This window comes from Vipera ursinii (genome assembly GCF_947247035.1).
Source record: "Vipera ursinii genome assembly, chromosome: 9".
Taxonomy (NCBI): Eukaryota; Metazoa; Chordata; class Lepidosauria; order Squamata; family Viperidae; genus Vipera; species Vipera ursinii.
Window position 1 is genome coordinate 940,344 of NC_139523.1, and position 72,089 is coordinate 1,012,432.

Here is a 72,089-nt window from a genome sequence, read left to right on the forward strand (position 1 = left end):
ATACAGCAGTATATGTTGTATACAGCATGTTTGTGTGTTGTGTATGTGTACACTTTTGAGAGCAGGCAACAGAATTTCATTTTTAATGTATGCCAGTGTTCCCACAGTAAAAAATGATAATAAAGATTATCTTGTCTTATATAGGAACACTCCACACTGCCATCCACATCTGCACATCCCTGGATTGGGCTTTATCTACATTTTAGATAAACACAGCTTTTGCTGCCCTGTACTTCATCTGGGAACAAAGACACCCCAAAAGGAGGTCAGAGTTCCCGGCCCTGCCCAAATAGCATGGGTGAGAGGCATGCAGCCATTATTTGCTCTGAACATAAGAGTTGGAAGGGACTTTGGAGGTCTAGTCCAATCCCTGCTCAAGCAGGAAACCCTAGACCACTTCAATTGGCTGCCCAGTCTCTTCTTAAAAGTCTCCACTGATGGAGCACCCACACTTTCTGGAGGCAAGCAGATTAATTGTTAATTAATTGATTAATTGTTCTGTCAGGAAATTTCTCCTTAGTTCTAGGCTGCTTCCTTCCTTGATTAGCATCCAAGATTCCAGATGGGGGTCATGCTTAGTACGTTAAATGCATGTTAAACCCAAGGAGCACAGAAAGACCCTGCAACCCAACACACCTTCGCCTAACCTGTACAATTTCTCCCTGTCCATTCTGAATTGGAGTCTTTCAGGATTTATGTATAGGCTTGGCTTATACATAATATCTTCTAAGCTGAACTGTAATTTGCTTGGTGTTGGCTTGCCAATACATTCAATGAACCACAAATAAGGCAAACTAAGGTGTATTGCACAAACACACCCTAAACACATGCTAAACTCTTGTGAAGAGTTGGATCTAATACATAGGAGACCAGCACAAACTGCCAAGGTTCTAGAAATACTAAAAAAACTAGAAGGAAGTGATGAGAAATCACTTCCCAATTGTTGTAGCCCACTCCCAGATAAGGACATTTATGTATTGTCTGCACATTATACAAACCAGGTATGAATCTGCTCTTGGCCACTCAGCCTTAGCACTGCAGGAGATGCTCAACACTTGGGTTTCAGACCTGCTGCCCCTTCCCCCTCTCATAAATGCAAGCAAAGAAAGAGATGCAGTAGAGGAAATTTTGCTATAGTGAGAAGTGTGGAGCCAGTGTGTGTACCAAGATAGCAAAGACCAAGGGAAGTCCACCCTGTTCCTCCACACTAGCCAAGAAACTCCCTGGGTGCCTTCAGACTCTCTCTCTCAGGCCAGCCCACATTCCAGAATGGAGGTAGGAATAAAATGAGGGGAGATCCTCCCAGAAGACACTCCGAGATCCTGAGACAGAAATCAAACACATTTTTAAAAAGTGGCTGAAATTGCTGCCTCTCTGCAAAGTGGAAGCCATGAAAATGGGCAAAGTAAATTGAGATACATGTGAATAATACTGCATAATATGTCAATCTTGCTTTGATTAGAATCTAGGAAAATGGGAATACAGCACAGTTGGGACAGCCCCCCAGCCCCCCCCCAAGAACCTAAAGGTTTAAAGCTTGTACTATTAGACATCATTCTGAGCTATTATTTATAACAAGAATGATTTCTGGTAAATTAACAAAATTTTGTAGATTTATAAAACTGTAGGCATGGACAGTAACAGCTAGATGGGTTAGGAGTGGAATCTGAATACGTTGCAGAACAATTTATACAAAGCAAAAGAAAATCTTGTGCAGTTTTACCTAGGCTGAAAAATGCACTTTTCTTCTTCCTTTAGAAACTTGTTTGCGTTTCCCTCCAACCCAATCTGAGGGGATTCTGAATACACTCACAGGCTCTGTCCAACCTTCTTTATTGGAACCAACTGGACATTCAGGATCCAGCTTTTGCTGCTCTTTGTATTCAAGTATTCAAACACTCTTATCAAGCATTCAAGACTAGTGAGACAGCAGTGAGGCCACACAGCTGCCATAACAAATAGCTGTAGGGGCCCTGAGCTACTCCACCCAGTAGTGAGTGAAGCAAAGAACCTCACATCCACCTTCATCCATGTGGAACTTCCCTTTTCAGCTTGAATAAAAGATGTGATCCAGAATTTATTAAATTTATATGGGACTTTCTTACTACTTCTGAGGACTTATTTTCTTTCTCTTTCTTTTTGCTGACAACTGTAATGTTGACCCTACTCAGTGTAAGAGTGGTTCGCAGCCATGAAACAAAAGCATTAGTACAAAACCAGTATGAAATGGTATGCACAAAGTTCAATTCAACATAGTTTTATTTTAACAAGGAGGCAAAACAAGAATTTGCTAAGAATTTGCTCTGCTAAGCAGGAACTGCACCCGTCCCAAAAAATGAACTCACAGAGGGAAAAGTGGGGGGGGGGGCAAAAGGAAGCACGACAAAGCCAGAGTCCTGGGGAATTAACACAGCAATCAGAATCTCTCTTGTGGGCTTGGGAGTAAGAAGGCTGTCTACCAAGCATCTTTTAAGCACTGCAGATTTAAAGCGGAAAAGAACAAAAAGCCAATTGTCAGCAAGTGACCATGGCCACCACACAAGTAGCTCAAAGGCTTTATAAAAAGATTCATACAAGAAGAATTCTCGTTTTATTCATGCTACAGGCTTTTTTAATCTAGTATATTCAGAAGTTTCTTACAAAACTGTGATCCTGAAAACATGTTCAATTTGACACTGGGAAGAAAAAGAAGTATGAAAGGAGTCTGGATGAACAAATGAAGATGCTAACATCATTCAAAAAGAGATCTGTAATTTGATGGAAGAAGGAAAATGAATTTCCTCACTGTGCCATGCTATCTTTAAAATTTCAGCAGAAAAAGAAAAAAATATTTTTAAAAGATATAGTTCTAAATTAAGTTGGAGAAAAATTCCTGTAAATTAAAAACGCTATAGAGTTTGGTCCCAATAGTTTCTATTCAGATGTTTATTCACTCCCCCCCCCTCTATTCATTATATGTATATATTCATTATATAGCCATGAAGACTTTTCTGAAATTAACCATTTAAGGGCATATTGTCAATATATATGTAAATGCTTAAAATAAAGGATTTTTTAAAAAATCCACAAACAGGAAAAAAGAAAAACAAAAGAGCAAGACATTACTCATCTCTATCACCACGTTTAAAAAAGACAAAAATGATTGCCAAAAATAGTGGGCACAACTCTATCATCCTCCAGGGTCAATGAGAAACCAAATAGCAGGAAAATACTCAACTAGCCAATCAGGATCAAAGACACCCCCACCCACCCCCGTTCTCATGTCACCAGCGGCTCCTACTCCGCCACGGGTGGGAGGACATCCTTGTCTTCTCTGTTCTCTGGCCCACTCTCGTCGTCCTCTATCTCGCCCTCTTCGCCACTGAACTTGTCGTGAGCCCACTTGGGGCTGGTGCTCGACTTGCGATACAGGAACCGTCCCCGACCTCGGGGGAAGAGGCCTCGGCCTCGGCCCCGGCTTGCCCACTTTTCGCCACCTTCGCCCTCCCGGTCATCGTGCTGAAGGAGAAAAGGGAGTCAGCTGGTAAGCTCTGGCCACTGAGACCCCCACAGCCCATCGCACGGCCCCAGCCCCACTTCCCCCTCTTCCTCTGACACAAGTGGGAGCCTGGCTCTGGATGAGGGGCTCAATTGCAATCTGCCCAAGGGCTCAGGATCACCCGGCCCCATCTATGGATGGAGGAGCTCACGCACCAAGTAGTACTTCTTGCTCTTGGGTGTATACTCGGGGTCCCAGTCCTCCTCCCGGTTTCGCTTCTGGAAGTCAGTGCTGGCGCCACTGGTGCTGGTGTTGCTGTTGCCAGAAAAGGCACCCCTTCCCCAGCCACGGCCTCTGGCCCGGAACTGCTGCTAAAGAGGAGGGAGGAGGCAGAGCAGGCATGAGTCTGAAGGCCCCATCGGTCAATTTGCTGGCAAAGGGAAAGCTAAATGGGAGGTTTTCTTTGCCTCTGGACTTCCTGACTGGAGATCATAGACTCTTTTGATTAGGTTCAACTTTAAAAAAAATCACTCTGTGTTCATACTCCACCAGTTTTGAAATATTTATATATATTATTTTCAAGCAGGGGCTTAAAGAGGTCAAAGAAGAAGATTATCTTAAACCACACCTTTAGGGCCCAGGATCACATTTGGCTAAGCGCACTAGAAAGCAGGCAGGGACAGGATAAAATCTAGATTAATGTAATTAAAATTAATTAGTGGCGGCTAATAAGATAATTCTCAGTTTTTCTCCTTTTGTCCAAAGAAGTAGTTAAATTTGGTGATAATGTTTGGAGGGAATTCACAGGGCATAGGAAATGTACTCTTAAAGGACACTCACAAACGTTCCTCGGGCTCTGCCCCGGTCACTCGGGCCGGCAAACTCCTTGGTGCCAAGGCGGGATTTGTCAAAGCCAGGGGCAGGGGCCTCCTCCCGTTCCTCATTTTCCTCAGGATACTCCTCCGCTTTATAGGAGCGTGAGGACTGTGAGGACGAAGAGCTTGACCTCGATCTCTCCCGGACACGTCGGTGCTTCCTGAGACACCAAAGGCACAGAAGAGCTGGCTCAAAGCAGAATCACAGACTCAATAATTACTTGTTAGAGAGAAAATACTTAAAAATGGGCCAGGGCCCGCACTGCTCTTTGTCCTGTGGAAAACTGAAGTCTAGAACCTTTCCAACTCTGCGTACTGGCAGCGGGGGGTGGAGGGGGTGGAGAGGGGAAATGGTTTCGCACACGCACCCACCACTTGCCCAAATGGAGCTTTACTTGCCCGCCGCATATGCAGCCCAGTTCAGGGTCTAGAGGGCATAGCTTAGCAACCACAGAAAACAAATGATACAAGGGTAAGTAGCTGCCTCAGTCCCACTCTCTCCCCAAAGGAAAGATCCAATTCCTGAAAACAAAATTGCCACTCGGTCAATCCTTCTCCTTCTTTAGCAGCTAGAATAAATTTACAGGCGCAAATGCCTTTACCAACTGTACTCCATAAACAAATGGGCCAGATTAAGAGCAAAAATGACATTTCTTTAATCCCAATCTTGGGGAACCTGAGCAAAAAGACTGAGTATCTCTCTTCTTCCATGTCAACATTTTCTTTTTATAGCTAAGAAATGGAAGGAACTGATTGCTGCTAATTTATTAAACTTGTATGCTATTAGAATCTCAGTGAATATTCAATTTAAACCAGGGTATTGCTGCTTTAGCACAGTCCAGGTACCATTAGAGCAGGCATGTCAAACTGCCGGCCCATGGGCCGGATGCATCATACTGAAATCGCGCCCGGCAATGGGGAAAAAGTCACGATACGTCGCGCGATGTCACATTACATTGCGAGTTTGACATGCCTGCACTAGAGAATCCCACAAGCCTAGTTTCTCTTGAAAGCAGCTCTTCAAAGGCTAAATTCAAATTCTGTATGACTGAAAAGCTGATTTCAGTGAAGCAGCTGTTAAAGTAAAAAAAAGGCACATATATTGTGCTGAGGTAACCTGTTACTCTGTATTCTCCCTGTCCAAAAATGGAACGATTCACTTTCCATTTTAGCAGGGACAAGAGAAAGTGATAACACTGTCAATGTACCTCCAGGGGGGGGGGGTCTGTGGGTCTGAGTAGGCAAAAAAGTCTGCGCAAGGCCAAATCTGATTGATCTCTCCAGGCCGTTCTTGGAACAATACGTGAACTGCTCCAGCCTGTTAGCAAGTTGGAGCAGAGAGATGGTGCTGAGTTAGATCTCATAAATCCTGGCAACTTGACAGAGCCTCATCTTCCCCTTAATGGGGAGTAGAACCAAATCACAAATATTGAGGTTACTTTTTACATTCTGGTGTCTTGAAACTTGTAATTAAAATCATTCCTAAAAAACAGCCTCCCCAGAGAACAAAGTGTGCCCCTCCTGGCTCATGTGAGGTGGCAGCTGGATCCAACAGAGCAGCCCTGCACTACAGGGGCATCAGATTGTTCAATGTTCCTCTTGACTGAGAAATTCTAGAAATTCAGGTCCACACATCTTGAGAACATGCAGGCTGGGAAAGACTGGCCTCATTACTAATACTGGGAGGGCTCTGCAGGACATGGATCCATTTCAATAAAAAGGAAAGCATAACATGGGGATATGCGCTCCCCTCTAACATACTTCTTTTTGGAGCCTTTGTGAGGCCTCTCTGTTTTCTCTGCTGATCGTTCTCTTGAATGACTGGAAGGCCTGGACTCCACAGATTCTCTTGACTTTCCTCGCTTATCTTTCTCCTTATGTTTTTTACGTCTTTCAATATCAAGGCGCAGGTCAACTGGATCATCTTTGTATTTGCTCTCAGTCTGGAAGAAGAAACACAGCAAGGACAGGACTTTAAACTGAGCCTTTAGCAAGTTTTTTCACAGATGCAGTGCTGATCTTATTTAGGACAGGAACCACCAAGGATAGTACACATTATGTTGCTGTTCAAAAACAAACTGTCTGAAAACATGGAAACTCTCCCACTCTTTCTGCATGCATTTCTCTCCCAGCCAGAGTACAAAAGAGTCTTGGCTAAGTTATTAAACCAGGTAAAGTGAGAGAGAAACTCAGCCAAAGCCAAGACCCTTATGTGCAACCTCAAGGGCACAAACATTAAATAAAACCAAAAGCCATCACTTCTATTTGGGGCAGGGGAAAAATACTTGTCATATGCTGCTGGAAATTGACTTAAAAACTATGAAATCCCCCTCTTCCTAAAAAAGGATACCTTCCCCAAGAACGGGAAGCCTGGCTGTGGATATTGAGAGAAAACGTGAAAAGGAAGCATCCAGCTGTAATTCAGCCTCAGAAGCTTTGCAGAAAATTTTCACCCTGGATCGATGTAGGAAAGAATTTATATGTAGGAGCAACCCAAGAAGTCCTCATTTTTGTCCACTCTCCCTCCAACACCTATGGCATTTTGAAGACTTGCTAAGTATCATCACTTAAGCTTAGATTTGCACACTGCAAACATGAAACTCACATCAAGCATGCGCGTGCACACACACACACACACACACACACACACACACACACACACACAGAGGCCTGAAAGGACTTTTGTTGATGGAGACCAAATGAAGGAGAAAGCGGTTTGGGGCCAGGCAGACTCTGATGCCTGGGCCTTTTCCACAGCTCCATGCTCCCATCGGCCCATAGGAACCCAAGGTCCTGCTTCAACTGCTCAGCAACAGACTATGTTTCTCCTCCCTTTCCTTGCTTCCTTCTTGCTCCTTGCAAAACCTATTTGCTATTGAAAATATGACTTCTTTGGAATGTTGAACTTTAAAAGCACAATAAATATACAAATAACTGCAACTAACTGCTGCTTCTGAATTATTACATTTTTAGCACCTGCATAATAAATGGAATTGCAGATAAATTTCAGATATCCTTGGAGATTGAAAGATTTTCTCCAGAGCAGAAAAGGAAAAAGGAATAAGTACGAACCAGAGAAAACACTGGTCAGAAAACTAAATTTTATGGCAAAGTTGAGCCTTCATACGAAGCACTGCAATTATTCATCTGAGAAATCATTTTGTAGCTGTTCAAGTCTTGTTGGTTATTAGTGAGAGTTGATTCATGCAGGGCCTTGACCCAATTCAGCAGCTTCCAGCCTTACCCAAGGCAAGACCACACAAAAACAGGCCAAAGAAGTGTTCCCTTAACTGCAATGAGAAGCATTAGCAGCTCTCTGTTAAAGCAGTACTTACACAAATCTATAGTACCCTTCCTGATAAAAACATAAGATAGCTCAATTACAGCAGAAATTGGCACTTGTTCTTGGAAGAATTGTATTTGTGCTTGTGCATTCCACAGGTGAAGAACAACCCTTTGCAGTTCAGAAGACAAAGACGACTTTATTACCACAGGGGAAACTGGTTTGTCACCAAGTATCACCATCCAAACCTGGAGTTGTAGCAATTATTCAATCCATTCCATTTCTCACAGAGCTAAGAAGCTCTTGATTGCAAATCAGAAGAATGTCCCTATTCATGTGTCCATATGCACAAACACAACTTTGCGTTCACCACAGAAGCTTATCTATTGTCTTTCAGAAGCAACAAGTGTTTCGATAAACAGAGAACACAGGCATGATAGGAAAGTAAACAGTTTCACAGCATTGTTAAAATACTTTTAAACAAACTTGCATGAAGGTGAAGAGACAATGCTTAGAGATGAAATACTCTTGTTTAAAAATTATAAATAGTAATATTAAAATAAGGGGCCTACTGAAATTTCACTGTGCATATTTAAAAACCTTCCTTTTTCAACATTATTTTAAAATAAACTAATAGAATTCAACAGGAAATGACACATTAGCAAAAATGTCCTTTGATTCGGCTTATTTACAATTTGACTTAATTTCCTCTTTCTGACATGCATGTCTTTTTGAAAACATGGTTGGAAAATATCACGGGTAAGACAAGTGATTTAGTTATACTTACAAGCATCAAAATATCACAAAAAGTCTCTTCCATCATCAAGGTCACTTGTTTCCAAAAATCCACTTTTTGTCTCAAGCTCAACCTCAATTGATTTTGTGGTCATTTACCATATTTCTAACCACTTCACAAAGGTTGTTGATACATTTTTTTTAATAAAAATTAACCCTTTGTAGTTCATTTTTAGAATTATGCCCATCCTTGAAAGAAAAACACAAACTTAAGTAGAGAGCAAGTTAAATTAAAAAAATCACTTTTAAAAAAAACCCAAAGTTCATGCCCAAAGCACACAGATGAGCACCAATCAAAAGTATCGATTCACCTTGTAGCTGGCCTCTTTGGAACTTTTGATCTCCTCTTGTGAGAATCCATGCTTTCTAAAAGAACTTGGAGAAATGTCTATCCTCCTAAACACAGAAAGGCAAGCCATGATTAAGAAATGTCTTTTTTGATGTTCAGATTATGAATAAACTTTTGGAGGATTTTAAGACTGGGAGCAAAGTCATCTCAGAGGTAAAAAAAAACCCCTTCCCACTCTTAAAAAGCCGAGGCTGCTGTCCTCAGATTCTCTCTCAGCAATTTTAAGGAAATTGCCTGTTTCCATTACAGCTCTCCAGGAAGTTGGGAGGCTGTCTAGTTTTAATTACTTGATTTTCACTGTGTATTTCTTTGATTTTAACTGCATTTTCATTAAGATCACTACGTTGGGTCTTCGTGGGAGGGAGTCCTTATTTCTTTTTCCACTGCTACAGTTGCCCACTGATACATATTCCCAAATGGCGTACAATGGTTCAAAACAATACAACTAAGAGAATAAAAATGACTTCTTCACCAGGGGAAGAAACTACCAAGCAGCACAATCCAGAGGTGGTTACACAAAACATGGCTCTAACCTACTAGCATCCCCTGATAAGACCTAAGAAGGCTGTTTTGTCTGTCACCACCTCCAAGGCACCTCAACTCTGGCTGTGCTCAAAAGAGTTCTGAAAATTTGGCTCTTTCTTCCGCCTTGGGATAGAGAGGGTGGTGGGATCCTGCACGTTTGTTTTTAATGGCTGTTTTCTTTTAAACATGTATTTTAAAAATTGTACCTTATCCCAGTGCTTACCATACACCACTGGGACTCATTGTACGGGTGGATAGCTTTATGAGTGAGGTGTTCAATCCTGAGCTACAAATATTCTCCTTTACTAGTAGCTTTATGAATTTGTAAAAGAAAAAACTCTCTGTGGAATGAATCAGGCAGGGTCAGGGCTGGACAGATGTCAGATACAGGCTGTTCCAAAGGGCAGGTAAAACAACACAGAAAGCACACCATTTGCACCCCAGCAGACATCCTCACTGGATGGATGGGAAGTGATGCAGGCCAAACTTATTGGACAGGCAGGCACAACTGCAGATAGGGGAGCCTGCAGATGGGCCAAGCTCTACACCAAGAAGGCTTCCAGATGACAACTAGCACCAACAACTGTATCTGGAAGCCCAGTGGCAATCAAGGCAGCTTGAGAAGGACCAACACCACAGGGACAAAGCAAATGGGACCACAACTGCTTCTGCCACATTTTGGACCAATTGAGCTAGTCTTCAAGGACGGCTCTCTGTAAAGTGCACTAGACTACAGGTAGTCCTTGACCTACGATAACTGAGCCCAACACTTCAGTTGCCACTGGGTCTTGCTGGAATGAGCTTCAGCCTTATGACCTCTTACGATGTTTGTCATTGAACTGCCTGGCATTTTGTAACAGGTGGATACAAATGATTGTAACAAATAAATAAGTTCTTATTATGCTACCTAATCCTGGTATGCCACCTTTTGGGACACTGATTGTGAGACCCCTCGTGGCCTTGGAGAAGCTAACATTGCTAATCCTGCGGTAAGACAAGGGTTATGTTGAGAGATTAATGTTGTGCATTCTCTTGCAATGCTGCAAAGCTCATAAACACAGATAATGGAGCAATCTAACAGAATTTGGCTTCCTTGAAATCTCCGTTTGCTTTTGGTCCTTAGCACTGAGGAAACATGTCTCAATTTATGGGAATGCTATTCATCCTGTTAAATGTTCAGGAACTTAAATCCAGTTTCAGCACTCTTTATTTATTTTAATTCCATTTATATCCCGCCCTTCTCCGAAGACTCAGGGTGGCTTACAAGCTTAGCAGTAGCCTTCATTCTATGTATATGCCTGCTTATTAGGGCTTTCGCCCCCCCCCAAGCGGCATTATTACAAAGTCAGCTTATTGCCCCCAACAATCTGGGTCCTCATTTTACCTACCTCGGAAGGATGGAAGGCTGAGTCAACCTTGAGCCTGGTGGGACTCGAACCTGCACTAATTGCAGGCAGCTGGAGGCATTAGTCCACTGCTCCACCAAGGCTCTAATAAGGCTCTAATGAGGCTCTTAAAAGGCTTAAAAGGCTCTTGCCTTTTTTGGCCAGTTATTGACATTTTTCCACAGAATCTGGTAAAGTCTTAACCTGTGAAATGTTGGGGCTAGGAGGAGGAGGTCAGCTAAAAATACATCTGCCCATACAAGTATAATCCCCCCCCTTCAATGAAGCAGGGAGGAGGAGGAGGTCAGCTAAAAATACAACTGCACATACAAGTATAATCCCCCTCCCCTTTCAATCAAGCAGGGCTTGGTTCTGATCAGCTGCCTAATACTGAGCAGGCTGATTTGGCTGTGCCCCTTCATGATTTTCAGCTGTAAATTAAAATCAAATACTAGGCATAGAAATTCTCCTGCATTTTTCTATCATTTAATATTTTTGATGAATATTTTGTTTTAGAAATTATTTCAAAAGAAAAGAGAATTTCAGATCATTTTTCATAGGCTGCGCTTGGGCTTCTTTCATTTATGAGGTTGCTGGAGTACTGTATACACCAGACATGTCAAACTCGCAACGTCAGGTGACGGTTTTGCCATTGCTGGCAATGGGGTGGGCGGGGCTTCCGGATGACATGTCTGGCCTGTGGGCCGGCACTTTGACACCCCTGGTATACATGGTCCTCTCTCGCCTGCAGATTCCTCAGTTTCCCACACTGCCAATAAACCGAAGATCTCCTGATTAGTTTCCTTTCTCTGTAAAAATCCAGGGAAATCCTGCACCCAGTTCTGCATCTTTTAAAAGGCTATTTATGTCCAGCTCTAATTCAAGCCTTAAGCCCCTGCAATATCTCTTCCTATGTTTGTCATATTCTAAAATTCCACTTCAGCATAAGACTCTCGGTTCTCCCACTTGACCCTAGTCTGCTTTCATGCCAAGTTCCACTCACCTGTGGATTTCAGGGCTTTTGTTCTTAGCCGACTCCTGCTCTGCCCGCTTTAGGTATTTTGTAAAGCGCTCATTCAACGTCATTCCTGAAGACCCAAAGTGATGCTCTGTTGATTTGCGATGAGGAAACACCATATTGTTAATATTGTATATAGATTTTAGGACAAGATAAAAGTGGGCTCTGCAACAGATTCAAGAAGCAAACAGTAGAGAAGTGAAGAGGGGGTAAAGACAGAAAGAGGAGAGGATCCACCTCATTGTTTAGACGTATTAAAGTCCTTTAACTGGAAGCTTTTCCTGGCACATCTGATGCTACTAAGCGTAAGACGGAGCAGGAGTCTCCTGAAAAATAAGGAGCGTTCCATGCCACTCTTCACTTTCTTAACTATCCTGCTTCTAGACTTTTTATTCCAGACAAGTGAGTTTCAGACATTTTAATCCATTTTTTTCACTGCTTAGGTGGAAGCAGAAAAAGAAGTGGAAAGAACAGGAACTAGTCATATGTGGAGAAATGTTTCTTTCTCTTGGCTCCATGGGCTATAGTCCATTAACTATTTTCTCCAGGCAGTTTAGTTGTGTTGCCTAATAAGGTTGCTGCAACCCAATAGCAAGGCTTCAGAATCCTGCAGGGCTACACATGTTCTCAGTCACCAGTAAAGATACTTGGGGGGACTTTTCTTCTCCTTGTGACAATGTTTTTACCAATTGTTCACAAAGGTCCTGCACAGTAACATGTGAAGCTGTTTAGTTTCTGGGGTAGGCACATTCCCTGTATCTGTCAGTACCACGCAGCCACTGCATGGGTCCAGGAAAAGGCAGAGCTTCCTTTAGGTCCAGATTCATGTTCCATGTTCCCACTTTGAATACAAACAGCTGCACTTTCCTATTGGCTCAAAGCTAGTAGTAATTTTATATGGGGCTGACTTTAAAGACTATTGAGAAAACTCAATTAGCACAAAAGGTGGCTGCCTACAACTGGCAGGTGATCTGGTTTTACAGATGCTGCATTGGCTTCCTGTAGGTTTATGGGTACCATTCAAAATACTGATTTTAACTTACAAGCTTTTTATAGCTTCACTGACAGATATTTTCCATCTCTTTCAAACAGAACTGCACCATTCCATGTGCTCGTCTCAGGATGATGCATAAAGCTCCCTCATCCGAGAGACTAGGATGCAGGGCCAGCAATCTCCAACTGCGGAGCTTCTCTTCAAAACAGCCTCCCCAGAGTCTACAATACCCTAAACTACTCTGTGATTTCTATCTAGAATACTGATATATGAAAACATAAATAAGTTGCCAGAATCAGGAATACATAAAATGATTTGGGTTAATTTATTTCTGTTCGATTCATCTTAGAAGAGCCAAACAGAAGTTTAACTAGAACTGAATCAAAATCAGCTAAGAGGTAAAATGAAGAAATTGTTCCAGAATCTTTCAAAAATACTTTTTATAAAATAATGTACGAATAAATCATACGGCTGGAAGGGACCTTGGTGGTCCTCTAGTCCAACCCACTGCCCAAGGCAGTTGTCAATCCAATCTCCTACTCGTTGCTGAATTCACTACATCTTCCACATGGAAGCATTTCCCCATTTCCTCTGTTGAAAAGAAACATAGAGAAGCCTGCATTGATTTCTGAGAAAGCAGCAGTGGCAGGATGGCCTAAAAGCCCAGGGAACTCACCTTTCACATGATGGACAATGGTCACTATGTGCTGGGCAAAGAGCTCTGAGGGACTTCGCTGAGACTGGGCTGACTGGATGTGATGGAAAATGGAACGGAACTCTTGTTCCTTTTTATTGCTGTGCACCAAATCACGACATAACTTGCGTTCCTGTGCCAAAATCCCACTTGGGCTGTAAAGACACATGCGAAAGATCATGTATGAATGGTTATAGCTACCACGGAAGGCCACTTCCAGACTGGAAATCACAGTGATGTAAAACGTGGCACCCTAAAAGTGGTATATCCTGCTTTAGAGAATTATTCTTCTGATATTATTTTCTCCAAATCTAGATCCATACTAATAGCCTTTTTCTCACCTCTCTTCAAGAAGAGAGGAATGGAAAGGCTTTCATTTCACAGCTCTTAGGGACAAAATGCTGCCCACCAAGCCACAAGCAATGTTTCAGTGGGCAGCAAACACTATGTTGCTTTAGTATAAAACAGCAAGTTAAGCAATCATTATCTGAAGAAAGGAACCCTGTGTGTGTGTGTGTGTGTGTGTGTGTGTGTGTGTGTGTGTGTGTAATTATAGTATCAGTTCACTAAGGTGCTGGATGAGTCAGAATTGATTTCAATCGTCCTACAACAAAATATATAAATTTATGTATTTTTTCTTCTCCCTCCCCACTCAACTAATGTGGCATGCTACTTTTCAGATTTTTAGGCTGGTAAGCATTGAGACAGAAATGCTGGGCATCATGTACTATCTAAACACAGGCTTATAAAGGGCTTTTGGCCATGCTTAATCAGCGAGGCTTCATTTTCACTGGGAGAGAGAGGAATGGGACTTCTACACCACTAGTTGCATAACTACATCTGATTTAACCTGGAAAAAAATAGCATTAATTAGGGAGAAGGGTCAGGAGAGACCTAATAAGCATTGCTTCTTTTTTATATACATGCAGAATTTACCCATAATTACACCAAGACTGGTTTTGTGCACGAGTCTGGAGCTCTGGGTATGTGAGTGTATTAGTACCGCTTTATAAAGCCTCAGTAAAACCACATCTGGAATACTGCATCCAGTTTTGGTCACATTACAAAAAAGATGTTGAGACTTTGGAAAAAGTGCAAAGAAGAGCAACTAAGATGATTAAAAACCTGGAGACTAAAACATATGAAGAACGGTTACAGCATTTGGGTACGGCCAGTCTAGAGAAAAGGACTAGCAGCACATGACGGCAGTCAACTTGTTTTCAAAAGCGCCAGAAGGCAGGACGAGAAACAATGGATGGAAACTAATTAAGGAGAGAAGCAGCCTGGAATTAAGGAGAAACTTCCTGACAGTGAGGACAATTAACCAGTGGAACAGCTTCCCTCCAGAGGGTTGTGGGTACTTCATCACTGGAGGTTTTTAAGGAGACCGGTCAGCCACTTGTCTGAAATGGTATAGGGGCTCCTGCTTGAACAGGAGGTTGGACTAGAAGACCTCCAAGGTCCCTTCCAACTCCATTCTGATTGAGAGAATGGAGTTGAGAGAATAAGATTCTGGCTGCATTGATAACTGTTTGGATGACACCCAGTTCCTATGTGGGTTTTTTATATTTTATGTATTTTATTGTAAGTTGATGAATGGCTATATAAATTAAATGCATCAAATAGAAATAGCCACTCTTATGTTGCTTCAGTAAGGATATTTTTCAGTTTTCATTCTAAATAGAGTGTAACTCAAGTCCATACAACTTTTCCTGGGCTGAGGACTACATTTTACTTTTGACCGTGTGCTAGAAAAGCCCCCATTTTTTGAGTTAACACTAAATGATAACTTAAAATTATATTTAGTTAATAGTACTCTTTACAAAGCAATTGGCACCCACATATTTTTAGCAGCAAGAGCAAGTACAGTGCCTTACAAATAGAAAATTGGGCTTATTTTTAAATGGCTCCTGATTTATCTTTTCTATTGAAGGAATAGAGTAGGCATTCATTTTCCCCAACCTCTCTTCCTCTAGAAAGCCAGACATGCGGAATGCCTCACCGAGCAAGATCCTCATCAAAAGAATCCATTCGAAGATTGACCTGGGTTTCACGAGTAATGGAAAAGGAGGATTTGCCAGTGGTCAGGCCCTCTCCCCGCATGCTCGGCTTCTCTCTGCTCTCTGGAGCCTTTCGGGGAGGGGGAGAGGTCGCCATTTTTTCCTGGCCTGCTTTGTAGGTGGTGACGCGGAAATTCTTCTCTGGAACAAACCCTCGGTGCCCAGCTTCTGCTCTTTTGGCCGCCTGCCTCTCGTCTTTCTTGGAGGGCTCAGCGTAGGACTCCTCGGCCATCTCTTCTGCTTTCCTCTGCTTTTCCTTGGCTGCAGGTAAATAAACCAGGCCTTCCCATCTGCCTGGCCGATCCTCGTCCTGGCTTCTGCTGGAAGCAGGCGCTGTCTTCACAAACTTGGGCTCCTCATCCTCATCCTCATCCAAATTGGATTCCTTCCGTCCTTTGCCCTTAACTTTCTTTTCTGGCTCCTCTGCCTCCTCTTTGCCATAGTGGGCCTCCTTGTGGAACTCAGCCATTTTCTTTTCAAAATCATCTCGAACTTTATAGCGCTTTGGGGACTGATTCCCACGATGCATCTTTTCTGTATCGACCTTAGAGGTGTAAGGATCTAACTTTGTTTTACCATCTGCTAATCCCATCTCAGAAAAGCTTCCCTTCTCTTTCATTTTGTCCTTTTCTACATTCATCAGTTTCTGCTCTTTGTCTTTCCCATTCTCTGCTTTTTGGTCTTCCAGGTATCTATGAGTAAAGAGAGGGAATATTTCAGGCAGTTATTCCTATAAGATCTAATCAAGCCATCTGGAAAAGACCCTGTTTCATGTTTAGTTAGCTTCTTTTGCATTGTTTAACACCTGATCAGCAGGTCACAGAACCTGGGAACAAATACCTTAGCAACAGTGATAAAATGGCAATCTTTCTAGAATCTTTTGCCACAGCTAGAAGGCAGAAAATATGTAGAAGATCTTACCTAACCTGTGTATTCATTTACAAACCTGTTTCTGAAGAATTAACCCATCAACATTTTCACTTTGGACTGCTGTGCTTTTAAGTAACACACAATGGAAATAAAAGGCTCAAAAGCTACTTCAAATATTTGAAGACATGTCTCCTACGGAAGCTATAGACAATTCAAAACACAAATAAAAGCAAAAACGTTAATGGGGAAAATACTTAATTGGCTGGGAGGAAATGAACACTTATCAAGAATGGAAATGTTTAACCAGATCAGATGATTTACTGCATCTAGCTCTAAAAACAATTTAATGTTCAGAGGTGGAATTCAAAACAGGTCTAGCTGCAAGATTACCAAATCAGCTAAAATTAACATCCATGTATTAATATGGATGTTTCCATAAGGTGGCTGTTATTTTTAAACCATGCAAGTAATGTTTCCGCCCAAGGATGTTCATCACAACTGCCACTTTCATTATTTACTTTTTACTGGATGTACAAGTTGACTTTTGAAGAGCTATTGACACTTGCTAGAAATTAAGCCCAAGAATGGATTCCAGAGGATGATAAATACTGTAGAGCATTGTTTCAAATATCTTGCCCAATGCTTCTGAAAGCATACCAGAAAGGTTCTGCTTCTGAACTATGATTCTAACAATGTTCTTAAATCTACCTTATTGGCAATAATGGACGATTAAAGATGCAACACTGTTAAAATGTGCATTCAGAAATTCAATACAGTTCTTTCCCTTGTTTTAAAAACTGAGGAAACCATTTTCTACAATGTTTATAATACAAAAATATCCAAAATAATATAATGTCTGCAGATTTCTATTTAAATTGTGACCAATCCCCTCCCACCTGCTCTAAAGACATTCCTAGGTTATGCAATTTTTAACAACTCTTTTGAATCCATGTATCCTTCATTATTTAGTTTAAGCCATTTTAGAACACTCTCAGAAAAGAAAATCTAACTTTAAAATATACCTTTAACACAGAAAACTAAGGGAATATATTCGTTAGACCCCTTATTATGAACATAATAAGCCATCAGCCTATTCAAATTTTACTCTGCCTTAGATCATCAAATCTGGTATTGCCACATAGCAACAAATAAATGATAGCTGTGAAAGCAACCCCTAATGGAGCTCTAATAATATTCCAGCAATGTCTAAAAATCAACTTTTCCTGCTAAGAACAAACTTTTCCCCATTGGACAGCAGTGGCCTAATTAATGGCCACACAGCTGCATTGTACAATTTATAAATCATTGCTTTGCGAACAGCTCAGTGTTGTAAAGTACTATGGAGCAGTACATACATCTAAGTGCTACTGCTATTATCAAATCTATGTAAGTAATTATGTTATTATGTTTAGGAGAAAAATACCTTCATACAATAATTAGTTAAATGACAACTATCTCCTGCCATTCAATCCCCAATAATGAAAGGGGGAAATGGACAGGTTAATTCTTCCTAAATTTGCATTGCCCAGAGTTTTATGCCATTTCTCTTCAGGACTTTGTACTATGGAGCACAAAGCTTTTTCACTCTGATACACATTAAAATCCTCCAGGAAAGCTCAACAAGAATCCTAATGAACTGCCTTCTATTCCTGGTTAAAAATCTGTCCAATTCTAAAAATAACAGCAACCGAGAAAGTGCTAAAACTTATGCATTTTTGTGCTAAAAGCCCATGTTTTTACATTTAAAATAAATACCCCTTTGGTGATATAGGGATGTTTTCTAGACCTTTATTTTGTTTCTCAAATTCAGAATTATACCCTTAAGTTAAATGTATAACACTGAACCCAGGCAAGCCTTGGGATTATGCACCTTCCCTCTGACACTGCTCCCAAATTCAGAAGCTTTTGCTTCTCTTTTCAACTAGCCAATCTTTGCTTTGTAGAGTCTGAAAAAAATGTGGTTAACTTTCATTAGGATTAGTGGTAGTAAACCTCAAGTTATAATTTGGTTTCCACTAGCCACTCTAATCCATAATTTGTATTGGATAAAGCCATAAACTGAGATTTAATCTAAAACAGAAGCTTTAGTGTCGCCAAGGCAGTTGGCCACACAGAAAATACAAACCTGAGGTTTCTTCTACTAGGCCTACCTAACATTAAAGCACAGGTGATTGGTCCAGTTCAATCAGTTGGGTTTCACAAAAGGCATGGATTTCAGGTTTCCTTGGCTCTACTGTTCATAATTTCGATTGTACCAACTCATTCCAAACTCAAGAATTTGCTCAGGCAAAGACCAAATTCCAATTTCAAGGTGACTTTTTGCTAAGCATGGTGTAATAAAACCTCCACTCATGTGGAGAGAACAGGGAATTGGTAAATTTAAAACCACAGTTTTACAAGGGAAACTACAGAAACCGAAGCTCAGTCATGCTGGACTGTTTCAGAGTCCTGGAAAATCCATGAAAAGGTGAATTGTGGAATGAATCTAATCCCAAATCAAAACTGCATTTAACTTTTCAGGCAGCCATTTTTCAGACCATATTGTACGTACATAATTTATACATATCAGTAAAATCAGAACGCTAACCACCTGAAGATTTATCTCCCAATTTCTAAAATATATGTAACGTTGTTTTAAAATATTTGTAAATATTAATTTTGAATAAGGCTTTGAATCTGAAATGTAACATTACTGATATTCAATTAATTTATAACCAAAAAACATCTCCAGCTAGTTATGCGACTAATATTATAGGTAGCCCTCGACTTATACCACAACTGGGACCAGAATTTCTGTTGTTAGGCGAGTCTTGCCCGATTTTACAACTTCTGACATGGTTGTTTGCAAATCATGCAGTTATTAAGTAAATCTTAACATGGCTTAGGCCCGGGATACTTGCAGGACCATATACTGCCGGGAACGAATTCCCATCGCCCAGTACGCTCACACAGAGAAGGCCTCCTCAGGGTACCGTCGGCTAGACAATGTCCAGGGGGAGGGCCTTCTCTGTGGGAGCGCCAGCCCTGTGGAACCAGCTCCCCCATGAGCTTCGGATGGCCCAAGATCTCCAGTCCTTTTGCTGCGGCCTCAAAACACTCCTTTTCCACCTGGCTGACCTGGACTGACAGGGATTTTAATTATGTTTTTAATTTTTTAACTCTAATTTTTAATTTATTTTAATTTTAATTTATTGTACAGAGGCCTTTAATTTTAATTTATCTTAACTTCTGTATTTATTGTATGTTATTGTTGTTAGCTGCCCTGAGTCCTTCGGGAGATAGGGCAGCATATAAGTCCCAATAATAAAATAAAATAAAATAAATAAATCTGGCTTTTCCACCCATTGATTTTGCTTGTCAGAAGCCAAGTGATAAGGTCCCAAATAATGATCACACACACACACAGGACTCTGCAACCATTGGCAGATACATGCCAGTTGCCAAGTTACCAATTTCAATCACGTGACCATATGGTGGGGTCCTGCAACAGTCATAAGAAATGTGAGGATCTGTTGTAAATCACTACCATTGTAATTTCGAACAGCCACTAAACTAGTGGTTCTAAGTTGAATGTTACCTGTATTTAAAACTACCCAAGTAAAATATGCATTCAAGATGTGGAATAGTTTCCCAAAATACCCCTTTTATTTCTCCTAATTTAATTTAGTTACTTTTTCATGAAATGGATTGAGATTCAAACTAAGCCTAGTTTAGGTACAGATTAAAATAATATAAAGTGCTCTTCATTATGATTTAAATCTCATATAGCAGCAAATTTAGTCTTGATCCAATTCCATGCAAGCAGTAAATACCCAAGAGCAACTTATTTATTCTATAGCCGCATTGAAGAAAGGCAATCATTCCATTAACCTACATTATTTTTAGCAGCTAAATTATGCATCCACCTTCCAACCCAAATAGGAACAATTAATCAATTCCAGGAATAAAGACCACTTACCTCTTGGAAAAGGCTGCCCCTATTTCCTCCTTCTGAGATACACCATAAATGGAGCTGATTGTTGTGGGGCTTTTGCATACTGGGCTCTTCCTGGTTGGGCTCAGGCTGGCTAAACCATGCTCAAACTGATGTGAGCCTGCCTGAAAGGAGGTGCCGCTCTGGAGAGCTGAGCCCAGCTGGGAAGGATTGGAAGAAGTCGGACTGGGCTTCTGAAGTGGGCTTGGCCTGGGCGATCGGCGCCTGACTACGACTGATTGGAGAGGGCTCTTTAGCGCTGGGCTACGCTCTTTGGGACTCAACTCTGTCAGGGCAGAGGCCCTTGAGGCTGTGCCGGTGCCATAGGTTCCCACATCTTGCCAGGGTTTTGACCCCTCTGAAGACTTGACATCCTGGGCAGTTCCTCCTGAGAAGGGCTGTTCCTTGGAGTCATCCCCTTGGTTGTCCCCAGCACCTTGGGACCCCCGAGCCTCCTTAGAAGACTTCTTTTCCTTTAACGACCAACGTTTGGAGGACTCAGCTCTGCTATGATTAGAAGATGACCGAGATGATGAAGACCTTCTTGAACGATCAGATGAAGATTTGTCAGAGTTTCGAGAATGACTTCGGGATCTTGGAGAGGGAGATCTCCTCTTTGGTGACCGAGAACGTGAACGCCCCCTTCGAGGGCTGTATGTTTGGCGATAGTTTTGCCAATTAGACCTGTAATTTCCATAACCACCTCGATTATATTGGCCCCACGGGTAGAATCCTCTATTCCTTCCACGGAAGTAATAGGGTCTCCGATAACCTCTGTTATGACCTCGAAAATCCCGGTTCTGGTATATTCGTTGATGGTTCCTCTCCCTGTTATGAGATGGAGAATATGATCTTGAACGGGACCTAGAACTGAGAGGGAAAAAAGGTATTTTTACTTTTCAATGTAATTCAAAAAACTTAATTCCTTCTTGCTTGACAGGATAAAGATTGCCTTTCTAGAATTTCTCAAAATAATCCTCTTTACTAAAAAGCTAACATTAAGAATTCACCAGCAAGAAGAAAAAATTGGATACTGCAGTTGCTTTGATTTTCCTACAAAAACATTACTAAGGTACAAGGATACTGAGAACAGAAATACAAATACAAATAGAATAGAATAGAATAGAATAGGAGCTGGAAGGGACCTTTGGAGGTCTTCTAGTCCAGCCCCATGCTCAAGTAGGAGAACCTATACTATCTCAGACAAGTGACTGTCTAGCCTCTTCTTAAATGGAGCGCCCACGATTTCTGGAGGCAAGCTCTTCCACTGGTTAATTGTCCTCACTGTCAGGAAGTCTCTCCTTAATTCCAGGTTGCTTCTCTCTTTGATCAGTTTCCAACCATTGTTTCTTGTCCTGTCCTCTGGTGCTTTGGAGAATAACATGACTCCCTCTTCTTTGTAGTAGCCTCTCAAATTCTGGAATACTGCTATCACTTCTAAAAATCAATGCATTTATCTTTGTTAGGAGTAGGGAAATAACTTTAAAAAAGAAAGAAAGAATGATTATATAAAGGAGTTTGGCCCTAGGAAAGAGGAAGGGATGGGAAAGAATCTCAAGATAATCCTGTCTTGATTCACTCTTGAGAAGGCAGAGGGTAACTCTGTCAGGGTTTCAAGATTATGTTATTATACCCTATAGGGTAATTCCAGTAATTTTTGTGGTGCCTCTTTCCTGACCTAGCCTACCTCAAAGGACTATCAGTCTTCTAAAACTCCTGTTGAGAACAAACCTGCAGGGATTGGATGAAACCTGTAAATTAAAACCTGAAAAATCACATATAAAAAATGAACAGAACAGAGTTTGAATTATATCACTCTAGTAAAAAAAAGGTGAAACCTACTATAAAGCCAAACAAAGCCTCTGTCTTTTAAGCCACAGTTATGGAAGATGATATCTATGTTAGATTATATAGGAAAATCAAATAACGCTGGAGGTGTATTTTGTGACATGTGTAAAGTTTTGAGCAAGTCTGTTTGATTTTGCAAAAAAAAAAAAAAGGTGTAGGTAATATCATCTTAGAAAGTCAAAGGCCAAGACTATGATTAGGAAAACCCAGATCCTGACTTTGGAACATAATATACCTTGCAGCTACAAGGATGTAGGTCAACATTAGAAGTCACTGCTGTCTAGCAACACAATACATTTTCCTCCCTGATAAAAATAAGAAAGAGACCAACTTACCTGGGATACTGTCTCATTCGCAAACAGTTCCCGGAACATAAGAAAGAAGAAACACACACAGCCTAGTGCACTCAGTGAAAGCAAGCCAATTAAGGGTAGTTCTAAAAGAACTAATCAGCCCACACAAGAGCCGGTCCCCAAGTGGTTAGGTTAACAATTATTGAGGACCAGTTGCCTGGAGGCTGTTCACAAAAAATCATTTTAAAAGACACAGTAACTTGGAATGCAGCCCAAGTTGCAAAACAGTAAAGAGGGTTTTGTTTGATCTAAATAATCAACATTAAGATTTAAAACCACATGGGCTCAGATCACTCCACAAACTTAGGGGAAATGAAAAGAGAGGTAAATGACTGACTCATACCATGGACTAAACAGACTGTCAAGTTGAAGAAAATATAAACTCTCCAGAGAGAGATACAAATACAATCCAGCCAATTTTCCCAACCTAGTCACTGAAAGCAAACAGCTGCTACAGCTTTTTCCTCTGCCAAAGGATTATGATCTGCAGAAATGGATCCTACCTCTGAGAGATTGCTAAATTTCTCCCAAATGATTTCTATATGCCAGCTTTTTCTATTTTGCTTCTTTAATCAAATAATTCACAAAACAAAAATTTGTCCAACAGGTTTTCACTTCCAGAGACATTTTGCACACAGAATCTGTTTCCATTTGCTTTTCTGAATATTGCTGCATATTCCCAGGCTTAGACAGATGTTCCTAGTGATTTTGCCCTCTGAAAGGAAAGCCCTTCAGTTTCACTGCATGGTACAGTTGCCTTTCCCACGTGTTTTTAATTACTGACAATTATTTGTGTTTGTAGCCTAACAAAACACAGAATATTTTCAATTATTTAAACATTTAATTAAATATAACAGGAAGTCAAGAAAAAGAAATCTGTTTGGAGACTAAGTGGTTTCTGAAAAGCAGAGCAATCACATAAACAGGCAAGGCATGTCCCTAAGCAGCTCTCTGGGATTATCTGAACAACTATTCCTTTTTATCTCTTGCTTTTTGGAGTTTAGTTACGAGCAACACCATAATATTCAGATCAGGAAATTGAAATCACTAGCTTTCTATCTGTATTAAACTCTTTTCTGCTTGCAGGGTCTTAAAAAGTAAAAACTTGAAGGTTTTGAAGGGTAATCAGTTAAGACATTTGCACATACTGCAGTTACTCTTTGCTCTTGAACTGGAAAAAGGGCGTGACAATAAAACACAATCTCATTTTATCTGTCAAATGAGACAGAACAGGAAATGTTTCCTTATAATTTATAGCATACCTCAAGAACAAAACAACAAGAAAAGCAAATACTTGCCAGTGGCCAAAAACTACCTCCCAAAAGAATCCTTTCCCAACATGGAAAGTACAGGTTTTAATGAGGCTTTCTTTTCTTTCCTTTTGACAGAATTATTGAAATACAACTTATGACATGCAGTTGTAATACAGTAGACATTCTTTTCATATGAGGATCTGAAGGTGAAGCATTTCTTGGTAAAAATCTGACAGCCCCAGAGACAACCCCAAAATACTGACCTGAGCCTTCGTTTCCTTGATCGTGAAACTGATCTAGACCGAGACCGAGACTTTGAGAAAGACCGAGACCGAGACCGAGACCCAGATCTTGAACGAGAAGAACGGGAACCTGATTTTGATTTATTTGTTTTTGACATCTTATAAATCCTTTCACTTTAATCTGTCAACAGAGAAAATTTAACCAACATCAATGGCTGTCCCTCTGTAATAAAGGAAATGTATTTAGTGAATAATTTCTGAAAATGGAAAAGGACAACAGTAGGATCACACAACCTTTAAGAATTCTCTTAACGAAGTGTCAACCCATTATTTTTTTATGTCTAGCAACATTTGTCAGTTCCCCAAATCCTTATTACAAACTGTAATAGACAAACTGTATCCTGTTCTTCCACACTTAACAAAGAACTAGAGCTCAGGAAGAGATGTTGACTCTGAAGAAAATTGGTGGTAGCAAATCAAGTTATATACATATCACAATCAAGCAGCCACAAGGGATTTCTTCTGTAGCCAAAATAAACCAGGAATCTATCCACGTATTTCAGAATTTACTATGTTGGTTACAGTGTCTTATCAACTTGCAATATATTTGAAGAATTACATTTACAGGAAAATGGCTTTGCTAAAATCATCTCATACCAATGTGTGCTCGTCTAGTTCTTACTTCTCTTGTGTAAGAACTCTATTTAGATGAGCACAAACACACTGCAGCAACCTTGGACATCAGAAAAAGGAAACAGATCATCTATATATAACACCCTCCAACAAAAACACTTGGCTTGGTCTAGGATTGTCAAGTTTCCCAGTTGAAATTATGGTTAAATCTGCCCATATGTTGGGAAATTAAAGTTTTGTCATCATGTCTCCTGACTGCTAGTTGATATTCATGGATGCTTTCTGGATTTTCTCCTTCTGGAGAAAAGAGTTCCAGGAAAAAAACACATTTGAGTTAAGTTGGTAATGACAGGGGGCCTCTAATGCCTCTTCAACTCAAGCTGTCTTGAAGCAGCTGGTCACAGGATACTGGTTTCAAGTACCAATATCTTCGTTAAATTCCTAAATAATTTGTTAGGATGAGTTTACCTTCTGTAAACTTTCTTTTTTGGTACCTTTGAGTCACTCTTGACTCCTGGCAACTGCCTGGAATTTTCTTGGGAAGATTTCCGAAATGGTTTGCAATTGCATGGTTTGTAATGCTGAGAGTGACTGGCCCAAGGTCACCCAGCTGTCTTTGTGGTAGGGCGGGACTAAAATTCAGTTTTCTGGTTTCTATTCTGCTGTCTTAACCTCTATGCCAAGTTGGGTCCTATGTAAACCATTACAAATGAATTAAAAGTATTTTAGTGAATACTGCAATAACAGTAAACTCTCAATTATTGAACCTTTACCTCTTGGAAAACAAAACTCAAAATGACAGAATTAAGAATTACTATTACAGCCTATTAGGAAGGCATTTTAATATACATTTTTAAAAGTGAAATTGTGTTATAACTACACTGAGGATCCTAGTGAGTTTTCAAATCAAATCAGTTTATTGCAGCTATAAGTAGATACAATAAATTAATCTGTACATATATCTACAGGTAGTTCTTAATTTATGACCACAATTGGGACTGGAATCTCAGTCATTGAACAAAATGGCCATTAATGAAAGTCATGTCACCGATTCTCTTGTGACAACAATCCCAGCATACCCAGTTGCCATGATTAAGTGAGAATCACAGGTTAAGCAGGGCAGGAGTATGTGTGTATGCCCCAGGGCCTGGAAAACAGCAGGAACTCTGTTCTTGTGGTACTCTGGAAGCCTTATTTCCTAAATCACACACACCTTCTTCCAAATCACATTTCTGAATGAAGCATAAAGCAGCAGGACTGAAAAAATGAAAGACTGTTCAGGTCTTTTCAATAGATTTCAAAATGTCCAGAGTCAGAGAATTCTTTCCTAGGTTCCTAATAATGATAGAGCACACACAACCTCTGAAGGCAAGCTGTTCCACTGATTAGCATTCTCACTGTTAGGAAATTTCTCCTTAAATCTTGGTTGATTCTCTCTTTGTTAAATTTCCATCTATTATTTCTTGTCTTGCTTTCAGGTGCCTTGAAGAATAGGTTGACCCTTTTCTTCTTTGTGGCAGCCCCTTAGATATCAGAAGATTGCTATCATGTCGCTCCATTCCTTCTCACCAGACTAGACATACCCAGACATACCCACTTCTGCAACCAGTCTTCACATGTTTTAACCTCCAGCATCTTTGTTGATCTTCTCTGCACTCTTTCCAGAGTCTCACCATCTTTTTTATATTGTGGAGACCAAAACTGGAAGCACTATTCCAAGTGTGGTCTTATAAAGTGGTATTATCACTTTATGTAATCTGTTGATGCAGCCTAAGATTGTATGGTATGGTATGGTATGGTAAATTGTATTGTATTGTACTAAGAGTTAAGTGGTTGTCCACTAGGACTCCTAGATGCCTTTCACAGTTACTGTTCTTGAGCCAGATACCACCTATTCTATACGTGTATCTGTTTTTTCCTAGCTAAGTGTAAAATCTTACTTTTCTCCTCCCTGAATTGCATTTGGTTGTTCAAATCTATCAAGAGTCTTTTGAATCTTGAGCCTATCTTGTGAAGCGTTAACCTTTCAGCTCCAGCCATGGTGCTGCAGCTTACTGCTACTGAACAAGGCAGCCAAAAGGGCACAGCCAGGGATGGGGAAGAGATAGGTGGAATGAATTGGAGCATCCTTGCAGTCATAAGCACTGCTGAGAAAGTTGGATGGCTTCATCTTTGCACTGCACTATCCCCCAATTCGTACATGTATAAACTTTTAGTAAAATTTGATAGAGAAGATGAATGTGAAAGAATGTATAATAAAATGGGCTAAAAATTTTGGTTGTGATATTCAAAGGGAACAATGGGAGAATATGTTGATGAAAGGACTGAAATTCACAGTGTGAATTAAACAGAATTTTCATAAAATGCTGTAGTACTTGTTACTGAAAAAAGTGCCTAAAGTATATAAAGGTACTTTGAATGTATGTTGTAAATGTGAACAAGAGGGAACTTTTTATCATGCTGGATGGACATACAAAAAAAACTGAAAAAAATGGATTCAAATACTTTAATTCAGAAGCTCTTGAAGACCAATATACAATTGAAACCAAAGGTACTCCTTCTGATGAACTTTTTAAAACAGTTGCAAAAAACTCATGGAACTTTGTTTCTATGTAACAGCAGTGAGACTTTTATATGTACAGTGATGGAAGGATCTGACATTTCCCACAATAGAAGAGTGGATGGTGAGGTTGATGGAGCTGGCCGAGAAGGTGAAATTGACAGCTCTGATTAAAGTGCTCTTTAAAGTGCTCTTGGGGTGAGGTATCATCAATATGCCGATGATACCCAGCTCTTTATCTCCACCCCGAACCAAGCCAGTGATGCCCTCGATGTGATGTCCCGTTGCCTGGAAGCGGTACGGATTTGGATGGGGAAGAACAGGCTCCAGCTCAACCCGGCCAAGACTGAGTGGCTTTACGTACCAGCATCTCGACTTGTCCAAGAGGTCCCATCTTTGGTTATGGGAGGAGAGGTGCTGCCTCCCGTTGATAGGGCGCGCAATTTAGGCGTCCTCCTGGACTCACGACTCAGTTTTGAAGATCATATTGGAGTCGTGGCCAGGGGGGCATTTGCCCAGGTTCGCCTGGTGTGCCAGTTGCGCCCCTATCTGGACCGAGATACGGTCACTCATGCACTCGTTACCTCTCAGATAGTTTACTGCAATGCTCTCTACATGGGGCTGCCCTTGAAGACCACCCGGAGGCTTCAGCTGGTGCAGAATGCGGCCGCGCGGGTAGTGATGGGAGCATCCCAATACTCCCATATTACACCTGCGTGAGCTGCATTGGCTACCAGTTGTCTTCCGGGCGAGATTTAAGGTGCTTAGGCCCGGGATATTTGCAGGACCGTCTGCTACCGGGGACGACTTCCCATCGCCCAGTGCGCTCACACAGAGAGGGCCTCCTCAGGGTGCCGTCGGCCAATGTCGGCTGGCGACCCCCAGGGGGAGGGCCTTCTCTGTGGGAACGCCAGCCCTATGGAATCAGCTCCCCCCTGAGCTTCGGATGGCCCAAAACCTCCAATCCTTTCGCCGCGGCCTCAAAACTTTTTTCTTCCATCAGGCTGACCTGGATTGATGATGGGTTTTTAAATATGTTTTAATTTTTAACTGTGTAGTTAATTTATTTTGGGGCTGTTATTTAATTCTTTTTTAATTTTTGTATTGTTGTTTTTTATTGTTGTTAGCCGCCCTGAGTCCTTCGGGAGATAGGGCGGCATATAAGTCCCAAAAATAAATAAATAAAATAAAGAAAGAAAAGACACTGATTAATTCTAATGCTGATTGGAACCCCCTTTCAGACTTTATGTGTGAAACAGAAAAACAAATGAAATTTTGATCTATGGATTTGATGATTAGAAAAAATAGACAATGTGGGATGGCGAAGGTCAGTGAGGCACAACAGAACCTGTGAAGCACAGGGCAGGAAGGGCAACTGCAGCTTTGGAGAATGGTACCGGTGTAGATGGCCCTAATGTGAAGCATGTATTTCTCAGAAGCAGTGATAGTGCTGGGGCTGAAGTAGAGGCTGGAGGGCAGTGGTAGCTGGCTGGGACTGCTGAAAGTCCCAGGACTCTATTTCAGCACCAGGCCCAGAGCTACCACCAAATGTGGTGGCCAGAATAGCATGGGAGGGAGAGGTGAGGTGGGGGAAATTGCAGCACCCCTGCAGTTGTAAGTGGAGGCAGGCTGCCACATGCCCAAATTTTGATCACATGACAACTGGGGCACTTAAGTTTGGACATGGGTCATAAGTCCATTATTTTCAGCAGTCATTTTGAACGGTCACTGAGCCAAGAACTACTATATATAACAGAAAAAACAATGAGCTTTTAAAACATGTTTTTAACCATTTTGCATGACAAGTATGCAACATTCAAAGCCTCTTCAGTATTAACAATGACAAGTTGTTGAAAAACTTACCTTGCCTTGAAATTAACTCTGGCTGAACAGAAATCAAAGGTCAACTGGCACGTCTCCTTCCACTTGAAAGAGGAAACAATTCTGCAAAATAAGGGTAAGTGCTTATTTCCAACTGCACACACAGTAAATGTTATACTTTAATGAATATAAAGAAATAGCTTGAAAGATGGCTTGAGGCACAAATTTATCTAGCTCGAACACTGAGTTCACTTAAAAGGAATTGTTCATCTGTGCCTCATGCAAGCACAGAATACTATTAGGAACTTGAATGGCATGTATAAAAAAAGGGTACCCAACCCCCATCGATTGCCCAGTGCCAGGCTGCAGTCCATTGGAAACTGGACTGTGAAAGTGGTGGGCGAGAAACCATCTCCTGTCCCCCCCCCCACTGCCGCCTCCGCCAAGCCTGAAAGGTTGGGGATTATTGATATAAAACATTTAGCCAACTGGCCTACATTGGAAGGTTCACCTTGCAATCTGAAAAGTGAATTATCCCACTTGCCTTTTGTATCTTGACATAACAGAACAGGAAATAAAAATGGAAATATATACTGTACCCAACTTATGACCATAATTGAGCCCAGAATTACGATTGTAGGTCACACCAATTGTAAGGCAGTCATCATGTGACCACATCCAATTTGAGGACTTTTGCTGAAGCTGTTATGCAAACTTTCCAGGAAAACATGTTGTCAATTGCCATCATGATTTAAATGCAGGCCAGTTGTCATGTAAAACACATTAACTGTCAATCCTGTGATCTAAACTAATCCAGCAGTTTGCCAACAGCAAACTTTACTTTTTGAATACACAATGGCTACAGTTTTGAATTTTTATAATGCAAATTAGGTATACCATGTAAATTCTTCTATAATTTTAATATTAGTAGTATTAATTATTACTTTATAATACAAGTAATCAGTTTCATGGTGTTTTTTAACAAGCAGAGCCAGAATTTCCAGATCAGGCTTGGAATTCTGCCAATAGAAGCAATCTGCTTTGCCTTCCAATTGTCATTGTTGCAAATCAAACCTACATACAAAGTTGACTTTTATGTTGTTTTTACCCCTAATCAGAAAGAAAACACCTTTTGTTCAGCACAGTGAAGCCCAAAGGGCCTCTCCAGCAAAATGGGCAAAAAGCCAACCACTCCTCCTCAGTGCAGTAGCCTGCTTGGGCTTTTGAAAACAAAAAGTCACCACCTGTTCATCTCATCCTCAAGGAATATTTTAATTATCTCACATCTGAAAGGGGACCATTTATCTTCTCATCCTGTCAACAATGAGCTAAGACAACATGCAGCCTGCTTCACAACATGCAGTTGACAGTGATTCAATCAACTGATGACTGAATTTTTTACTTTCTTTACCTGTACACGTTAAAATCACTCCTAATCAGGTATTAGGCAGAAGACAGACCTGCAGTGTTTTAAAAATCTTCCTAGAAAGTATCATAGCTCATCAAAGAAAAAGGAAATTGAATTTTCAAATGATCACAGTATTAATACACATTAAAATTACTTTATATAGTTACAAATTGTTGGCAAGGACAAACTTTTCAATGAGTAGACAAGTTATCCATGCAAATTTCTTCACCTTCTTAGCGAGAGATCCAAATGAATTTAGATTCAGGAGTTTATCCTTGGGCGAGGAGCAAGACAGCACCAATCTCTTGTACAAAAAGGAAAAGCTGTTGCACAAAAATTTATATACGCTTAGCATGAAAAGTATACTGCTCAAAAAAATAAAGGGAACACTTAAACAACACAATGTACTGTATTTAATAGTAGGATGTCTTATTTTCTGTTCCCTTTATTTTTTTGAGCAGTATATTTATTTAAAAGACAAGTGGACTGCCCACAAAGTTGAAAAATTACTATTGCTCTTTTAAGCTTTAAACCTTAAAGTTTCAACAATCCTCAACTTTAGTAGTCCCTTACTTCCCTTTATTGCCTTTCTGGCACAACAGTTTCTTCCAACAGCCCAAAGTAAAACAAATGTCACTAAGGATGTGTTTGGGTGTTTCTCTCTTGCCCAATCCCTCTTTGCCTTTAATAGAGGGTTCATCATAAATGTCATGGCTTACAAAGTTTCCCTTTACACTTCAACCAAAGAACTGTATTTTAATAAAACTGCTGTAGTTGACAGCAAAAGGAAAAGAACATGCTTTTCCTCACAACTGTCCCCAACTGGATATATCGGTTTTAAGTCTACACAAGTCACTTTATGATAACATAAACAATGTTCTGCAGATTCATCATTTCTATTTTCAAAGGTAACCTTCTTTAATTCCATTTTTTAAGATGCAAAAACTCAATAGTGGCATATGCAGAACCACAGTGGACCAAAACGTCTAAAACTGGAATCAGGTCAACAACAAAAAATAATCCTTCTTCCTGTTACATCAATAATGAAACTGTTAGCCATCATTTTAAAACAGTCAATTTGAAACTATACTGATATAAATTAAAATGTTTGAGAAAGAGAAGTATCTGCATAAAATTTAAATCAAAACTTACTATAGCTGCAAACTGTTTAATTGATATTATAACCCTGTAATATTCAGATCAAAGTTTCCTTGGACTGGAATCTTACAAATGCTGAAAATTACTCATTTTAAATAAATTAAAAGGATAATTCTGCTTGCTTGTGATTCAGAAGCTTCCGATAAGACAGAGCACTGCAGCAAGCTCAAATAACCCATACCTGTTCTACCTTCTTCCACATGGAAATCTTTCTGCCCAGTGAATCTGCTGCAGCTATTTCCATTCTGATTATCTTAAATAGCAGCTTTTCTTACATCAATTAACTCCATGCAGAAGAAATTCACTTAGCTCGAGAGGAACAAATCTCCTTCATTTTAATAGTTGTCAGCAAGCCAGAAGACATTATATCGCATAAAAATAATACAACACAGGAAGTCCACAACCTACAACTACAATTGAGCCCAAAACTTCCAGTGTTAAGCAAGAGAGTTGTTAAATGAGTTATGCCCCATTTTACAACTTCTGCCATGGTTTTTAAGCAAATCCATTAAGTGAACCATTAAGCAAATCTGGCTTCCCCCATTAACTGTATTTGCTGGAAGTTAACTGAGGTTACAAATGGCGACCACATGACCTGGGATGCTGCAATCATCATAAATACATCCCAGTGGCCAAGCACCCAAAGTTTGATCATATGACTGTGGGGATGCTGCAACGGTCATAAGTGTGAAACCTGCTCATAAGTCACTTTAACTTTGAATAGTCATTAAACAAATTATTGTAAGCCGAGGATTGCTTGTAGAACAGACATGTCAAACACAAGGCCCGGGGGCCGGATCCGGCCCACAAAGTGGTTTCATGCGGCCCGCGAAGCCATCCTGGAAACAGTGAGGGAACGGCCCCCACTGCCTTGGCCCTGGCCCAGAGACCCTCCTTCTGCCAGAGATGCTCAGATCTCTCCCACTCCTGCCCAGGCCCCCATAGGCACCCTTGATGCCAACGATGTAGAGCTGGCCACGCCCACCCAGTAGGCCTTATGCACTCTAGCCACGCCCACCCAGTAGGCCACGCCCACCCTGGCCATACCCACCCGGCCCCCTGAGGGCAACCGCAATGCTGATGCGGCCCTCCATGAAATTGAGTTTGACACCCCTGTTGTAGAATCTAACTACCACACAGAATGTGATCCGGTTTTTCTTCAGACAGATTCCTTGGTTCTGAGCAACTCACAAAACTTCTATCTTATAATTCCTTTATGGAATTATAAACTGCCTATATCAGAATTCAGACATTTTATTTATTTATTATTTTGACTTATATACCGCCCTATACCCATAGGACTCAGGGCGGTTTACAAGGCAATTAAAATCATACCATACAAAAGTTAAAAAATTTAAAACAATTAATTAAATTTAAAGCCCAAAGTTTAAAAAGTTAAAACATTAAAACCCAATTAAAACCCCTCAGTCTAGGCCCGACAGCTCAAAGAGCCAGGTTTTCAGGTCCCGGCGGAATGAGCGGAGGTCGGAGGCAGTCCTAAATTCCATTGGAAGTTGGTTCCAAAGGGCAGGCGCACCCACAGAGAAGGCCCTCTCTCTGGGTGTTGCCCGCCGGCAATCCTTCACCAGCGGTACCCTAAGAAGGCCCTCCCTGTGGAAGCGCACAGGACGATGGGAAGTTGATGCCAGCAGCAGGTGCTCCTTCAGATAATCCAGACCCAAGCCATTTAGGGCTTTATAGGTCATCACCAGCACCTTGAATCTCACTCGGAGGGCAACCAGAAGCCAATGCAGCTCGCGGAGAAGAGGTGTTACACGGGAAAAAAGTATCATACAGAACAGCAAGAAGCAAAATAATTTATAGCCCAAAGCTGGAAATCAAAACAAAATTTGAATTCAAGTTATGTCAAATGAAGAATTTTGAGAATGATTTCCGTGGCAAAAAAAATTCTATAAATTACTCAACTGATCAGAAAAAACTGAATTAGGGTGAAAAATTCGCAATACAATATAATTAGTTGGAAATAAAATATGGACTAGGAAGAATGAGGAAAAATAACCCTTTGGATATGCTGTGCTTGAAGCTCAAAATTCAAGCTACAGTAAATTGGTCAAGTGCAGCATGTCCAACTGGCCCATCAACTTCCCAATACCTTCTCTCTGTTCACCATTGGCTTCAAGAGTAGCACATCCAACCAGACCCCCTGCTCTACTTTCCGTTTTCTTATCTTCTCTTAATCGCCAATATCCTTGGCTCTTTTCTGCTCTGCCCCTGCCAACCTTTCTGTCTAGAATCTAGTTTCAGCCTAGATATGAACCCAACCGCTATTCCATGCACAAAATACAGGTAGTTCCTGCAAGTAACATTTTGCATATCATTACTATTCTATTTCTAGCCATCTTATAAATACACGCCAGTTGCCAAGCACCTGAATTTTGATCACATGACCATGAGGATGCTGCAAAGGTCATAAGTATGAAAAGTGGCCATGTCACTTTTTCCAGGGTTTTTGTAAGTTTGAACAGTCATTAAATGAGAACTACCTGCATTCCGTGCTTATGCTCAATGCAAGTGGAGTATTTTTGTTTTTGTGTTTGCATGGGGCAATGTCTATATTTAAAACAGAATTTCTTAGCCATCAATGCATTGTAATTCCATATAAATTACTCAAATGTTGTAAAACTGCATAAAATGTAAAACTCCTGTGCACTACTTCCCTATCTCATGACCCGCCACAAATCTCAAATCTCCATTAAAAAATCTACTGTCTACTGTCACACACACCACATACACACTCTAGTTATAACTTCACAAATCTATTTCCCTGGATTAAAAATATATTAGTCAATTTCAAATTTCCAGTCTAAATTTCTGAAAGACCCATCCAATGTTTTCTGACCTGTAAAGTTTATCTTGTGTGAATTTAAAACTTAGAATAACAGAGTCTTCTAGTCCAACCCTCTGTTCCAGCAGGAGACCCTATAGCAGGGGTGTCAAACTGCCAGCCGGATGAGTCATCTGGAAGCCACACCCACCCTATTGCCAAAAATGGCAAAACTGACCCGATACGTTGCGTGACGTCATGTGACATCACGAGTTTGACATGTCCGCCCTATAGCATTCCAGACAAATGATTGTCCAACCTCTTCTTGAAAACCTCCAGTTGTGGAGCACCCGCAGTTTGGAGAGATGAAACCTGGAGATTTGAGGTCTGCTGCCAAGCATAATGCAGTTAAAATAAACTGCCTTGAAAGGGTTTGTGAATGCTTTTAAACATACTTTTTAAAGTCAGAATTATGAGTTAAATGTTTTTTTTTAATTTGGGAACATGTGCAAAAAGTTATGCAGTAAACAATTAAAAAAAATTGGTTCATATGTGCTAATCTCAGCTAATCTCAATGTACACATGTTGTACTTTGACAATAAAGGTTTATTATTATTATATTCAAACTGTTAATAAAACAATGCCCAACTGCTAGACCAGCCTAGTATCAGCAGCACTACAGGGAGTGAAACCAGTAGCTGAAGCTCAGAACTCCTGATGAATGCACTCTACCATAGAATTATTGTTCTTCCCTATCCTTTCACGATTTATATTTTTAAGGAAAATGGCTAAAATATCACTTTTAGAAATAAGCTATGTAGAGAAATGCACATTTTTAAAAATTCACTTATGTTGCTTTATAGGCTAAATATTGTGTTAGGCTCTAAACAGTACAAATGTAAAATTGATGTTAAATAATCCAGAAAATATATACAAAAAAAATAAAAAATTAAAACCATTCTAACTGAATTTCTTGAAGTCAGGAATGTAAACAACCGAACCATTTTCCATACAAATATAAATGCAAAACACATTGGACAGGTTCATTTCATGTAATACCCATTTCACTAATCTTTCAAATGTTCAGGGCTCTAAGCATTGCAGCAGACAAGAAAACCCACAGCCAACCAGACACCCTTGAACCAGGCCAGGAGAGCCCACGATCAGGGCCGATGCCCGATTATTCCACGGAAATGGCAGCCGTGTGCCCGGACGTCGCTTCGGACGCCTGTCAGCCCCGTGGCTGCCCCCCAGGCTTCTTTGTGTCGAGACCGAGGAAACCCACTTGGGAGCCATTTTGAAAACGAGCAACCCCCGTGGCAGCCACACCACTCCAGTCCGAGGGCGGCCAGAAGCCAGCGAGAGTTAGGCCGGCCGGCCAGCCTGCAACGCCTTTCCCGGGCCAGATTTCAAAATGCGCACTCCGAGTATCCCACCGGCCCACAGAGGACCTTAACTAGATGAATCAATTTTACGGGGCATTTCCTAGAGGAAACTTCTCACCATCATTAAATTACTGTGAAATAAATAATAAATGACATAAAACCGCTCTTCTCCCATAGCCTCCCGCAACAGACGAGCCGGGCTGACCAAACGGGCGCCCGGGCGGGACTACCGAAAGGCATTCCGGGGCCGCCGCGCCCGCCCAGCGTGGGGGCCGCCTGGGGAGGTCGAGCTAACCAGCGGGCGACCTCAGGAACCGCGTTACGAGGCTAGGACGCCCAGCACAAGGAAGGCCACGCCAGCTGGAGCCGAAGGAGCTCGGCTGCAGCCACCGTCCGCCCGGTTTTGGCGCTGCCAACCGAATTTTAGCTGAGGCCCTCCGAACAAGCGAGGGAGGCCTCGGCTTGGGGCGCGCGCGCAGCCGGGAAACGTTGCACTCACGCTGCCGGTTCCTTTCCTCGCTCGCCCCCCCCCCCGCCGCCCTGGGAGGCCCTCCCACCGAGCGACCAGGCCTGGCGAGTCCGCGCCCGTCAACGCCTCAGCCCGAGTATCTCCTCCGCCCGCGGGAGGGGAGGGGGAGAGGCGCCGGGCCGACGGAAGGCCTACGCTGGCAGGTGGGGGGGGAGAGGGAAGGTCCACGAGCTCCCCGAGAGCCCCTCCCCCATGCGCCAGGCCTTCCCTGACGCCCTCCAGCCGCGCAGCGGAAGGCCACGCCAAATCCCGGTCCCCGCGCACTTCGGGAAGTCCAGGATTAGGGGTATGAGAAAGAAGAGCCTGCGGCCTCTCACTCACCGCCGAGGCGCGGTCCGCTCTCGCCTGCCTTTCGTCGCCTCACGATCCAACTCCACAGCTGCAGTAGGCCCGGATGCTCTGCGCGCGCATCAGGACAAAGGCAAGCTATTACGTCCGATGGGAAGTGTAGTTTTTCTTGAGCCAGAATCCACGGGCTTCCGTGAGCGTCTTCCCCGAGAGCACTACAACTCCCAGGGTACCCGCGTCTATATATTGGCTCGCCCTCTGTTTCGGAGGTTCACGCCCTATACTCGACAAGCTCCGCCCCTTGCGCTTTTTCCCGTCCCGTCCCTCCTTTGGCGTGATGGAATATCGAGTCTTTCTGTTTGTCTACCTGCATTGGCGAAGAGAGATTGAGAACTACAACTCCCAGGAGGCGAGTCGTACATATAGGTCCTCGGGAGAGAATGCACCCGCGCCAACATGGCTTTTTTCTTCGGGCTTAGGCTGTTGCTGATGGTCCCTGGACTAGGCCGCTTCTGTCGATTGGGCGATTGCTATTAATTTGCCTTTTATGGGAAGTGACTAAAGAAATAAATCCTATTGAGACGGGCTTAGTGACCTGGTGGAAATTGTACTGTGCTCCCATGTGGTCATTTGCGTTCACATAGTGCGTGAAACAGGTGTGAGAATCCAGGAACCCGTGTTAGGATGGTTACACAAAATACAAAACATTCTATGTAGAGTGTGAGATTTAAAAACCCAAAATTTGATAAATCACAACTGGAAGACAAGTCTGGCTAACAAAGATTTATTGGAAAAAAATTGAATATAAAAAAAGAAAAGTGTTTGCAAACACGGCCTCTTACACCCTTCCCAAATTGGATTGGGTTCAAAGAACGCCCTGAGCAAGTTTCAAAGTAGGCATTTTATACTTTTTCACAATACACGCCACCACTAAGAAACTTCAATTTCTATCCATCCCTTACAATCTTATCTCCATTGTTATGGTTCTTGTTAAATAGTGGGTTCTTTGGTGCAGGAATGAAGACACAGAACAGAGTACAGGGTAATTCATTGCTTACTTTGTGCTGGAACTGTATTGGGGGAAATGGCTGCAACTAGCCACAATATATAGTTTAGCCCCTAGGTGGCAGCCAATAGGTTTGAATCAACCATTGCTGCCTGGAAATAGCCAATTGCAGCACAGGAGACTTGTAGTCTGGGTTGCTGGAGAGCCTAGCTGCTCCAGCAACCCAGGTGGTATTCCCTCAAAAAGCACAGTACATAACACCCTTCCCATCTTAGATCAGATCATAATAATTAGTCTCAACAATTGTCAAGACTCAATATCCAAACACACTAAAGTAAAAGTGATAATAATACTAAAAAAGACAATGTGGATTACAATGTTATTAAACAACGTCTGAATGAATAGGCTACCAAAATGGTACTTTAAAACAGTTACATCATAGTACTAGTTTCTGTAGTGTAGTGGCAACAGGATTTACAACAATATAATAGCTCTTTATTTTACAACGTAATCTGCAAGATATGAAGAAGGCTTGTGTGCCCTAGAGGAACGTCTCGGAGTTCCAATCACTCCCAGGGTGATTGGTCTACCACCTGTGGGTTCCTGGTCAAATTACCAAGTGGGCTGGGTAGACTTGTGTCCTTTTGTGCTCCTGAGTCAAGGGGATTTGATGCACTCTGTCTGGCCCCTCCAGGTTGGCCCACCCCAGAGTCAGACTGTTTGGCAGAGTAGACACAGCGGTTGCTGAAGTTCGGTTGGCTTGCTCCTTCAGGGGGTCCATGTTGCACTCCAGAGCTCCCCAGTTCTCCCTCTAGTTCCTCCTCAGTTATGAAGGAAAAGTCCTGTTAGTCCATGTGAGGGCTGGCTTGGCCGCAAGTTTGAGGACCTTGGGAGGAACTTATGTTGCAGTCCTTGCTTAGTGGCCATTCTGGAAACCGTTTCCTGAGCTGATCAATGTGTCGTCTGATACCTCACCCTCCCTCCAACCCCACTTCATAAGATAGGGGTCCGGATGCCTTGGTAATTTGACCAGGAACCCACAGATTCCCTTGACCATAGTTCCTGGCCCAAACCCAATCGCCCATGTGCAGCCCCCTCAGGGGTTTTGGTCGAGAGGCTTCTGCTGCCACTCTATCTGGATGCAACCTGTCCAGTTTAGTGATCAATCGCCTCCTCCAATATAGTTCTGCAGGACTTTTGCCTGTGGCAATGCAGGGTGTAGAATGCTGGCAGAGTAAAAAATCTGCCAATCTGTGATGCCAGTCACCTGTGACAATGCGCTTGAGTGCCTCCTTCATTGTCCTCACCATGCATTCACCTTGACCATTAGAAGATGGATGAAAAGGCGCAGATGTTGCATGTCTGATGAGATTAGCTCTAAGGAAGGCCTGAAATTCAGCAGCAGTGAATTGGGCCCCATTGTCTGAAACTAAGACATCTGGCAACCCATGTGTGGCAAAGAGTTTTCCTAGCACCTGGATGGTCCTAGCAGTAGTCATGTTAGGGACTGGAATTACTTCCAGCCATTTGGAGTGGCTATCCACTACTATAAGGAAGAGCTGTCCCTGAAAAGGCTCAGCGTAGTCTATGTGAACCCGGGACCAGGGAGTGTGCATTTCCTCCCACCTGTGAACTGGAGCCTGTGGCATTTCAGGCCTAGATTGCTGGCATGTATAACAACCATGGACTTGAGCCTCAATGTCCTTATCAAGGCCAGGCCACCAGAGGTAGCTTCTAGCTAAAGCTTTCATTCTGACAATGCCTGGATGGCCTCATGTAAGGAGTGTAAGACCCTGTCTCTTAGGGAATTGGGAATTATGACTCTGTTTCCCCATAAAATGCACCCTTTATGTGCAGATAACTCATGCCTCCTGATAAAATAGCTTTGAAATTCTGAGCCTGGACTTTTATCTAACCAGCCTGTGTATACCCATGAGAACACTCTACTAAGTATTTTATCTGTGGCAGTTTCAGCAGCAATGTCCCCTGAATGGACATTTTTTTTTTGCGCATGTCCATGATGGTGGACGTGCTCAGCTGAGCTCCATGAGGAGTTTCAGCTCTAGCTGCAGTCTGCGGAGCCCCACGGAGGCATTTGTTTTTTGGCCTCTGTGCTAGGGCTGAGACAGATAGATGGCTTCACAGCCGTTTTTTTCACGGCGCCGCTACCCTCTGCATCGGCGTAATGAGGCCTGGGGCCTGGGAACTGCGGCAGCCTGTTGAGAGGCCACGGCTGAGGCCTGAAGAGCCATGGCTTGAAACACCCCGATCAGCTTATTTTCGGGGCTGTTAGAGCCGCAGCTTGGAGCGGCTTGGAGCGGCTTGAAGAACTGAGGCAAAGGGGGTGAGTCGGAATGTGCGGCTTGCTCTGGCGTGGATTCCTGGTGGCCGGGAGCGCGTGTGCGCAACGGACTTTGCTGCTGGCTGTCGGGCGGCATGTGCCATCTTTGCATCGCCCACGTCCCGAGAGGCCAGCCAGGCGCCTGGTGGAAGATCGGCGGGGGACCTCAACCTATCTCCCCCGCCTGTCCTAAGGCAGCTATCAGAGGCCAGCGAGGAGGATACCCAGGTGGGGGACCCCTACGCCGGTCAAGATTTGCTGCCTTTGAGGGACTTGAGTCGATTTGGCTGCCTGCCAGGTTCGTGGCTGGGGGCGTTGTGCTGGCCTGTTTTTGGTTAGCATTGGCCCGCCAACCGCGCCCTGGAGTTGTGGCTGCCATGGCCCTCCCCTTCGTGGAGGTCTGTCAGCATGGCATTGCCTGGGGTCATACCCGCTTGTCGCTTGGCCCCTTTCGTCTATATGGAGAAGGACTTTATTTGCAGCCGGGACATCTCTCCAACCGTGTCATCAAATGGCCTTTGTGCTCGTTGGACATATTTTTGCTGCTTAGTGCATCCTGTCTCTTGTGACCCCAATGACTCAGAAGGACCCGGGGTGATGAGTCGCTCTGAGAGGGCGGCTTGGATTTATCATCTGCTACCCTCTTCAGAGGTGAGAGATCTGCGAGGGTATGCTTTTTTCCCCTGGGTTTGGACTCCATCCCACTTCCCAGTTCAGCCCTGTGGCTGTGGTGAGAAGACAGTTGCCAACCTGTTTTGGAGGTATTCAGCTCGAGTGAGAGTGGACTGGTGGTGTTGGACCTCAATGTTGCTTCTGATTTATTCCATCTTTATTTACCACCTGTCTACCTTTTGCTGGAACCACATGGATTATCCATGGCTCGCCTATACTATACTTGCACAGATTTGTGCGCCCTCAGGGGTGCCCCCCCTTCCTGGGTGTGACCTGCTTTTCTTTTCACTTCTCCTCTTGATGACAGGCCCAACTGTTGGGACCCTGAGGGATGGTTGGGCATGGACAGTGGCCTCTGGTTTAAATCTAGGAAGAAGCCCTTGGTTTGTTTTTTATCAAAATATTTTAAGGGGTTAGGGAGGGGGGTTGGATCACGGTCTGGGTTGGAATTTGGGGGGCTTCCACCAACCGATGTTCAGTCCAGGCTCGGGACAGGTCACGGTGGGGTGGGGCTTGGGTTGGGTGCCTCCAGGTCTCCGGAGCGGGGGGTGGGGTTGCGGATCCTGATGATTGGGAATGGCAGCAGGGGGCTGTACGGAGGGCCGTATCAACATTGGGGAGCGCGCCCCCGCTGTCTTCAAGCGGTGGTGCGCTCCGACCCTCCGGATTTGACCCATGTTTCTGGGAGCAGGGGCAAGCAGGCCCCTGAGCTCAGACTGGTGTACTTTAATGCCAGGTCCGTAGTTACCAAGGCTCCTCTCATTCGAGATTTGGTTGAGGAGGGGTGTGCGGATCTGGCTTGCATTACGGAGACCTGGTTGGGCCCAGAGGGTGTCCCTCTGACCGAACTTTGGCCACCAGGTTTCCATGTGCTTCATCAGCCTCGGGCTCAGGGTAGGGGCAGGGGTGTGGCGGTAGTTGTGAAGGAGACCTTATGTCTGCGGGAGGCCACTGTTGTCCAGATATTTGGGTGTGAGTCACTCCTCCTGAGATGCAGCCCTGGGGCCCAGTTGGGTTTGTTGCTGGTGTACCTTTTGCCCAGCCGCGTAGCAGCAGCCCTGCCCGAGCTCCTCAACATCCTCTCGGGATTGGCGGTTGAGTTCCCCAGACTTATGGTTCTGGGGGACTTCAACCTGCCGTCCCTGGGAGGCTCGTCAGAGTTGGCTCGGGAGTTCATGGCCTCCATGACAGCCATGGACCTGACCCAAGTAATTCAGGGCCCGACTCATGGGGGGGGGTCACACACACGACCTTGTCTTTTTATCTGGTCAGTGGCTAGATGATCTGGGAGGGGGTTTCCCAGCTATTATACCCCTGTCATGGACCGATCATCATCTCCTGCAGCTGGTCTTCTGCTTTGCCACCCCTCATCGCTGGGCTGCGGAACCGACCAGGTGGTTCTGCCCCAGGCGCCTAATGGAACCTGAACGGTTCCAGGTGGCGCTTGGATCTGTGCATGCCACCTTCGCTCACAGCCCGGCCGATGCCTTGGTGGATGCCTGGGAGAGGGCAGCCACGGAGGCACTCGACTGCGTTGTGCCCATGCAGCCCCTGACCCGACGCAGATCCTGGTGGGCTCCATGGTTTTCCACGGAGCTCCGGGAGATGAAGTGTCGGAGACGGGGCCTAGAGAGCTGTTGGAGGTCCAGCTGGTCTGAATCTGACCGATTGCGGCTAAGAACCTCTACGAGGTCTTATCTCACGGCGATGGAGGCAGCGAAGTTTAATTACTTCGCTGCCCTCATCGCGTCCGCAGATAATCGCCCGGGAGGGCTCCTCCCTCACCTCCTGATTAAGGAGGGAGCAAGTCACCCTAAACAGGGCGCTGTTTAGGGTGACTTGCTCCCTCCTTAATCAGGAGGTGAGGGAGGAGCCCTTGCAGGGTCATGCCGAGGAGTTTAGCCAGCATCTGGCGGACAAAATCGCTCAGATTTGGGCCGATCTGGACTCCGACTGGGCAGAGTCTGACGGGAGGGAGACGAGTGGTCTTGGGAATGTTATTTGGGAAGAATTCAACCCTGTGACTCTGGAAGAGGTGGACAGGATCATGGCAAGGCTGAGTTCCACCATGTGTTTATTGGACCCGTGCCCCTCCTGGCTGGTGTATGGCTGGACACAAGGCTGGCTCCAGGCAGTAATAACTGCTTCGCTGAGAGAGGGTAGCTTCTCTGCCGCCTTGAAGGAGGCGGTGATGAGGCACCTCCTCAAGAAGCCTGCCCTGGACCCGGCTATTTTGAACAACTATCATCCGGTCTCCAACCTTCACTTCCTTGCGAAGGTTGTTGAGAGCGTGGTGGCGCATCAGCTCCCTTTGTTCCTGGAGGAAGCTGATTATCTGGACCCGTACCAATTGGGTTTTAGGCCCGGGTACAGCACGGAGACGGCATTGGTCGCACTGGTGAATGATCTCTGGCGGGCTCAGGACAGGGATTTTTCCTCTGTCCTAGTCCTATTAGACCTTTCAGTGGCTTTTGATACCATCGACCATGGTATCTTACTGCGGTGCCTCAGGGGGTTGGGAGTGGGTGGCACTGTTTTACAGTGGTTCTCCTCCTACCTCCTGGGACATTCGCAGTTGGTATTGGCAGGGGGGCAGAGGTCGGCCTCGAGGTCTCTCATTTGTGGAGTTCCTCAGGGGTCGGTCCTCTCGCCCCTCCTGTTCAATATCTATATGAAGCCGCTGGGTGAGATCATCCGTGGTTTTGGGGTGGGGTATCATCAGTATGCTGATGATACCCAGCTTTTTATATTCACCCCAAACCAACCCAGTGATGCCCTCGACGTGATGTCCTGTTGCCTGGAGGCGGTTTGGGTCTGGATGGGGAGGAACAGGCTTCGACTTAATCCCGACAAGACTGAGTGGTTGTACGTACTGGCATCTTGGGCAATCCAGCCTATTCCATCTTTAACTATGGGGGGTTGAAGTGTTACCCCCCATAGATAGGGCTCACAACTTGGGCGTCCTCCTTGACTCACAGCTAAGTTTGGAAGATCATATAGGAGCTGTGGCCAGGGGGGCTTTTGCCCAGGTTCGACTGATGCGCCAGTTGTGGCCCTATGTGGACCGGGATGCCCTACGTACAGTCACTCATGTGCTTATGACCTCTCGAATAGACTACTGCAGTGCTCTCTACATGAGGCTGCCCTTGAGGACCACTCGGAGGCTTCAGCTGGTGCAGAATGCGGCCGCGTGAGTTGTGATGGGGGTCTCCCAATACTCCCATGTAACGCCTCTTCTCCGCGAGCTGCATTGGCTTCCAGTTGTCTTCCGGGTGAGATTCAAGGTGCTGGTGATCTAATAAACAAACAAACAAATAAAATGGACAATATTCTACCAGCTGGAGCCAGATCTGGATCCATCAGTGGCAGTGGTACTCTGCTGAGGCCATCCGCATGGCCCATTTCCTTGCCCGGTTTGTGAATTAATTTAAATTAAATTAATACAATTAATTTAAAATTGTATGCAGGGCCTCTTTGTCAATCTGAGCATAGTTGCACTCAGCAGAGGACAAAGTCCTTGAGTAAAATGCTATAGAAACCTCTTTTTCCATTTTTTTCTATGTGACTTAAAACTGCCCCCACCCCATAGGGAGATGCATCACATGCAAAACATACAGGTTTAGACAAAGAGTCTGTAGTGAATTACAGTGGACTTTTCTGACAATAGTGCTTTTAAGACCTGGAAACTTTTTTCATGTAAGTTAGTCCATTTCCATGGAGCTTTCTTATCTAGAAGCCTGTGGAGGGGCTCTGCTATTGCAGCCTTATGAGGTAGAAATGTGTGGTAGTTTAGGAGACCCAAGAATGCTTGTAGCTCTCCTTTGGATTTGGGCCTAGGAGCCATTTTAATGGCCTTCACTTTAGAATCAGCGGGGTGAATGCCGTTAGCATCAATTTGGAAACCCAGGAATTCTGTTGAAGAAACCCCAATACTACACTTGTTCTTTTTTAATTTGAGGCCTGCTTCGCAAAGCCTCTGCATGAGAGCCCTGAGCCTACTGGCCAACAATTCTGGGGATTCCCCTACAATAAGAACATCATCAAAATAAGGGCAGACGCCCTGAATACCCTTGAGTACTCCATGATTCCCTGAAAAATACCCGGTGCAATACTGACTTAAAACTGTAAGCGTTTTAGTTTGAAAGCCCCCCTGTGAGTCATGATCGCTGGTTGCCTCATCAACCAGCAACTGCAGATAGGCCTGTGCTAAATCAAGTTTAGGAAAAATAGTACACCCTTGCAAGGAGGCTAAAATATGGTTGACCACTGGAACCGGGTAAGCATGTTGCTTGAGGGCTTTATTTAGAGTGCATTTATAGTCAGCACAAATGCGAATTTCCCCGTTGGCTTTAAGTGGAGTGACTATAGGAGTTTCCCACTCCCCACCATCAACAGGCTGTAACACGCCCTGTTCTACAAGCTTATCGATTTTGGAATCGATTTTATGTTTTAAGGCAAAGGGGACCCTACGAGGCTTAACCCTGATTGGAACTATGTTGGGATCTAGCTTAAATGAGATAGGCAGGCCTGTGTATGTTCCAAGTGTTGAATCAAAAACATCCGCATATTCCTTGCATACTGATGCGAGGTCTGCAGTTTGTGCCCGGTTTATGCCAGTAATCTGAATACCTAAGGCATCAAACCAATTGAGTCCAATGAGACTTGTTCTCTGGCCCCCTGCTAGTATTAAATCCAGGTGCCCCCCAAACCCTTTAAACTTTACCAACAAAGTGGCTTCTCCCTTAACTTTAACGTGAGCATTTTGGAAGTCCGTTAGGATTATATCTGAGGGTCTTAGTTTGGCCCAATTGTTAAAAGTGTCTTTAATTGAAAAGTTTTTCAATACATTTTATCTTTAACAAAACAACCCCTCCCAACCCGCCCACCCCCTTCCCAACCCAACCCAACCCTCCCCTTCCTCCCTCCCCGACTTCCCAGAGCTAAATACAAGGTATAAAAATAAAAACAATCATAATGCTAACAACAATGAGTTATTAAGTCTATCGCACTTTAACTCTTGTAAAATGACTACAAGCAATATAAATATCACATCAATACTTATTCAAATGCTAAATGAAACTTTTTAGTCCCATATTTATTCTGGATGTAATCAATCCATTTTTTCCACTCCACAATATATCTCTGTTGCGAATGGTCCTTCAAATACGCCGAAATCTTTGCCATTTCCACCAGGTTGGAAACTTTTAAAGTCCATTCTTCTATAGTCGGCAGTTCTTCCTTCTTCCAATATTGCCCTACTAAAAGTCTTGCTGCCGTAATTAAATTCAACATCAATTTAATGTCCACAACAGTAGTATCAGTAATAATACCCAGTAAGAACAATTGCGGAGAAAACTTTATCCTTCTCTTAAATATCTTCTGCATATTCCACCAAATTTTGATCCACAAAGCTTTAACCTTTTTACAGGTCCACCATATATGAAAATACGTTGCATCTTCACTACCACACCTCCAACATTTAGGCTGGTAGTTCGGATACATACTTGCTAATTTTTTGGGATCTAAATGCCATCTATAAAACATTTTATAAAAATTCTCTCTTAAATTTTGGGCTTGCGTAAGTTTTGCATTTCTCACCCAAATCTTTTCCCAAGTATCCATTGTAATAACTTCTTGAATATTCTGAGCCCACTTTATCATGCAATCTTTAACAAGTTCTGTCTCTGAATCAATTTCTATCAATGCAAGATATATCCGTTTGATATGTGCTTGACCCTGATTTCTAATTTGCTTTACCAAATTTTCATCAGTCATTGAAAAACCAATTTTCTGATCTTCTTTCCACCTGGCCTGTAATTGCCCATACTGAAACCAGGTTTGAACAATCTTTTCTCCTCGTAAAAGGTTATATGGCTTCAAATGCCATACATTCCTTTCCAAACTTAAAATTTCCTTATATGTAGTCACATCATGTTTAAACCCAACATTTATATTTTCTATTGCGTGTTTCAGTATTGCCCATAGAGGTATCTTATAATTTAACTTGTGTCTATACTTTTTACAAACTCGCAACAGAGCATGTCTTAAAATATGCACCTTAAACACATTATCCACCTTCTTATCATACAATAGATATGCATGCCAGCCAAATAACAAATCATGACCTTCAAGATTTAATAATCTTCCTTGTGTTAAATTAATCCAATCACTTATCGCTGACAAAGCAGCAGCTTCATAGTATAATTTAAAGTTGGGCATTTTGAGACCACCTCTTTCACGTATATCTTGCATTAACTTAATTTTAACTCGTGGTTTTTTCCCTGCCCAAACAAATTTATTAATACCTTTCTGCCATTCCTCCAAATTTGAATCCTTTTTAAGTATCATTTTAGGTATCATTTAAAACAAAAATATTTTTTTGTTTAAAAGTGTCTTGAGAAATGATTGAGACTGCAGAGCCAGAGTCCAATTCCATCTTACATGGAACTCCTTGTAGCTCTACCATGAGCTTAAGTTTGGGTTTGAGGGGGTGTCAAGCCCTGGTGCAGCATACGCTTCTACGGCTTCTGAAAAATCCCACACTAACTGGACCCTGGGCCCCAATACCTCTCCTAGTCGGTTCTTCTGACTGGTGTTTGGGTGGCCAGTCTCTCTGGTGGGCTCTGCAAACCACCGCATTGTGGCCTGTCCTTCCGCAAGCTCTATACGTGGCTGCTCGAAATCTGCAGTTGGCGCAAAGATGATTGCTGCCGTACCCCTTACATCTCGGTAAGAGAACTGCCTTGTAACTGTCCTCTTGTGGCTGGCTGTTGCGGTGTTGCACATTGGGTTGCTTTTGTAGTCGGTTGATTTCAGGTTCTTCTTCCTTGGAAGATTCTCCGGTGCATTTGGCATCCTCAAGGTGGACCGTTTCTTCGAACTTTGTCAATTTGGTGGGCTGTACTGGTCCTCCTCAATTTTTACCATGCATTTCTTCCTAACACGGCCGCAGTGGCAGAGCTGTTACACCGGCTCTTAGATAAAAACACCCCATAGAAGTGGACCAGGGTCCACGAAAGCAGCTTTAAGGCAGTAAAGTCACTACTGTCCTCCAATTCAGTGCTCACTCACTTTCAAGGGTAGGGGCTGTTTTAAGTCATTTGGAGAGGGATGGGTCTCAAGTCCCAATTGCCTACTACTCTAGGACCTTGTCCTCTGCTGAGCTCAATTATGCGCAAATTGACAAAGAGGCCTTGGCCATTGTGGCCGGGGTGAAGAAATTCCATGATTACTTGTATGGCAGGGAATTCACAGTCTTCACAGACCACAATCCACTGTTGGGGTTATTTACTACAGATAGGCAGACACCCCAAATTCTGTCCCACAGGATGTTAAGATGGTCCATCTTCTTGTCAGCCTACAGCTTGAGGCTGGTTCACAAACTCAGCAAAGACATGGGCCATGCAGATGGCCTCAGCTGGTTGCCATTGCCACAGATCAAGCCAAATCCGGCTCTAGCAGCTCGCATTTTGTCCATTCAGGATTTGCCTGAGTTTCTCCTCCATGCAGGGGATGTGGCTGCAGAAACTGTTGCAGCCAAGGTTTTAAACAGGGTGCTATCCTGGATTCGCACAGGGTGGCTAGAAAACAGTCCTGGACCCGAGTTCCAGAGCTACTTTACACGTAGACACGAGCTTTCAGCTCACAAAGGTTGTATTTTATGGGGGAGCAGGGTCATTGCAATCTTTGCATGAGGGACATCCGGGCATCGTCCAGATGAAGGCATTGACACGAAGCTACCTATGGTGGCCTGGGTTAGATAAGGCTGTTGAGGCTCAAGTACACGGGTGTTACACGTGTCAACAGTCCAGGCCAGAAATGCCACACGCTCCTGTTCACAGATGGGAGGAGACACACACTCCTTGGTTGAGGATTCACATCAACTTCACTGGGCCCTTTCAGGGACAGCTATTTTTGATAGTGGTCAACAGCCACTCTAAATGACTGGAAGTTATTCCAATCGCAAGTATAACTATTGCTAGGACCATCCAGGTGCTTAGAAAGCTTTTTGCAACACATGGGCTGCTGGACGTCATAGTGTCCGATAACGGGGCCTAGTTCACAGCGGCAGAGTTTCAAGTCTTCTTGAGGACTAACTTCATTAGGCATGCTACATCGGCTCCGTTTCACCCTTCGAGTAACGGGCAGGCCGAACGGATGGTGCGCACTACAAAGGAGTCACTGAAGCACATAGTGACTGGGGATTGGCACCACAGGCTGGCTGATTTTTTGCTTTGCCAGCACACAATGCCTTGCACAGCAACAGGCAAGAGCCCAGCAAAACTTCGCTGGGGAAAAAGGCTCATCAGTAAACTGGACAGGCTGCACCCAGACCGGGTGGCAGCAGACGCCTCTCACCCAAAGCCTCTGAGGGGGTTACAAGTGGGTGATGGGGTGTGGGCCCGGAACTATGGGCATGGGAACTTGTGGGTGCAAGGTAAAATTGCTAAAGTCTCGGGCCCCCTCTCATACGAGGTGGCACTGAATGGCGAGCAAGTCGTTCGCCACCATATTGATCAGTTGCAGAAGCGGTTCCCAGAACAGCCACAAAGTGAGGACCTCATGATGGATCCATTCCCAGAGCCAGAAACTGGCAGCCAAGCGGGGCAAGTCACATGCCCTGAGGACTGTAGCAGTCAGAACAATGGGGAGGTGGTCGTAGATGGGCAAAGCCTGGGAGTGCAACATGGGTCCCCTGATGGGTCAAGTCAACCTGACCAAGACAGTCACTGTGCTAATTCTGCTCCAACGATGGACTTTGTCTTGGGTCAACTGGGAATGGCCAGTCAGAGGTACTCGAGTCAGCATGACTCTCACGGACTCATGGGTCCTGGTCTACCCAGCCTGGTGGGCAAGCTGGGAGTTGCCTGGATCCCCCAGGTGATCTACAAGGTCACGTAAGCCTGCAGCTTATTTGCAGGATTTTGTCCTTAAGTAATTGTACTACTGCAAGTGCTATCTGACTTCTGTACTTGTCTCCTGTTCAGGAAAAGTATCTGTACTATTGAAAACATTTGCACAGTGCTGTACTTATTTCCTACTATTGTTTTATACTATTGCAAATATTGTAAACTGCTGTATTTTATTTTCTACTATTGTTTATTATAATGTGTGTACATTCTAGGGGGGAGGGGTGTAATGTATTGGGCCTAGCTTGTTTAAACTGTACCACATGGGTTTTGAATGCTTAAGCAAGGAGTTGGGTAACGGTTGCTGGCTCCTCAGACAGACCGTCTCCAGGACCACCATTGGTTGGCTCTAGGGCGGCAATAGGTTCCTTTAAACCTATTGGCCGCTACCTATTGACCAGAGTATAAATAGCTGCATTGCAGCATTGTTTCTCAGTTCAGTTCCTGCCTGAACTCTCTCACCTTGTCTCCTGCTTTCCAGCAAGAACCCAGTACACAACAACCTCCTTTTGGCTTTCTGATTTTAAGATGGCCCACACTTAACACCAAGACTTCTCAAATGTCAACTGTAAACAAAAATGCCACTGGCTGCCTCTTTCCCCCCACTTCTGGGTAAAATCCCTCTCTCCTAGCCATTCCTTTGTCTGTATTTACAAAAGAATTGGTTAGTAAAGAGCCAGCAAGGGAGCGCTCACCAAACTCTCCTTGAGTCTGTTTGCATACAAATCTTTATTCAAAACAACATAGCTCATTTTCTCAACCCATTCGTTTTAAACAAGGGTTGAATTACAATTCCTTCAATTCTCTTAGGTATTATTTTCTATCAGTGTTTCCTGCACACAGGCATAAAAAAAAAACCCAACTCCACAAAAAAATAAACAAGCTTAATGAGATATTCTGAGTACTGAAACAGCTTTATATCAAACTCTAGTATTGCTTTTAATATACAGTTAGTCAAATCCCAATTTAACCAGATTCCATTCAAATGGAAACAAACTTCCATCAAGTAGACCAAAACTTCTACAAATGTAAGCAAAACAATTCACAGTAATTTCTTTTGGGTGATGATATATATATCTAGGTCTAACTAAAACTCAAAGATTTCCCAAAAAAATTGTCCAACAATTACTGTATCCTCATTCAAAAAATTGGAAGCTGAAACTGCAAGAGTGGGCATTAAATTTCACATCCACCCCCCTTCCTCAGACCAGAAATTTAAACAGAGGGGAAAAACAGTTAAAACAACCCCCCTTCTGTCTCACTCTTAAAGTAACAGGGAGGGGGGGAGAAAGAGACAGGAGAAAAAAATAAAAGAAATTTTACAAAAATCTCACCACTGAATTTTTTTTCTGTCTTTCAATGCATTTTGCATTTACTTTTACAACAATAAAATCTGCAATTTACTATTCCTTTCACAGCCTGGGATGGGGTGGGTAGTGTTTGAGGGCTAACACACACACATTTGTATATCAGCAAATTAACTCATTCACTTCCATTCTGACTGCTTGCATAAACAATTTCACATACCAAAATTTCATTTCATACTTTCTCCAGGCAAACCATACATTTTTAAATAAGGCCTTTTGTTTGGTGTTATCAGAGGGGTTTTTGACCCTTTTCCAAGTCTTGGAATAACACAGAACAACACAGACATATATACACAGATACTAGTAAAAACAACATTCATTTAGACATATGGCTTGTCCTGGAAGAAGCGAGAAAAATCATGAGGTGATTCCAACCAAACATGGTTTTTATAGGGCTCTTTAACCATCTCCTATTTTTCTCACATTCCAAGTCCAAGCTTAATGTTCCAAATGTCCATATATAATGCTTGTTAACTATTTTTAGATTACCTTGCTAGGCCCCAAACATGAAGGCCATCGACAGGCAGTAGTCACACCGGTGACAGCTCATATTTGTGTAAATTTTAAATTGCTAACAAAGAATTAAGGGAGACTGATATGCATTTCAAACTTATTAGTTTTCATCAGTCAGCCATACCCTTCTGAGATTCGAACCTGGGCTGATTGCACATTAGGCAGTTGTTTTCACCTCTAAGCCACAGGCTCTCTCTCGCTTTGTTAGCTGAGAAGCAAGGGGAGATATGAGTCAAATGCTTGTTAACTATTTTTAGATTACCTTGCAGGGCCCCAAACATGGGACAAATCTTTATTTCCTTTGTCAGCCTAACCTGAAGGCCATAGACAGGCAGTAGTCACACCGGTGACAGCTCATATTTGTGTAAATTTTAAATTGCTAACAAAGAATTAAGGGAGACTGATATGCATTTCAAACTTATTAGTTTTCATCTATACCATACCCTTCTGAGATTCGAACCTGGGCTGATTGCATATTAGGCAGTTATTTTCACCTCTAAGCCACAGGCTCTCTCTCGCTTTGTTAGCTGTGAAGCAAGGGGAGATATGTGTCAAATGCTTGTTAACTATTTTTAGATTACCTTTAAAATTTACACAAATATGAGCTGTCACTGGTGTGACTACTGCCTGTCGATGGCCTTCAGGTTAGGCTGACACAGGAAATAAAGATTTGTCCCATGTTTGGGGCCTAGCAAGGTAATCTAAAAATAGTATGTATGTATATATGTGTGTGTGTGTGTAAATTTTAAATTGCTAACAAAGAATTAAGGGGAGACTGATATGCATTTCAAACTTATTAGTTTTCATCAGTCAGCCATACCCTTCTGAGATTCGAACCTGGGCTGATTGCACATTAGGCAGTTGTTTTCACCTCTAAGCCACAGGCTCTCTCTCGCTTTGTTAGCTGAGAAGCAAGGGGAGATATGAGTCAAATGCTTGTTAACTATTTTTAGATTACCTTGCTAGGCCCCAAACACACACATATATATATGTGTGTGTGTGTGTGTGTGTGTGTGTGTGTAAATTTATATATATATATATATATATATATATATATATATATATATATATATATATATATATATATATATATATATATGTATATATATGTATATATATATATGTAGATATATATATATGTAGATATATATATATATGGATCCTTGGTTTTTCGGGTTTTTCCCCGCGTAGAACTAAAGGTGTAGGCGCAACGTTTCGTTGCGCCTACACCTTTAGTTCTACGCGGGGAAAAACCCGAAAAACCAAGGATCCACATACAGGCACCCGCGAAAACCTCAGAAAACACATATATATATATATATATATATATATATATATATATATATATATATATATATATATATATATATATATATATATATATATATATATATATATATATATATGTAGATATATATATATGTAGATCTTTGGTCATTCGGGTTTTTTCCCACGTAGAATTGAAGGTATAAGAGCAACGTTTTGACGAAATCTCATCTGGCATCCTCAGGCTGGTGGTTTCAGCTTCATTCATATATATATATAAAAACAAAACACACATATCAATTTGAGGTTTGAGGCCAAAACAGGCCTCCCCTTTTAATTAAAAGAAGGGGGACATTTATGATTACTTCCAATTTATTCCACCAACTTCAAAAGACAGTGGGGAAAGACCAAAAGGAATATTGAACCTGGGGTCTTTTGCAGGTGTGAAGGGGGAGGGGAAAATTAGCAGCCTCCTCTCCCTCTGAGAAAGGGAATTGAATAGTCCAAAGAGCCAGTTTAAAAGAAAAAGAGAGAAGAAAAACTTGCTTTCAGTTTTTTGAATTTTCTTTTCTTTAGGATTACAACAACAACTACAACAATTGCCCATCTTCTTTTGAGAGTTTCCCTGATTATAGTTCCCTGATGTTCTCTATTTAATGGCCACTCAAAATTTTCAACATCAGTTTGCTTCCCTTCACACTGTCCTTCCCCCTCGCGGGTTAAGGAAATGCAACCTTTCAGGTCCACACTTGCTTTGGACTTACCAGTGTTCCCAGAACACAGCCCATTACACTCACACAGCCATTATCGCAGAAACCTCCCATAATCACTCTCCTGACCACCCAAGTACAATTGCGTGTTTCCCTCCTTCGGGGCAAAAGTTTCTTACCTGGGTTACCTGGTTCTGGGCCTCAGCTGTTGACTCTCTTCCTCTTTCCTATTCTTTGATTTTGTAGGACAGAGTTGTCAATTTAGTTTGGCTCGGAGCCTTCAAAGGGAAGCTAGATCTCAGATAACTCCAGGCAGTTGAAATCAACAGGCGTGCCCCTGGACTTTACTGAGAACAGCTCCCCCTAGAGGCCCTTGAGCCCCACATTGGGTGCCAAGATTGTGAGATTTAAAAACCCAAAATTTGATACTCACAACTCAAAGACAAGTCTGGTTAACAAAAACAAAGATTTGGACTTCCGGGTGGCAAGGCTCCATTGATGGCGGCTGTTTCGGCCGTCAGCCCTGCTGCTTTCCGTAGAGCCGCTAAAACCAGCGACTATCAGCTGTTTGGCGGCTTGGAAACCCGATCCTTGGGAAAAGAGGGGGGGTGAGCACTTAGGTAGGGGTAGAGCTCCCCTAGACCACCAGAGTCTTAACTCTGGTGGTTGAAGGGTGTGAGCCCCCCTGAAGCCTGAGTTTGCTCCAGACTCCGGGAAGCCTCTGCTCCAAGGCTTTGGAGTAGAGCAGGACGCTTCAACCATCCCTGCCATTGAGAATAAATTGTGGATTACTTGGATGCAGGCAGAACTGTGCAGGAGAATGCTGTAATAGCAAGTATTTGAACTTTAACTCTGAATACTTTGAGAGAAAAAGTTGCAAGCGGTGTGGAAAGTGAAAGTGCGTAATAGAAATTAACTGGTGTTAAGATGGCTTCTAAATCAACCAAAGTTCCTAGAAGTGCTGGTGCTTCGCCAGTTCAGCATTCTTCATTACAGGCTTTGATGCCTCCTCTTGTGGCACCCGCACCAGTTTTAACAATAAAAGATTTGCAAGATGCTTTACAAGATGCTTTAAAAACACAATCCCAACAAATAGCTGAACTTATTGAGGAGAAGAATACTGAAATAAGAGCAGACATTTTGGCTGCATTTCAAGGGCTTGCAGTTTGTATTGAGCGTCTGGATGAGCGTGTGGAAGAGCTCAGTCAAAACAATATGAGATTAGATGCTAAAATGTTGGATGCTGAAAATGTGATGGAAAAGATTCATGATAGTGTAGTAATGTTGCAATACAGCGACGTGGAATTTGCTGTTAGGATCAGAGGTTTGAAAGAAGATCCTAAGGCAGATTTGAAAGAATTATTGGCACAGGCCCTTGAATCGGTTTTGGAGCGTCCAGCAGAAGATATTATGGGTGATATAGATAAAATATTTCGTGTTAACTCTTGGATTGCAAGACAAAGAAAGTTACCTAGAGATGTGGTGGTTTATTTTACAAAGAGAGCAATTAAAAATGTGGTTATCCAAGCCTTCTATAACAATAGATTTACAGTTGCTGAGCAAGAAGTTTTAATTCTGAAAGAGATTCCTCCAAGAATTTTAAGGAAAAGAAAAGAATTTGCTTTTTGGGCAGATGAATTAAGGAAACGGCAGATTCAGTTTAGATTTTTTTGAGATGAAAGACGATTTGGAATTGAGAGATGTTTGGAGAGAAAGAAATTTGCAAGAAAAAGACTTTACCTTTTCTTCTTATAGGCATCAATCTTTTTCCGGGATTGATTTTGTATTAATTACTAATGATCTTTTTTCTAGGATTAAGAAGATTAAGATATGTCCAAGAACTATACCTATACTTAAAAAGGATTCAAATTTGGAGGAATTATTGCCCTGTACACCGCCCTGAGTCCTTCGGGAGAAGGGCGGTATATAAATCAAATAAATATAAATATAACACTTGAGCAATATTTAAGATGTTATGTAAATTTTCAGCAGAAAAATTGGACAGACCTACTGCCTTTCGCAGATGTGGCATATAATAATGCAGTCCACTCCAGCACAGGTTACACTCCTTTTCAAGTAGCTACAGGCCAAAGCTTCAACCTCATACCTGAACTAACCCCAAAAGAACTGGTAATTCCAGAACTAAAGGAATGCTCAATTACAATACACCTGGCCTATTGTCAGAAAAGCGTTAACAGATGCTAGACTAGCATACAAAACACAGGCAGACAGGAAAAGAGCCGATCCCACACCGTTCAAAGTGGGAGAGATGGTATATCTGTCCACAAAATACCTTAAATCACTCCAACCCTGCAAAAAAACTAGGACCAAAATATATTGGACCTTTTCCAATTAAAAGCATCATAAACCCAGTAACAGTTGAATTAGAACTACCCAAAAATCTTAGACAAATATACCCAATCTTTCACTGCAGCCTAATAAAGAGAGAACAACAATCTCTCCTATGAACAAAAATCCCACCACCACCTCCCATCATGGTGGAAGGGGAACAACATTTTGAGGTGAAAGAAATTTTGGATTCCAGGAAACATCATGGAACGACCCAATATTTAGTGGCTTGGAAACCCCTCCCATCCTCAGAAAACGAATGGGTCAGCAAACACCACGTTAAAGCACCAAAGCTACTTAAGATATTTCATACAGAATATCTGAAGAAACCGAGTTAACATTTATATATGTTTTTTTCTTTCCCTACAGATGGACATATCTTTCTTTTAAGGAGAGCGGGATGTCAGAATCCATTTATATCAAATTCATAAATGTATGTTTAAAATATTATCCCCCCCTATGGATTCTGCCATCTCCTGAGGAAGGTGGAGCATATGTGGATTCAGCCTGCCTTAGGTTATTTCAAAGGCCAAGGGAACCTTTTTAACTGAGGGGAACAAAAGGGAGGGTTAGAGAGGAAGGCATCTGGCTTGTGTCTTCTTTTAATTCTGGAGAGGAAGAAGACAATAACCATAAAGATTCAAAGTTCCTTTTTTCCCCCCACGAAAGGGATGACACGAAGTAGAAGGATGGGGGCTGACCAAATGGGGTTGAGGGAAGGGGGGTTGAACTGGGTACCCTTTATAAAATTTCAATTTGTAAAACAATACTAAGTCCTGTCTTGTATTCCCACAACCAAGCATGTCCTAGTAAAGATTCCGTTTGGACTAGAACTGACTCCAAGAGTTTTTGTTTTCCTAAGATGTGGATTGGGGTGGGTCCTCAATGAAATTGAGTTTGACACCCCTGTACTAGACGATTTCTAGGAATGATGCCTCAAGAAAAAACAAACACCTTTCAGAAGGAAATATGCTACAGCTAATTCACCAAACAATTGTTGCACACAAAGAGGACATAAAAAGAAACCATAATGAGACTAATAGCTTAGATATAAATGAGCAAATCTCCAAATTGAAGCTACAACTGGAAAGCTCCCAGACAATGACTACAAAATATGAACAAATAAACCAGAAATCAAAGGAGGAAGCATAGGAAATGGACCTAGAGATGGAGATAGGAGAAGGAAAATATGGACTGCCATATACAAATAAAATACTGCAAGACTCACCTAATGCAATGAAAATGCAAAAGACCCTTTACTCCTTAGGTCTCCAAAATATACCTGATGTCAAGGAAGAAGATTTTTAAAAAATGGAACAGAGAGCTGTCAGGGGAGATGTCACAACTTGGGAGACAAAAAATAAAAAGAGAAATTGAGGAAGAAGGAAGGTGGGAGTTGTTTAGGGATTGTGGATGGGCGGAGTTCCCCCCCCCCCCAAAAAAATACCCTATGTTAAGTTGTGGGCTCTGGTGAGCAGGAATTGAAGACACAAGGCTGAGTACAGAGAAACTCATTCTTTTATTCTTGCTGGAACTGTACTTGACCTTGGGCTGCACCCAGCCACAATATATAGCCTAGGTAGCAGCCAATAGGATTGAACCCGCGCTTGCCCCCTGAGGCTGACCAATTACAGGACCAGAGACGGCCTGTCTGGGTTGCTGGAGAACCGTTAGCTCTCCAACAACGCACGTGCTGTGGTACCACAAGCCCAATACATAACACCCCTCCCTCCTAAGATCAGGCTATAATCCCCTTAATAAGCTGGAGAACAGTTAAGACTTATGAATCACTCCCAACAACCATAATAAAAAATACAAAAAAATACAAAAAATACAAAATAATAAATAATAATGCTTATAAATTCAAGGTGGCTAGAATGACATTAAGCGACCTTTACAGACGTGTTATTGTAGTAGGGACTACAATAAGATTAAACAACAGCTAAATGGCTTGCCAATGCAGTAAGGACTACAATGAGATTTAACAACGTCTCAATGAACATGCTTACAGGCAGTTTCAAAATGTCCCAATTTCTGTAGGTAGTGGTACAATTGTCACAACACTATACATCACTTTATTTTACAATATAGTCTGTGAGATATGCTGGAGGTTTGTGTGGCCTGGAGGAATGCCTTGGAGTTCCCCTCACTTTGTGGTCTACCAGCTTACCCAGGGGGCTGGGTAGACCCGTGTCCCCTTGTGCTCCATTGTCCAGGGGGATTGAAACGCTCTGGCTGGCCTCACCAGGTTGGCCCACCCCAGAGTCAGTCTGTTCTGCAGAGTAGGCACAGCGGTTGCTGAGATTCAGCTGGTCAGGGATTCCATGTTGCACTTCTGAGCTTCCAGGTTCTTCCTCGGAATCAACTGCCGCTGAGAAGGGAAAATCCTGGTGGTTCTGGTGTGGGCTGGCTTGGGTACCAGTTTGAAGACCTCGGGAGGAACTTATGCAACAGTCCTCACTTAGTGACCGTTCTGGAAACCTCTTTTTGAGTTGGTCGATGTGTCTTCTGACCAGTCGCCCTCCCTCCAACCCCACTTGGAGTCCGGATGCCTTGGTTACTTGACCAGGAACCCATAAATTCCCTGGCCCATAGTTTCTGGCCCAAACCCAATTGCTCATTTGCAGCCCCCTCGGGGGTTTTGGTCTAGAGGCTTCTTTTTTTATTGAAAAGTTTTACAGTACATTTTTAAAAAGAAAAACTCCCTCCCTCCCCCTCCCCTCCCCCTTACCCTGCCTTATCCTCCTCTCCCCCTCCCCCTGACTTCCCAGAGCTGAATACAGGGTATAAACTTTACAAACTTAAGCTAAAATATGCTAACGAGCTAAAATAAAACATTAAATTCTATCGCACTTTAAGTCCCCTTAAACATAACTATATTACTAACAAATAACAAATGACTAATAATACAAAATATAAAACCAATACTTATTCAAATGCTAAATGAAACTTTTTAGTCCCATATTTATTCTGAATATATTCAATCCATCTTCTCCATTCCACAATATATCTCTGTTGCGATTGTTCTTTCAAATATACTGAAATTAGAAACTTTCAAAGTCCACTCTTCTATAGTAGGCAATTCCTCCTTCTTCCAATATTGTGCTACTAAAAGTCTTGCTGCCGTAATTAGATTCAACATCAATTTAGTATCTATGACAGTAAAATCTGTAATAATACCCAACAAAAACAACTGTGGAGAAAACCTTAACTTTTTCTTAAATATCTTTCGCATGTTCCACCAAATTTTAATCCAAAAAGCTTTGACTTTTTTACAAGTCCACCATATATGATAATACGTTGCATCCTCACAACCACACCTCCAACATTTAGGCTGGCAGTTCGGATACATACATGCTAATTTTTTAGGGTCTAAGTGCCACCTATAAAACATTTTATAAAAATTCTCTCTTAAATTTTGAGCCTGTGTGAATTTTACGTCTCTGACCCAAATCTTTTCCCAAGTATCCATTGTTATAACCTCCTGAAAGTTCTGGGCCCACTTTATCATACAATCTTTAACAAGTTCCATTTCTGAGTCAATTTCTATCAGTGCATTATATATCTTTCTTATATGTGCTTGACCTTGATCTCTAATTTGTTTTACCAAATTTCCATCAGTTATCGAAATACCAACTTTCTGATCTTCTTTCCATCTTGCTTGTAACTGCCCATACTGAAACCAAGTTTGTACAATCTTTTCTTCTTTTAAAATATTATATGGCTTTAATTGCCATACATTCCTTTCTATCCTTAAAATTTCTTTGTATGTAATCACATCATGTTTAAATCCAACATTTATATTTTCTATTGCATGTTTAGGTATTGCCCAAATTGGTATTTTATAATTTAACTTATGTCGATATTTTTTCCATACTCGCTACAGAGCATACCTTAATATATGTATCTTAAAAACATTATCCACCTTCTTATCATACAATAAATATGCATGCCAACCAAATAACAAATCATAACCCTCAAGATTTAATAATCTCCCTTGTGTTAAATTAAACCAATCACTAATTGATGATAAAGCAGCAGCCTTTGTCTTGCAATCCAAGAGTTAACACGAAATATTTTGTCTATATCCCCCATAATATCTTCTGTTGGACGCTCCAAAACCGGTTCAAGGGCCTGTGCCAGTAATTCTTTCAATTCTTCCTTAGGATCTTCTTTCAAACCTCTGATCCTCATAGCAAATTCCATGTCCCTATATTGTATCATAACTACATCATCGTCTTTTCCATCACATTTTCAGCATCCAACATTTTAGCATCTAATCTCATATTGTTTTGACTGAGCTCTTCCATGCGATCATCCAAACGCTCAATACAAACTGCGAGCCCTTGAAATGCAGCCAAAATGTCTGCTCTTATTTCAGTATTCTTCTCCTCAATAAGTTCAGCTATTTGTTGGGATTGTGTTTTTAAAGCATCTTGTAAAGCATCTTGCAAATCTTTTATTGTTAAAACTGGTGCGGGTGCGGGTGCCACAGGAGGAGGCATCAAAGCCTGTAATGAAGAATGCTGAACTGGCGAAGCACCAGCACTTCTAGGAACTTTAGTTGATTTAGAAGCCATTTTAACACCCAGTTAATTTCTATTACGCACTTTCACTTTCCACACCGCTTGCAACTTTTTCTCCCAAAGTATTCAGAGTTAAAGTTTAAATGCTTGCTATTACAGCATTCTCCTGCACAGCTCTGCCTGCATCCAAGTAATCCACAATTAATTATCGATAGCAGGGATGGTTGCAGCATCCTGCTCTGCTCCAAAGCCTTGGGGCAGAGGCGTCCCAGACTCTGGAGCAAACTCAGTCTTCGGGAGTCCAGGGGAGCTCTACCCCTACCTAAGGGTTCACCCCCCCTCTTCTCCCAAGGATCGGGTTTCCGAGCCGCCAAACAGGTGATCGTCACTGTTTTTAGCGGCTCTAACGGAAAACGGAGGGGCTGACGGCCGAAACGGCCACCATCGACGGAACCTTGCCACCCGGAAGTCTGGTCTAGAGGTTTCTGATGCCACTCTATCTGGATGCAACCTGTCCAGTTTAGTAATTAAACGCCTTCCCCAACGTAGCTCAGCAGGATCTTTACCTGTAGCAGTGCAGGGCGTAGAATGCTGTCAGAGCAAAAAATCTGCCAATCTATGATGCCAGTCACCTGTGATAATACGCTTGAGTGCCTCCTTTGTTGTCCTCACCATGCGTTCGGCTTGTCCATTTAAAGAAGGATGAAATGGTGCAGACGTAGCATGTCTGATGAGGTTAGCTCTAAGAAAAGCCTGAAACTCAGCAGCAGTGAATTGAGCCCCATTATCAGAAACTAAAACGTCAGGCAACCCATGTGTTGCAAAGAGTTTTCTCAGCACCTGGATGGTCCTAGCAGTAGTCATATTAGGAACTGGAACTACTTCCAGCCATTTTGAGTGGCTATCAGGAAAAGCTGTCCTTGAAAAGGCCCAGCGTAGTCTATGTGAACCCTGGACCAGAGGGGGTATGCGTTTCTTCCCACCTGTGAACTGGGGCCTGAGGCATTTCAGGCCTAGATTGCTGGCATGTATAGCAACCATGAACTTGCTCCTCTACAGCCTTACCCAGGCCAGGCCACCAAAGGTAGCTTCTAGCTAAGGCTTTCATTCTTACAATGCCTGGATGGCCTTCATGTAAAGAGTGTAAGACTCTGTCCCTCAATGAAGTGGGGATAATGACTCTGTTGCCCCATAAAATGCAGCCCTTGTGTGCAGACAACTCATGTCTCCTGACAAAATAACTTTGAAATTCAGAGCCTGGACTTTTTTCCAACCAACCCGTGTATACCCATGACAACACTCTGCTCAGAATTTTATCTGTGGCAGTTTCAGCAGCAATATCCCCTGCGTGGAGGGGAAACTCAGGTAAGTTCTGAATGGACAATATTTTAGCAGCAGGAGCTGGATCAGGATCCCTTAGTGGCAATGGTAGTCTGCTGAGGCCATCTGCATGGCCTATTTCCTTCCCTCGTTTATGAATTAACTTAAAATTGTATGCAGACAAAAATATAGACCATCTCAGCATTCTTGGAGATAGTATGTGGGGAGTTTGTTTGTCTGTTGTAAACAACCCCAAAAGAGGTTTGTGATCAGTGTAGACAGTGAAATCCCTGCCATATAAATAATCATGAAATTTCTTAACTCCAGCCACTATGGCCAAGGCTTCTTTATCAATCTGTGCATAATTGCGCTCAGCAGAAGATAAAGTCTAGAATAAAACGCAATAGGAAGCTGTTTCCCATTTTTCTCCATATGGCTTAAGACTGCCCCCACCCCATAGGGAGATGCATCACATGCAAGACGTACAGGTTTAGACACTATGTAGTGAGTTACAGTGGACTTTTCCGATAGAAGGGCTTTCAGATCCTGGAAACTTTTTTTGTGTAAGTTAGTCCATTTCCAAGGGGCTTTTTTATCAAGCAGCCTGTGGAGGGGCTGTTGTGGTACCACAAGCCCAATACATAATACCATACCTAAATTGTTTCCCTTATGCCAAGCAGCTTTCACAAAAATAGAAAATTCCTGGGCGATTTAATTGGCTTGGTTTGGAAAGCTGCTTGGCAAAGAAAGAAAGAGTTAGATTTAAAAAACAGAAGATTTGACCTATTAGTGGGGGCATTATCTGTTTAAATACCTGGTTGAATGTGATTAAAAGAATGGATGACCCTTAGATATGACTAGATTTTTATAATGAAAAATATGATTTAGAATTAAAATAGCATTTTTATGAAAATAAGGGGACTAGTATGAATAAAACCTTTAGCTATATAAGTGTAATTAATATTGAGAAAATTATAACTGACAAGGATACTTCAAATATTGAAGGAAAATCAAACTTTAACAAGTGCATGAAAAATAGGATTTTTATGATTTATTAATTGATTAATGTTATTTGTATAATATTAATAAAATATGACGACAGAGAATGAGGTGGCTGGATGGAGTCACTGAAGCAGTAGGCGTGAGCCTAAATGGACTCCAGAAGATGGTAGAGGACAGGAAGGCCTGGAGGAACGTACTCCATGGGGTCGCGATGGGTCGGACACGACTTCGCAACTAACAACAACAAAGTAAAATATGATGAAGATGTTTATATGTAACTATGTATACATCAATAGTACTAAGAATTATAACTGTGTAATGAGAGGAAAATGGAAAAAATATGGGGAAGAAAGGAGGATCAGGGAAAAAATACTGGATTGTGCAGTACTGAACAGATTTATGTTGAAGAAATTAATGTTAAATATATGAAACCAGACAACATGTTGTTTACTAAGCACTAAAGATTGTAATTTTAAAAAATCAATAAAACATTTTAAAAAAGAAAAAGCACATTGAAAGTTATGTAAAAAATGTGGCTACCTGTGCAGCTATGAAAAAATGCCCTGGTAAACCGTAATTTGGTTTAGGGGATGGCTCCTCATACATCACTTCTCAGGTTTCTAAATTTCTTTTAAGAGCTGTAACTATTAGAGGAGAACGTTGTAATTCCCTTCAACCAAGGCTTCTGGTGTCCAATTATCTATGATTTTACTTTCCCCATGTTTTTCTTTTGTTGTACTTGTACTTTGGTCTGTGACCGCAAATAAATAAATAAAAAAACAGCCCTGGTAAACCTCCTGGTCTGTTGCAGCAAGTAGCAGATCCTTCCCAACCCTGGGAAGAGATAGCCATGGATTTTATTGTGGGATTGCCCAACAGCGGGGGAAACACAGTAATCTGGACTGTCATTGACCTTTTTTTCAAAGCAAGCTCATTTCATTGCTTGTTCGGGGATTCTGTCTGCCCCAAAACTAGCCAAGCTATTTTTGAAGCACATCTATCGACTCCATGGAGCCCTGAAAAGAATTATATTGGACATGGGGGGGGGGGTGTTGTTCAATTCATTACAAAATTCTGGAGGGAGTTTGTAAAACTGATTGGGTCCACCCAGGGGCTTTCATCTGCTTTCCATCCAAGTACGAATAGATCAGCAGAATGTGAGAACGCAATGGTAGAACAATACCTCAGATGCTATGTTAATTACCAACAGACTAACTTTCACCAAAGTGGCATACAATACAGTACACAGTAGCACTGGATTTATTCCCTTTAAAATAGCTACTGATTGAGACTTTGTTCTGATGCCTGAGTAGGCCCAGGAACCTCCCACTTCCTTTCCAACTCTATTCTATTCTATTTGTGAATAATGGGGACACTCTGGTTGAGGAGTACTAGAGTTATTATAGGTGAACTCCACCAACGCCAGCACCTCTGCCCAATTGTCTTGATGCTGGTTGCTGAAACATTGGAAGTTCCAGGATGGTGTTCATTCTCTCCGTGCCCCCATCAGTTTCCAGGTAATGGGCCAAAGAGAGTCACACCTGGACCTTCAGTTCTGTTAATAGTGTCTGCCAGAAGCACACCGTGAACTGCACACCCTGGTCGGACACTACCTAGTCTGGTAGACCATTCAGCCAGAACATATGGGCAATAAACAGATGGGCCATCTGTGGTAGGGAGATCTGCACATGGGCCATCTTTGTGTGCATGTCCACAACCACTAGTATCATGGTGGCACCCTTCGGTGGGGCAAATCCCTAATGATATCCAACGAGACTGCCCCCACAGTCTCTCCAGTGTGGGCAATGGCTGTAACAGACCAGGGGGTGCACTGGTGGCATATTTAGCTTGCTGACATTGCACGCATGACACACATCATACTGGAGCCCCTGCCACCAGAACATCCAAGAGATCAGGTGCAATGTCTTGAAGACCCCGAAGTGGCCCATTTCTCCTGTTGCTAGCCAACTTGCGACAAGCCACCACAAATGGATCATGTTGCCACGCCTGGTGAATACTGACTCATAGGTCCATGGGCTCCTCAGTGGCTGTGAACCATTCCAAGGGAATAACTGTGGGGAGGGACATTTGTCAGGAACAAATGCTGAATTATTGGAGGTTTGTGTGCCATTGCCGATGTTGGAAACAACCCTCTGATCTCCTGTTCTGTGTTGTGATTTCTACTTGTAAACTCTGAAACTCTGACCATTGGACTGGCTGACAAACTTGATGTGGTGCTCCAAGTCTTAGACTGAATTGTGGCTTTTCTTCTGAAACTACTCAGGCAAGCTTGTATTTCCACAGACTAGTTAGATTTTGAAGTATGTTTCTTTCTTTGTTATCTCCTTGGCCTTGAGTAAATTGCTATTTTAATCTAGCAACTCTGTGTGAGTCAAAACCTGAAAGAAGACTGCTTGTTCCATACACACACTTTGCCTGAGAGAGTGAAAAACATTTCAAGCTATTTGCAGACAGAGGCTGCTGAAGATGTGTGTGTGTGTGTGTGTGTGTGCGTGTGTGTGTGTCTGTGTCTGTGTCTCTGTGTTTACTTGCTCTGGGACTTGCCAGAATTGTGGGAGCATTTGGGGAGCATTTGGAGCAATAAAGGGGCAGTCTGAATTGCCAGCTGACTGTGTTGCCTCTGTGCCATGCCCTAGGGGAGTCCAAGGGAACAGCAATGCTCCAGGAATAAAACAGGCTCTCAAACTCAGCAAAGTTCACGATGGATGAATCCACCAGGAACACAGTGAAAACCCAGAACGGAGCCGCTTTGCTGTTAGCTCACAGGTGTCAAGCAAAGAATCAAACACAAGTCAGCAACAGCAAGGATTCTGGAGCCAAGTTCTTCTTGGAGCTGTGGAGAGTGTTGCTGCAAAATACAACAGTTGTTCCCGACAAATGCCCCTGCCCACAGCATCTCCTTAAATGCTATTCTCCAGGTGATCCTCATGAGGAGGGGCAGGGAGCCCTTCTCCCAAATAGTCAGGTCTGACTCTGCCTTCTCTCCATTCTTCGCACTTGGGGATTAGGCAAGGGAGGCATTTGCTTATCTCCGGAGCTTCCCCACTCCTCTGCCTGCCCATTCCATCTCCTCCCCACTTCCTTGGTCAACCTGTGCCCTCTCTTCCCCCCTGCCTACTCTTCTGAGGCCCAAGGGACCTGGGACTGCCTCATCCTCGTCCCCAGGTCATTTCTCATGGGCCACAGGGACTGCACCATCCCCCTCCATTGGTCTGAGCTCCATTTTCTAAGACTTGCCATTGAAAATTATGCTTTTATTTTAGCAGCCATGCCAAGCAACACTTGCATTCCTCTTCCTGTTTGGGGCAATTTAGTTGCCCCAAACAGCGAGATGGATTCTTTATAAATTTAATAAATTATTTAGGACAATCAAAGAAAATGGTGATGGCTGGTTTAGCCAGAATTCTGAATGCTTGTGAAGATTACTTACAATTTGAACCATTTTTTAAACAAATGTTGGGGATAAATTTGCCAAAGGCACTTGCATTTGAAGTAGGTAACTTGAGACCAGAGTTGTTTTTCAGAGTGAGTCAGGTAGGACGTAAATATAATAAATGAATGAATGAATGAATGAATGAATGAATGAATGAATGAATGTATCAACAGTGTGACTCCAACCTGTCAGGATCCCAGAAGCTCGGGACAACCTTTTGCTTCCAGAACAGAAGGTCTGGGTGATGAAGAGTGTCTTTGAGAAGAGTGTCTTTTTTCTATTGGGGTGACCAGTTTTCACTAGACTAGGTATAACTAGTCTAATGAGCCTAAGTGAGCCAAGCCAGAGGGAGAGGGAGAGCCAGTTGCAGTTGCAGGGCTGGGCAGAAGTCCCAGAAGCTGGCAGGGCTCCAGCTGATTGGCTCCAGCTGATTGGCACTTCCAGAAGCAGCTGGAGCTGGAGGTGAACTGAAGAAAAAGCGGGGGAGGAGAGGAGAGGAGAAACTATAAAAGGAGGTGGTTTGGGTGGGGGAAGAGGAAAAAAAGACAGCAGGAAAGATTTAATCCCTTTAAACAAATGTAATTAGTTTTACCCCCTTTAATTGAGTCTTTCTATGGCTTTTAGAAAGTTTTCTTTGAAGGTAAACAGGCTTAATTTAAAGCTAAAGCTTTTCGCAATTGCTGGAGCCTTTCAGTCTCAAATTGCAACATTGTGACACATGAAATGCCTGGGCCAGCTTAAAGAGAAAAAAAAATGGAGTTTGCTTTGCACTTGATTCCTATGACTTTACAGGGAAGGGATTGGGGGGTGGGTGGGTGCAGCTCAGAAGGGAGAGAGGAAGAAGGGTTGACAAGCTAGGAGTCTACAAACTTAGCAACTTTAAGACCTGTGGACTTCAACTCCCAGAATTCCTCAACCAGCCACGAGGGCTGAGGAATTCTGAGAGCTGAAGTCCACAAGTCTTAAAAGTGCCACGTTTGAAGACCCCTGAACTAGCTGGTAGTGGTACATATTATAAACATGGATAAATTCATCATACATTTGTCAGTGCAAAGAGAAAGTGATTCAGCAAAGGAACAGTCACCAAAGAAATTAAAACTGGTACTTTTTTACTTTTTTTCTACAGTTTGTAGCATTTTATTAGATTATAGAATAAAATACAAAAATACAAAAGCAAATAGTAGAACACAGTGGGGAGAAAAAAGGAGAAAAAAGTGAGGGGTGAAGGGAAAAAGAACAGACTTCCTCTGCTGCAGTAAAAGAAAGCAATAACATTGAACCCAAACTTTACTTTTCCATAATATTATTAACTAGCCATTTCTATAACAACAAATGAATCTAATCAGTAAAATCCAAAATCCCCCCCTTTTTTTTAGTCAAGTTTTTGACACCTTGCTAAGCACTGGTGGTACTCAAATATTGTCATGTCCTAAAAGTGGTACAATCTGTGAAAAAGTTGAAAAGCCTTGGACTAGATGACCTCCAATGTCCCTTCCAACTTTATTACTGTTGCTGAGAGGATAATCAACAATACTCAGAAAGAGGTCCAGCTGGTAGGAACTCCTGAACTGGACAAAAAGTTGGATAACCAAAGACATTTTAGAAGCTGATCATTGTTTTATTGCAGCATTGGGTGTCTGGTGGGGAAATCGAAATATTGGCCACTGAGCAGCTGCCCAGAAAAGTTTTCCTAAACTCTTTTCAGCTTGATGCTTTAAATGTTATAAATGATTTGCAGACACATGCAATGTCATCAGTTTGCCACTTGATGGTGTTGTTGAACAAACAATTGCAGCTCAGTTTCTGAGCAGTAAGATGCCATTGCAAAACCACATAGGTTGGGATAACTTGGTCTAATGGTTAAGGTGCTGGATGGGGAATTGTCATGGCTCCTAGTTCTGTTTTAGGCATGCAAGGCAGCCAGTGACTCTGGACCAGTCTTTCTCTCTTGGAGGAAGAAGGCAACAACAAATCACCTCTGGATACATACAGAAAATTTCAAGATACCATCCTTGTAGTTGACTTGCTGGGAGTCAAATCTGATGAGAAGGACAAAAATGTAGTATGTAAAAATGATATGTGTATTCTCCAAAGAGTAAGTTCATAGCACAGCACCAAACACATACACCCACATGCAGGATGACTAAAAATAATGTTCTCATTTTGAACCAGTCATGTGACCTTTTAAGGTATTCAGAAGAGGAGAGCTTACTGTGAACCAACTGGGCAGCCCTGTTTGCTGAAGGAAGCAGAACAGACAAATGGGAGCCATGTGGCTGCCGAGCTGTTGGTGGGGGTGGTGGAATGCTGCAGCACAGTAGACCGGGTGCTATGGAGAGCAGTAGACCAGGGACTGTGAATGGCAGCAGACCAGTAGGCTGAGGACTGTGAACAGCAACCGCACAGCAGACTCTTGGAAAAAGAAACTGATGCTATTTTGATTTTCAAAACATGGGACAGAAAAAAATAGGCACAATTACCTAGAACAGAGAAGGTAGAAGCATGGCTAACAGCAAAGCACATCCACCAACCATAAACGAGGGATTTTCAAACAACAAATTCATGGAACAGGCAACGGAAACTATTGTGGTATGCAACACATGTTCCATGTATGTGCTTATGCCCAAAGAATACCCAAATTATACATTCATTAAATGTAAACTATGTGAACTACTAGAGGAAAAAGTAAGGCACTTAGAGGCAACTCTAGCTCAACTCCAACCTACGAAAGAAAGCTATACCCAAACTGAACCAAATAATGGACAAATAACTCCCAGAAGATTTGACTCTACTGATAAACTCTTGGAGGAAGACAAATGGAGGTATGTCAAACATAGAAGGAAACACAACAATCAAAGGAAGCAGCAGCATACGTCTAACAAACCCCTATTGCCCAATCTAACCTAACCAGAAGCTCCCCCTTGGAAACCTGAGCAACTGATTTCTCCCCCAAGATGGAAATACACAGACCCACAACCCCCCTCAAAGAAAACATGCAGACACCTAGCAAAGAAACAACACCAATTATCCCTAAAAAAGTCACATCAACAAACACACGTGAGACAAACAGAAAAGCACTTAGGACTGCACCCCCTCGAAAAAAGAAAGTGAGTGCTGGTGACAGTATATTCTATTCTCAAAGGAACAGAATCATCCATCTGCAGACTGGACATACAATCCAGGGAGGTATGTTGTCTCCCTGGAGCAAAAATCAAAGATGTGGCTGAGAACCTAACCAAAATAATGAGGACCACAGATTACTACCCTCTCCTATTCCTTCACATTGGAACGAATGACAAAACAAAGAACTTGAGCACAATACTGAGAGACTATAAGCAACTAGGCAATAAAGTTAAGGAGCTAGGAACAAGTAGTCCCATCAGTAGTCCCAACAAAAGGCCAACACCCATTGAGGGGAAAAAGAATTCTAGAAATAAACCACTGGCTAAAGGGTTGGTGTTGCCAAAAAACCTTTGGTTTCCTGGACCATGGACTGCACTTCCTACATGATGGACTATTGGCAAGGGATGGGCTGCACCTCATGAAAAAGGGAAAAAGAATGGACCAACTCATTGTTGTTGTTAGTTGTGAAGTCGTGTCCGGCCCATCGCGACCCCATGGACAACATTCCTCCAGGCCTTCCTGTCCTTTACCATCTTCCATTTAACAGTCCTCTACCATCTTCCATTTAAGCTCACGTCTACTGCTTCAGTGACTCCATCCAGCCACCTCATTCTCTGTCGTCCCCTTCTTCTCTTGCCCTCAACCTTTCACAGCATTCGGCTCTTCTCCAGTGAGTCCTTCCTTCTCATTAGGTGGCCAAAGTATTTGAGGTTCAACTTCAGGATCTGGCCTTCTAAAGAGCAGTCAGGGTTGATCTCCTCTAGGACTGACCAGTTTGATCACCTTGCAGTCCAAGGAACTCGCAGGAGTCTTCTCCAGCACCATAGTTCAAAGGCCTCAATTCTTTGGCGTTCAACCTTTCTTATGGTCCAAGTTTCACTGCCATACATTGCAACTGGGAAGACCATAGCCTTGACTATACGCACTTTTGTTGACAGGGTGATGTCTCTGTTTTTTAGTATGCTGTCTAGATTTGCCATAGCTTTCCTCCCCAGGAGCAAGCGTCTTTTAATTTCTTGGCTGCAGTCCCCGTCTGCAGTGATCTTGGAGCCCAGGAAAATAAAATCTGTCACTACCTCCATTTCTTCCCCATCTATTTGCCAGGAATTGAGAGGGCTGGATGCCATGATCTTCGTTTTCTTAATGTTGAGTTTCAAGCCCACTTTTGTACTCTCCTTCTTCACCCGCATCAAGAGAGTCTTTAGTTCCTCTCCACTTTCTGCCATTAGAGTGGTATCATCTGCATATCTTAGGTTGTTAGAAGGGCTTTAAACTAAAATTGAGGGGGAAGGGTGACCAATCATTAGAATCTCTAGAAGACAAAACCAATCATAAACCCCAAGAAAACAATTCAAACAAAGAGGTAGGGAGTGATGAGAAAAAAAAGAAAAAAATCAAACAACAATCAGGAGATACAGGAAACATACCCATGGACAGACATAAAAGTCTTAAATATACTAATGCTCAAAGCTTGGGGAACAAACAGAGTGAACTAAAAGCAATAGTACATGAGGGTGGGTACGACATAGTTGGCATTACAGAAACCTGGTGGGATGAAACCCATGACTGGAATGTACTGAGGGATGGATACAAATTGTTCAAAAGAAATAGATCTACAAAAATAGGAGGGGGAGTTTTTTTTTTTATTTTATTTTAATTCCATTTATATCCCGCCCTTCTCCGAAGACTCAGGGCGGCTTACAAGCTTAGCAGTAGCCTTCATTCTATGTATATGCCTGCTTATTAGGGCTTTCATACACCCCCCAAGCGGCATTATTACAAAGTCAGCTTAATTGCCCCCAAACAATCTGGGTCCTCATTTTACCTACCTCAGAAGGATGGAAGGCTGAGTCAACCTTGAGCCTGGTGGGATGCGAACCTGCACTAATTGCAGGCAGCTGGTGTTACTTAAGGAGGCATTAGCCCACTGCTCCACTAAGGCTCTTATATGTAGTATTCCCTTACATATAGTTGCATTATATGTAAGGGAATACTACATATCTACAGAAATGCATGTGATCCGAGATAAAAGCCCTCCAGAATATATATCGGTCAATATAAATACACTATAGCGAGGGGAGGAAGTGAAAGCAATGCCCTGCAGGTACATCCCCCTTCCCCCTTGGAAGCATGGCAAAACCCAGGAGAGTTTGAATGAAATAGAAATGAAATAAAATAGGAATGGGTTTTGACATCCTGCCCCCCCTAAAAATAGGAGAGATCCACCTGTAGAGAAAACAAACAGGTATAGAGGTTAGTCCGGTTTGTTGGGATATTCTGTATGAAACGTTTTTAGCAGTTTGAGTGTTCTGACGTAACGTTTGAGGACCCACTCGTTTTGTGAGGAGGGAAGGTATTTCCAGGCTACTAGGTATTGTGTTGCCCCATGATACTTCCTAGATAGAATGTAAGATTTCTTTTATCTCAAAGTGTTGTTCTCCTTCAACCATGATTGGAGTTGTTGGGGTGGGGAGTTTTGGTCTTAAGGGCGACTGTTGTTCTCTTTTCAGCAAGCTGCAATGAAAAATTGGGTGTATTTGCTTGAGGGTTTTGGTAGTTCTAATTGTACTGTTACTAGGTTTATGATTCTTTTGATTGGAAAAGGTCCTATGTATTTTGGACCACCCCTTCATGGATTACTGCCTTGTCGTGGCGAAGGGGCTTGCGTAATTCAATGAAGCTATGAGCTATGCCGTGCAGGGCCACCCAAGACGGAAAGGTCATAGCAGAGAGTTCTGACAAAACGTGATCCACTGGAGAAGGAAATGGCAAACCACTCCAGTATCTTTGCCATGAAAACCCTATGGACAGTACCAAAAGGCAAAACGATATGACGCTGGAAGATGAGCCCCTCAGGTCGGAAGGCGTCCAATATGCTACTGGGGAAGAGCAGAGGGCTAGTACTAGTAGCGCCAGAAAGAATGAAGCGACTGGGCCAAAGCCGAAAGGACGCTCAGCTGTGGATATGT

The 72,089-nt window shown here is 42.7% G+C and overlaps 1 protein-coding gene across 4 annotated transcripts; it reads right to left on the reverse strand.

Moving 5' to 3' along the window:
* Window positions 1-2,227: 2,227 nt before the first annotated feature.
* On the reverse strand, window positions 2,228-36,777 carry THRAP3 (thyroid hormone receptor associated protein 3). Of its 4 annotated transcripts, none has more exons than XM_083369259.1 (12): window positions 36,596-36,777; window positions 29,052-29,132; window positions 24,017-24,176; window positions 20,285-21,169; window positions 15,399-16,148; window positions 13,379-13,551; window positions 11,694-11,799; window positions 8,743-8,827; window positions 6,115-6,296; window positions 4,319-4,514; window positions 3,694-3,846; window positions 2,228-3,498 (listed from the first exon to the last, which is right to left on the reverse strand). In XM_083369259.1, the coding sequence occupies exons 3-12, from the start codon at window positions 24,151-24,153 to the stop codon at window positions 3,277-3,279; spliced, it is 2,889 nt and encodes a 962-aa protein (XP_083225385.1). In that variant the 5' UTR covers window positions 24,154-24,176; window positions 29,052-29,132; window positions 36,596-36,777; the 3' UTR covers window positions 2,228-3,276. The 4 variants fall into 4 exon arrangements, with proteins under 4 accessions (XP_083225385.1, XP_083225382.1, XP_083225384.1 ...); XM_083369256.1 differs by having other exon boundaries at window positions 3,694-3,849; window positions 36,596-36,767; XM_083369258.1 differs by having other exon boundaries at window positions 3,694-3,849; window positions 24,017-24,218; window positions 36,596-36,661.
* Between the last annotated feature and the right edge of the window lie 35,312 nt (window positions 36,778-72,089).

Bases quoted from the DNA above. Each gene is read 5' to 3' on its own strand.
- THRAP3 (XM_083369256.1), bottom strand. From the start codon at position 24,153: ATGTCAAAAACAAATAAATCAAAATCAGGTTCCCGTTCTTCTCGTTCA. The intron at 21,170-24,016 runs GTCAGTATTTTG...TTTCCCTCTCAG, and splicing joins TCAAGGAAACGAAGGCTCAG to TTCTAGGTCCCGTTCAAGAT. The intron at 4,515-6,114 runs GTATGTTAGAGG...TTGGTGTCTCAG, and splicing joins CACAAAGGCTCCAAAAAGAA to GAAGCACCGACGTGTCCGGG.